Source organism: Aptenodytes patagonicus, chromosome 24, assembly GCF_965638725.1.
Source record: "Aptenodytes patagonicus chromosome 24, bAptPat1.pri.cur, whole genome shotgun sequence".
In the NCBI taxonomy this organism is placed as follows: domain Eukaryota; kingdom Metazoa; phylum Chordata; class Aves; order Sphenisciformes; family Spheniscidae; genus Aptenodytes; species Aptenodytes patagonicus.
Genome location: NC_134972.1, coordinates 5,256,957 through 5,323,057, shown reverse-complemented (window position 1 = coordinate 5,323,057; position 66,101 = coordinate 5,256,957). Strand labels below are relative to the sequence as shown.

The 66,101-nt window shown below is 58.6% G+C and overlaps 7 protein-coding genes across 9 annotated transcripts in view; 5 read left to right on the top strand and 2 right to left on the bottom strand.

Annotated features, from left to right (window-relative positions):
* Nucleotides 1-479, bottom strand: part of PRNP (prion protein (Kanno blood group)) — a 5,843-nt gene extending 5,364 nt beyond the window's left edge. Inside the window, exon 1 of the mRNA XM_076358841.1 lies at nt 427-479. The gene's annotated coding sequence lies outside the window, so the exon portion shown is untranslated. The remainder of the gene's footprint in view (nt 1-426) is intronic.
* An 11,756-nt stretch (nt 480-12,235) lies between these two features.
* LOC143170584 (prominin-2-like) lies at nt 12,236-19,303 on the bottom strand. Its single transcript, XM_076358997.1, is given in 25 exon segments — nt 12,236-12,890; nt 12,998-13,104; nt 13,332-13,421; nt 13,571-13,639; nt 13,854-13,934; nt 14,349-14,402; nt 14,514-14,606; nt 14,681-14,752; nt 14,866-15,012; nt 15,137-15,221; nt 15,307-15,398; nt 15,950-16,073; nt 16,437-16,589; nt 16,716-16,875; nt 16,992-17,055; nt 17,142-17,216; nt 17,303-17,502; nt 17,608-17,697; nt 17,783-17,846; nt 18,038-18,158; nt 18,261-18,463; nt 18,590-18,639; nt 18,855-19,101; nt 19,104-19,148; nt 19,151-19,303. Coding segments are annotated over 25 exon segments (2,703 nt in total). The 3' UTR covers nt 12,236-12,826.
* Nucleotides 19,304-21,743: 2,440 nt separating this feature from the next.
* DUSP11 (dual specificity phosphatase 11) lies at nt 21,744-27,353 on the top strand. Of its 2 annotated transcripts, XM_076359029.1 has the most exons (10): nt 21,744-21,807; nt 22,160-22,235; nt 23,190-23,321; nt 23,933-24,056; nt 24,599-24,659; nt 24,992-25,038; nt 25,519-25,594; nt 25,894-26,013; nt 26,455-26,499; nt 26,902-27,353. In XM_076359029.1, exons 1-10 carry the CDS (start codon nt 21,773-21,775, stop codon nt 27,158-27,160), a joined length of 975 nt encoding a protein of 324 aa, XP_076215144.1. In that variant the 5' UTR covers nt 21,744-21,772; the 3' UTR covers nt 27,161-27,353. The 2 variants fall into 2 exon arrangements, with proteins under 2 accessions (XP_076215144.1, XP_076215145.1); XM_076359030.1 differs by lacking the exon at nt 26,455-26,499.
* A 730-nt stretch (nt 27,354-28,083) lies between these two features.
* STAMBP (STAM binding protein) lies at nt 28,084-42,598 on the top strand. 2 transcript variants are annotated; one of them, XM_076358891.1, is made up of 10 exons: nt 28,084-28,135; nt 30,102-30,342; nt 35,054-35,129; nt 35,785-35,880; nt 36,577-36,952; nt 37,670-37,794; nt 38,760-38,897; nt 40,068-40,180; nt 40,642-40,741; nt 41,183-42,598. In XM_076358891.1, exons 2-10 carry the CDS (start codon nt 30,128-30,130, stop codon nt 41,237-41,239), a joined length of 1,296 nt encoding a protein of 431 aa, XP_076215006.1. In that variant the 5' UTR covers nt 28,084-28,135; nt 30,102-30,127; the 3' UTR covers nt 41,240-42,598. The 2 variants fall into 2 exon arrangements, with proteins under 2 accessions (XP_076215006.1, XP_076215007.1); XM_076358892.1 differs by lacking the exons at nt 28,084-28,135; nt 30,102-30,342 and adding an exon at nt 32,199-32,373.
* A 3,233-nt stretch (nt 42,599-45,831) lies between these two features.
* Nucleotides 45,832-49,271, top strand: LOC143170534 (actin, gamma-enteric smooth muscle). Its single transcript, XM_076358897.1, has 9 exons — nt 45,832-45,869; nt 46,640-46,811; nt 46,933-47,061; nt 47,158-47,268; nt 47,853-47,937; nt 48,041-48,202; nt 48,296-48,487; nt 48,723-48,904; nt 49,015-49,271. Exons 2-9 carry the CDS (start codon nt 46,686-46,688, stop codon nt 49,156-49,158), a joined length of 1,131 nt encoding a protein of 376 aa, XP_076215012.1. The 5' UTR covers nt 45,832-45,869; nt 46,640-46,685; the 3' UTR covers nt 49,159-49,271.
* A 907-nt stretch (nt 49,272-50,178) lies between these two features.
* Nucleotides 50,179-53,082, top strand: DGUOK (deoxyguanosine kinase). The gene is made up of 7 exons (XM_076358808.1): nt 50,179-50,257; nt 50,605-50,717; nt 50,804-50,985; nt 51,479-51,626; nt 52,177-52,292; nt 52,417-52,516; nt 52,759-53,082. The coding sequence occupies exons 1-7, from the start codon at nt 50,179-50,181 to the stop codon at nt 52,783-52,785; spliced, it is 765 nt and encodes a 254-aa protein (XP_076214923.1). The 3' UTR covers nt 52,786-53,082.
* An 11,058-nt stretch (nt 53,083-64,140) lies between these two features.
* Nucleotides 64,141-66,101, top strand: part of TET3 (tet methylcytosine dioxygenase 3) — a 17,351-nt gene continuing 15,390 nt past the window's right edge. Inside the window, exon 1 of the mRNA XM_076358938.1 lies at nt 64,141-64,228. The gene's annotated coding sequence lies outside the window, so the exon portion shown is untranslated. The remainder of the gene's footprint in view (nt 64,229-66,101) is intronic.

Below are 66,101 nucleotides of genomic sequence, written 5' to 3'. Positions count from 1 at the left end.
GGATGGAGGCTGGCAGTTTGCTTTCTGAAAATGCCACGCCTAGTTTTTAGAAATCCTCCCCCCCCCCCCTTTTTTTTTTTAACCCCCCCAAATAGTGGGGGAGCACAGTCCCACGCAGCTGGGAGCCGCAGGAAAGAACAAAACCCTCCAGGTAGCTCTGGGGGGGGGGGGGACCAGGGGGAAGAAATTCCCCACCAGCATCAGCTTTGAATCAGCCCTGAATAAACAACTAGCGTCGAGAAGCAGAGCTCCGTCTCTTAAGGAGGACGTTCGCCATCGGAGCTGGAAATGTCTATTTTTAGGCGGCGTTGGTGGGGAGAGGAGGCAGCCCCCCATCCCCTGTGATGCTGCTCGGTGTTAAAAGCCCCCTCGCCTCTGGGTTTATCCCACCCGAAGCCCCCGCGTCCCATTTTCCCTGACACTCACCGGCTGGGAGCCCGTTGCTTGCTCGGTTCCGTGTGATTCAGCCTCGGCCGCAGAGCCACGGAGAGGAATAAATAGCAAGAGGGAGGAGCTGGCTCCTGCGCAGCCCAGCCCTGCACAGCCTGGCCAGCACCCATCCTCCTTCCCTAGGGAAAACCGCGGCCAGCACCCCGCAAAATTTGGGTTCACCCCCCATCATCCCTCCTGGCAGATACGGGCATGGGAGGCGACGCCGGTGACCAAACGGGTGGCTGGAAAATTGCAGCGCTTGGAGGGTTTATTCAAGAAATATCGATGGGGTCGGCAGGGTTTGGAGCTGGTTTGGAAATCTCGGAAAATTGCAGCGCTTGGATGGTTTATTCAAGAAATATCGATGGGGTCGGCAGGGTTTGGGGCTGGGTTTGGAAATCTCGGGGTCGGGGTTCTGGGAGAGGAACGGATGCTTTTAGCGGTTGCCGGCTGCAGCTCCAAATCCATTATCCCATGAAACAGAGGGATGCTCTGCGGGTTGATGGATAGAAAATAAAACAGGCTCAGACCTACAGGGGAAAGGATGAATCTGTCTTCTGAGTTTGTCTCGCTCCAGAGCAGTAAAACTCACTCCTGCGCAGAGCGGTCGTGCTTTATGTTGAGGTACCCCGATATTTAATGGGAGGGAACGCCACAGAAGGCAATTAAAAATTGTATGGGACGCTCATGACAAGCTGGGGCTTTTACGGCACCCTTTTTCGGAGGGTAAGGGTATGTGTGGCTATAGAGATCTAAGGACCAGGTTGGGGAGTTATTGCCATCCTTTAGGGTTAGGATGGGCTTTAATAAACGGGCTGAGTCCAGAGCAAGCCGGGATGCTCGCATGGTGGTTGGGAGATGCAAATGAAGCTTGAAACTAATTGCACTGAGACCGATTTCGGCACGGCCACGTGATAGAGCCAAAACCCTACCGAGGTTTTGCTGCCTGAAACAGCCGGGCCAGGTACGGCCGTCCCGATGGCGCTCCCACCCCTGGGCTGCGGAGCACATCTGGCCATAAAGAGGATTTCCACCCCGATGCTCCATACGCTTGTTTATCTGTCTGGCCAGATTATGTTAAAAAAAAAAATAAATAATAATTTCTGTCTGGCAGGGAAATGGGTTAGGCTGGGCGCTTTGGCTGTGCTGGGGAGACATCCATATTAATTTCTGAAGGAGAAAATTAAATAATGGGGGCAGGATTAAGGTCAGCGATGCTGTCGAAGCTCTCTCCTACAATACACAGGCACATTTATTCCTCGTGTGAATGCGCAGATGGCTCCCGATTCCCTGGTTTTGGTTTAAATACTCTTCAGTGGGCTATCTGAAATCCAAAGCCAGGAAAAGAAAGAAATACAGCTCCGGGAACGGGATGGTTGGGATGAATTCATCCGTGGCTTCTAAACATCAGGTTTTTTCCATAATAATATATTTCAGGGGAAGTTCTGGTCTCGTTTGGGGAAATACAGAAACTCTGTCAGATCCCAGCTGCAAATCGAGCAGGAGCAGCCTATTGACTTTTAATTAACCTTTAATTTATTGTGGAAGTTAGCAGTGCTAAAACCACCCAAAGCAGTACAACCAGAGCATCTACGTAACGGAGCCGTGCGCCGAACGGTTTCTTTAGCATCTCGGGGTAAAATTTCTCCCGGCAGCAAGCCAAGAGCTGCATCGATCTCCGCTGGAGGTTTGGCCTTTCTTCAGCGGCAGCTCAGGCAGCGATGGGGGGCGGAGGAAATGATGGGACGTTAAGTGCGCCGGGGGTTGGTGCCAGGTTAGAAACCATTAATGGGATGGGTTTTTCTCGTAACAAACGGCAAACTTCGGTTTAATGACGAGCTGGGAGAGGACACGGGTTCATCTGACCCTGCTTCATTGCTTCTCATTGATTTTTCTTTTTTTTTTTTTTGGCTTTAATTCATTCAAAACACTTTTATTCACATAACTCTGGACTTGCTTGGAGAATTAGCCGCAGCTTGCAAAGGCAGGGGAAGGCATTAAAATAGTTTGTGGGAGATTTACTGGGGTTTGGGGGTCATTTGGTGGGGTTTGGAGGTAGGGATGGAGTCCCACAGCCTGTCCCCATCCCGCCGTCACTCCCTGGAGACGGCAAAAAACCTGGGCTCAAGCTCACCCCACCTCATATCACGCTTAGCTCATCGGGAAACCTCTTTAAACCCTCCAAAGGCAAAAATAAGTGGAAATAAGTGCTGTGTTCGGAGGGTTAATGAAATGCATTTTGCAGAACCTGGTTTATTTTCTGGTCTCACCACAGAATAGTCTCTTTTAAGTTAAAATGCCCTACTTTGGATTTTTCTCGGGAACCAGATATCTCAGTAATATTTGGCTCCTGCCTGGATGAGAGCAGAGAAAATGCAATTTGGGGAATAAACGGGAGCGCAAGGAAGGGAAGCGCTGGGAGCACTTGCTTCCCAGCAAAAAGGAAAGATTTTTGCCACTCGCTCAGGCTGTTATTCTCCCATGTCAGTGTATAATTAAAAAAATTAAGCCTTATTAGGGTACTTTGCATTTTCTTCGGTGGCGAGGGCTTCATTGCGTGCGTGGGGTAAAGCTACGCCGAGGCTCGCAGCCCTGCAGACCCCAGGAAGGGCAGCTCCCCTCCGAGAGAAAAGAAATGTCATTTTTGGCCCATTTTTAGTAGAAGAAGGGGTTTTCCACGCGCTGCATAGAAATCTTTACCTGCACCATTATTCTGTATTAAACCGCACAAGAGGAAAGCGCAGCTCACGGATGGCGTTTCTCCTTTGCTTTTGACAACCGTAAGTTTTCCTATAAAAAGAAAAAAAAAAAACAAAACTATATGTAAAAGGACTATATGAATTTTTAGCCTTTTGCCGTGGATGAAAACAGGCCGGGAAGCAAAACCGGCAGGAGGAGGGCATTAAACACACGCGCTTCCGAGTATCATCAGCACGCAGTTACACAACCCGTGATGGTGGGGAGGAGAAGTCCAAGCAAGTCCTTAATCCCGGAGGCACGTAAGGGCACGAACAATGCGCCAGGAGAAGAACCATCGAGGGGGCATAGCGAGCAACCCAGACTTTCCACGCAACATCTCGCGCTGCTTCCAGGAGGGGTTGGGGGGGTTTTCGGACAGATACAGCTCTGCTGCAAAGCCAAGGAGCGCAAAGCCAGCATGGAAAAAATAAATCGGTTTATGACTGCTCTAGTAAATGAGACTCATTGCAGCCGTGATGCTGGGGAGGAGTTTGTCATCCGTCCTACCCCCCACCCCCCCCACCCCGTGTTGATCTGTTTTCCTCACCGGTGATGTCTTTTTGCAACGCGCTCTACGGGGCAGATGTGACTCACAGGCAACAGGATCCTGCGGGCATCTGCCTGCTGGTGGGAGGCTCCAGGGAGGGGCTATTGGAAGGTGGTTTTGGGGGGAGAAAGCAGCAAATAAGGCAAGTCTTATTCTTGTTGTGTTTCAAAGACAAAGCTAGATCCTTGAGGAAGCAGATTAGCCAAATTAATTGAGCATGAATTTCTCTTCTGCAGGGAGCGGCAACTGAAATACAAAATATTGGCGGCTGCGCACACCCTCCTTCTCTTTACTATTAGACAACTGTCTAAAAAAGGCTATAAATGTTCATCCAGCTGCTACAACCTGATTGGGAGTGTAATAACCTCTGCCCGTGTGCTAGCTGCTATTCCAGGCAGGGACACACGTAAGCTCCTTACAGATGGGAGCCTCCCTGGCCGCAGGCTGATGCCTTCCCAATGAGGCACTACGTCTTTAGAATATAACCTGCACGGAGCACAGCGCCCAAAAATGTGCCTTCGACCCCTCCCAGGGTTGGCGGCATCACCCAGGTGCGCTAGAAGGTAAAATAACAGCTTTTACTTAAAAAAAAAAGCAAAAAAAAAGCCCTTTTTGGAAATACTTTTTCATTTTGGAATAAGCACTGATAATAAAAGTGCTTTGGGGGGGGTGGGAGTCAAGTTTGGGTGGTTGGGCCCTCCTGCTGCCAGCTGGATTAATTTATGGGAAATGGGAGAAATAAGTCACGCTTGTTCGAGGAAGACGTTTGCTGTCCGATTCGGTTTCAGCCCAGCATCTGGTTTAAAAATAACTTGTCCCTGTGCCTTGGGAGCAGCCACTGCGGGACACGCCGGGTTTGTGCCTCCGGGCTGAACAATTCCCTGCTGTGTCCGGGAGAATGAACGAGGGGAAGAGCCGTAACCCTTCGCAGAAAGGGCTCGTTATGTTCTTTCGTATCAATAAACCTCCTGTTTTTCGGACAGACGCGGACAGCCCGGTGTTTGGGCTCTTTTAAAACACGATGCCCCTCCATAAAGCTGCAGGAACAAATACTTTCCCAGCGATGCTATAATCCAGCTTCCCATAAACTTCCCCGAGCGGTGCAATACCCACCAGCTGGCTCCTTCGCAGGAAAAGCTGAATATCTGTATTTTTTTTTTTTCCTCACAGGAGGGCTTGTAACATATGACTCACCGGGAGGCTTTCCTTTGCCTCTCTCCCATTTATTTTTAACTTGCAATCCCCTCGGAAGACTTTCCGAGATCAGAGCAGCGGCGTTAAGCACGTTGCGTGACATAACATGGCTGCGCTGAGGTCACCTTCTTAAAAATAAACCGGGGCACACCCGGGATGGGCGAAGGCGCTCCCATTTTCATTGTTTTTACATCAATCACCCGTGCCAGCCTCAGAGCCCGCTTCGGGGAATTGCTCCTATCCCGGAATGCGTCAGCTACGTGCCGAGAGCTTGTAGGAGCGTGCCGAAATCCTGGCTGACGTATTTAGATGTTGTATTCCCCAAGCGGAACCGCGGGCAGGAGCATCTTCTTTCGGAGGTGTGATGGGTGGAGGGATCACGCCGCGGTCCTTGGGGCTCCCTGTGGATTCCTGGCTGGGTTGCGTTGGGAAAAGGGCAGGAGAAATCAGTTTTCCCAGTGGGAAAAGGGGCTGTGGGGCGAGATGGGGAAAGCTGAACCCCAGGAAATACAGACAATTGTTTGATTTTTAATTGGGGGGGGGGGAGAGTCAAGCAATAGACTGAAACAAGGACCAGGTTGGAGATGAAGAAATATTTAAAAGAATTGTTACATTTTTCTCTTAGCTATATGTTTTTCCTTCATATACATAATTTTGGTCCAGGTCTTCGCCTTGTTTCTTCACATGAGAACGAATTGAGCTTTCGCATCCCATGACCTGGTTTCTAACTCACATGCTCAGCGAGGATGAGATGATTAAACCCAACTCGCTCACAAAATCGTCGTGCAAATCCTCTTAGCTGAGCCGGTGAGTAGGTTTCCACCCTGATTTTCCCCTCTCCCTCCATAGAAAGGGTTCCCAGGGCCGGGGCTGGCTTTATGGGGTTTCATCCCCTTTTTCTCTGGGTGTAAATGCAAAGATGAACTGGGCTTGGGAAATGTGTGCCCATGGGGGAAATGGGGCCAGATTTTTAGCCATTAGGGTTTTTAATCTATTGAAACAGTTTCCCGCATGATGTGTACCTTTCCATCCATTTTGGAGCATCTTCCAGCTGGGATGTTGACCCAAGACCGCACGTGACTTAGTCCAAAGCTTTTCTTTCCCCTAAAGCAACAAATTAAAGGCTCTTTATGAAGCTTATGCTGAGGACCAGGCTGACATTATATACCAAAGAGACATTACATACCAAATATTCAGGCATTATATGCCAAATCTGCACGATATGTTTAATTCTCTGCCCTTTTATCTTGGAAGGGGAGCTGCTGATGGGGGAAAGCTTTACCATCGCCTGCATGGGAGCAAGAACAAGCCAATAATCGCCGTCTGGAGCGAGGAGAAGCCCGGGGAGAGACAAGGCTGCTCCGAAGATGCTCAAGATGCTCATGCAGAGTTGTCATGGGCACGATGCTCTCCGTAGTCATCTCCATGGCTACCTCGGCGCCGAGCGGAGGGGGTGCAAGCGATGTAGGAATGGCGTTGTTAGCTTAAATGCTGCACGCTTTCTCTCGGCTGGTGTAAATAAGTAACGCTTGGGATCACCCAAGAGGTTTACCTCCAGGGATGACGGCTGGTTTTCAGCCGCAGCTTAAAGGCAGCTGAGATTGCAAATGTTTTTATTTATGAAAAACTGGGATTTGTAGCATCTCCCCTAAGGTATTTCTACGGTGGATGCACTGGGGTACAAGCGCATGATGTACTCAGATGAGGCTCGGGTTTTTTTACTCGCCCTTAGCCAATGCGATCGAAAAACCCGGATAATATTCCTGCTTCTGACCCAAGATTATGCTACCCGAGAGTGCTGAGGGAGCTGGCGGAGGTGCTCGCCAAGCCACTCTCCATCATTTATCAGCAGTCCTGGTTAACGGGGGAGGTCCCGGACGACTGGAGGCTTGCCAATGTGACGCCCATCTACAAGAAGGGCCGGAAGGAGGATCCGGGGAACTCCAGGCCTGTCAGCCTGACCTCGGTGCCGGGGAAGATGATGGAGCGGTTCATCTTGAGGGCGCTCACAAGGCACGTGCAGGACAACCAGGGGATCAGGCCCAGCCAGCACGGGTTCATGAGAGGCAGGTCCTGCTTGACCAACCTGATCTCCTTCTATGACCAGGTGACCCGCCCAGTGGATGAGGGAAAGGCTGTGGATGTGGTCTACCTGGACTTCAGCAAGGCCTTTGACACCGTCTCCCACAGCATTCTCCTAGAGAAGCTGGCGGCTCACGGCTTAGACAGGTGGACTCTGCGCTGGGTCAAAAACTGGCTGGACGGCCGGGCCCAGAGAGTTGTGGTGAATGGAGTTACATCCAGTTGGCGGCCGGTCACGAGCGGTGTTCCCCAGGGCTCAGTTTTGGGGCCGGTCTTGTTCAATATCTTTATCAATGATCTGGAGGAGGGGATCGAGTGCACCCTCAGGCAGTTTGCAGACGACACCAAGTTGGGTGGGAGCGTTGATCTGCTCGAGGGTAGGAAGGCTCTGCAGAGGGACCTGGACAGGCTGGATCGATGGGCCCAGGCCAACTGTATGAGGTTCAACAAGGCCAAGTGCCGGGTCCTGCACTTCGGCCACAACAACCCCATGCAGCGCTACAGGCTTGGGGAAGAGTGGCTGGAAAGCTGCCTGGCGGAAAAGGACCTGGGGGTGCTGGTCGACAGCCGGCTGAACATGAGCCGGCAGTGTGCCCAGGCGGCCAAGAAGGCCAAGGGCATCCTGGCCTGTATCAGAAATAGTGTGGCCAGCAGGAGCAGGGAAGTGATCGTGCCCCTGTACTCGGCCCTGGTGAGGCCGCACCTCGAATACTGTGTTCAGTTTTGGGCCCCTCACTACAAGAAGGACATCGAGGTGCTGGAGCGTGTCCAGAGAAGGGCAACGAGGCTGGTGAGGGGTCTGGAGAACAAGTCTGATGAGGAGCGGCTGAGGGAACTGGGGTTGTTCAGCCTGGAGAAGAGGAGGTTGAGGGGAGACCTCATCGCTCTCTACAACCCCCTGAAAGGAGGTTGTAGCGAGGTGGGGGTCGGTCTCTTCTCCCAAGTAACAAGCGATGGGACGAGAGGAAACGGCCTCAAGTTGCGCCAGGGGAGGTTTAGATTGGACGTGAGGAAAAATGTCTTTACTGAAAGAGTGGTGAAACATTGGAACAGGCTGCCCAGGGAAGTGGTGGAGTCCCCATCCCTGGAGGTATTTAAAAGACGCGTAGATGAGGCGCTTAGGGACATGGTTTAGTGGGTGGTGGTGTTGGGTCGACGGTTGGACTCGATGATCTTAGAGGTCTTTTCCAACCTCAATGATTCTATGATTCTATGATTCTATGGGAATGGCCAGCCTAAGAAATGAAGCTGTGTAGGAAGTTGAGCTTTGACCAGGGTGTGGAGAAGGAAGCGTTTTGAAATGAGGTTTTTTTCCCCCCAGCTAGCAATTTTTTTTGTAAACAGCAAAGATTATGCACAACAGGAACATCTAGTTTATACAGTCTGGAGCTGAGATGTGCTAGCTTTAGGGGCTGAGCGGAGTTGCCAGAGCCGACAACTCCCCTAAAGGATTTCTCCTTAGTTTGATCTCCTTAACTTTTCCAAAGCAACTCCCAACGCAGTGCGAACGCTGCGGCTTGCAGCCTGCGTGGAGAAAGCCGGGACAATAAAAGTCACGTTAAATCTGTGCAAAGGGCTTGAATTACACGGGAAGAAGCCCACAGGCTTTTCAGGGCTTGGGGTTGCCACGATCTCCGTGCCACCAAGAGCGAAACATCAGAGGCGTCAAGCACAGGCTGCAAAGCATTTTACCTAGCGATGCTTCGAGAGGACGGAGGAAAATGGTTTATAAGGTGAGGAACATAAACCTTGCTCTGAATCCACATGCAGGAGCAGCACCGGAGGACAAACCCCAGCTTGGGCAACAGTGTTTTGCTCCAGTGATGGCCAGAGATAATTCTTTTTTTTTCCTCTCTCTATAATTATTCCTAAAGCTGCGTCTGGTTGAACAACACAACTCTAACGTGCCCTTCTCCCAGCAGCTCCGTCGACCTTGGCCCCCGGCTTGTTTTTCAGCGCATTTCTCAGCAAGCCCAGCGAGGCTCTAGGGAGGGAATAATGATCAAAGTACAGAAACCGGAGGAAATTAGTTTTGCATTTACAGCGGCGGATCGGGACCGGCTGTTTATCCTGAGCCGGGGAGACACTGGGCAAATCGTTCACACCGGGCTCGACGCAAGGAGGCTTCCTGCAAGCAAAGCCCCATCCGCAGCCGTTAATGGGCGCAAATAATAACTAGCACTAATAATACAACACAGTTTATTTTTCCCAGGGTGTTTTCTTGTCCATATTCTGGCCTGAAACATCTGTGCCGTCCAAAATATTTCTGTGGTGGCAATGATCCAAGGAGCTTGCCATGTTAAAAATAAAGGAAGCTGGAGCGAAGCCTCTGGGACTCCTTGATTTCTCACAAAGCTTAGGCTGTTCGGGAGCTTGGGTTATTCTGCTAAGGATTCATTAGGCTGCTCAAAAAAAAAGGAGTTTGATATAATTATGTCAACTCCTCGGCTGAGCTTAAATGAAATAAAGCTGAGAATTGGAGTCTTATTGCTCCCTCACTAATCGCTGGAGCTCTCCTGCACAAATAGCTTTAAAATGAACATTTTGAGGACTGGGCTGTTTTCAGGGGATGATGAGAAAAACAGATGGAAGAGGTCGCCAATCCTTTTTCTGCAGGAAAAAGGAGGTTGGCGTTCCTTGAAAAATGGGGAGGAAAAAAAAGGGAAATGAAATAACAATAGTAAACCTGGATACTATTTTAATTCCAGAAATAGGCCGATTCTGGCAGAAGTGGCTGCAAGCGCTTTTCCTGTATTTCTCCTTAGTTCCAGGAATAGAGAAGAGAGATTTATGCCTCGAAATAGGTGTTGGTGGGAAACCGCACCTGGGCTGAGCAGAGCTCCCAGCTCCCCGCTGCGGACCCAACCCAGCGAGGGAGAGCCAACAATGCTGCTGCCCTCCGGGCCTTTGAATTATTGATCTTACATATATTAAGTATAGATGCTTCTCGGGGTCAGCAGGTAGGTGTGCCAGGTGAGGTGTCGAAGGAGCTGGATTTCAAGAGAGGAGGATATGAGAAGGGAAGTCGTTTAATCACCACCAGTTTAGTTAAGTCTTTGTAAGCGCACAGAACTCCCAGGCAAGCCGAGATAGGAAAAAAAACCCCCTCTAACGGGAGATACCCACTTTTCGTAGAAAAATACCACCTCCGGGAGCTGGAAATGAGCTGATTTCAGTCTTTAATTTAGCAATACAAGTAATCAAGCAGAGGAAAGGTTTGCTGGCCTATGCGAGGGTGCCCCTTTGGGGAGGGATTGGAAGTTAATCATAGACCGCGACCTTGCTTTGGGTGGGGAATCATTATCCAGCTTGTCCTCTTTTTTTTTCCCCCCCCTTAAAAAATAAAGTTGCCTCCAGTTGGTTTAGGACAATTTTCTGGATTATTCGTTGGTGATTTACTATTAACTCAGAGATGCAACCGCTCACATTTTTTAATCCAACTACCTCCCAGGCAGGGAACAGTGATATGGCAGTGGTGACCACACATATTTATAATACGCATCTATTTTGGTGTGAATTCCTGTTATTCATTGCTTATCTGTTATTTATTGTGACCCAGCTACAAGAAATAAGTTTAGGAAGAAAAGCCAGCTGAATTCAGCTCATTTGTTTGCAGACCTGTATCATTTTTTAATCAATGGATCAGCTAAACTGATTGCATTTGTTACTTGCCATTTAAAGTAGATAATCCCTTTGCTCTTCTGCACCACGTAGTGGGTGTTACTTTATTTAAAATGTAGTACTGGTGTTGAGAGGGGCTTATAAAAATGAGGCAGACCTTTCCCTTTTAATTATCTCAGAATTTCATGATTGTAAGCCTTCAAAATATACACCCAGCTGGGAGCAGAAGAGTCACGGACGTATTTTCTGATTGAATCCCCGGTACCAACATCACTTCTCCCCACCCCTGCCTCTCCCCACCACCAACCTTCCTCTGACCACAAAATACTCCATTTTCAAAAGCTGATTTTTGCAGATGGCACCACCGCGTAGTTTCCAGATGGGCTGAGGACATCCCTGGGCATGGGGGGGGCTCCTGCAGAAATCCTCCTTTGGGCTTCAGCGCCCCAAATCCCTTTTGCAAAAAGGCTTTGCAATGCTGACCTCTGCAGGCAAATGCTGCATAAAACCAGCTGGCTCCAGGCAGCAATAACCTAAATAATGCATAAACCAGGTATTTTACGCGTTATTGCTGGCTGTCGGTAGCAACAGCCTTTTAATAATGCATAAAAATGGGGTATTTCTCTGTTGGTTAGCGAACAGAGAGAGTATTTCGGTGAGGGAAATACTGGGCAATCCTCGTTCGCTTGGAAGGGGCCGATCTGCTAACTCCTGTATAGATTTTGTAAATAATTCGCTAGTTGGACAAAAGGCTTTGAAATCAGGGGATGAAGGATATGAATGAAAAGCAGGTATTTCACACCGTAAAGCCAGGGAGTCGAAGGCCCAGCCTGGGCTTCCTTGGGAGAGGGGGGGGGAAGAGCCAGAAACTACCTGCAGCGTACCCCCACACACACACCCACCCCTTAACCTGCAGTTTTGCCCCCCCAGACCCCAGCTCTAATTAAGCTCTAATTAACAGCACCCTGAGGGCCAACAGGGACCCCAGCCCTGCAGTGGGAGTGGGGTTATGTGTGCTGGGTCTCGGGGGGGAGCTGGAAATGGGGGTCCCACGGGCCCAGACCCGGTAGCCGGGTCCTGGCCCAGCCGCCTCCTCAGGGCCCGGCCCCGGAGCTCCCCCCAGGCCCCGGAGCCCCCCCCCCAGGCCCCGGAGCTCCCCTAGCCGCGGCCTCCCCTCAGCCCCGGCGGGCGCGGAGCCCGCCTGGCCCCGGCGGCCTCTCAGCCACCACCACCCCGGGGCTTCCCCCAGTGCCTCCAGCCCCGGCCTCCCCCCAGCCCCGCCGGGCCCAGAGCCCGCCCGGCCCCGGCAGCCCATCAGCCGCCGCCCCGGGGCCTCCCCCGGCGCCTCCTCAACCTCCCCGGGCCCAGCGCCGCCCCGGCCCCGGAGTCCCCTCGGCCGCGGCCTTGCCCCCGCCCCGGGAAGGGCCGGTACGGCCCAGGCCCCGGCTCCGGCCCCGGCCCTCGCCCCGACCCCGGCGCCTTCGAGCTCTCCTGCGGGAGCAGGTGGGCCAGGCCGGGCCTTCTCCCCCTCGGGGCTGCCACCCACCCCCCGGGCCTGAACGGGTTCCCTGTGGAAAACAGGGGCGATGGTGGCCGCGAAACAAAGCAGGTGGTGGCAGGTTTGGCTGGGGAGGACTTTAATGTGCCCACTGCCCGGGAGTCCCGGGTGTGGGGAAGCGTCGTGGGGCAGCGGGCAGGTGTCCTTCCCTGCGGGGTCTGTGAGGGGTACGCCGGTGGTTAGTGGGAGCTGCGGGGAACCTTCCCCTGCGCCCTGGATCAGCCGGGCTCTGGGGGCATCCCTGACGGGTGCTCAGACCCCAAAGGTGGCTGAAAAAGAGACATCGGAGAGACCCGGAGCCCCATGGCACATGGAGATGAGTGCCCCGTGCCTAGGAAGGATGCTCAGACCCCAAAGGTGGCTGAAAAAGAGACATCGGAGAGACCCGGAGCCCCATGGCACATGGAGATGAGTGCCCCGTGCCTAGGAAGGATGCTCAGACCCCAAAGGTGGCTGAAAAAGAGACATCGGAGAGACCCGGAGCCCCATGGCACATGGAGATGAGTGCCCCGTGCCTGGGAAGGATGCTCAGACCCCGAAGGACACCGAGGAAGAGATGTCAGAGGGACCCAGAGCCCTGCAATGCTTGAGCACAAGTTTGATGGGACCTCCTGGGGCGCAGGGCACGCTGCCGCACCCGGCAGGCCCCCATCCTAAAGCTTGAGCGCCGTGACACGGGGGATGTGGAAGGGACAGGTTTCCTCTGAACCTGTAGAGCTGCAGAAGGAGAAAACATCGGGGGGTCGGGGAGGAGCCCACATCTCCCCTCCCTGCGTCCTCCCACCCCAGGCAGCCCGCCTGCCCACCCCGTGCCCGCCGCTTACATGAGCCGGTTGCGGATGGGGCGGAAGTGTTTGGTGAGCCTGACGGCGAAGATGATGTTGGGGATGAGGAAAAAGGTGCAGCATCCCAGGCTGAACCAGAAAGCGTTCTGCAAGGAGAGAGCACGGGGGTCCCCGCTGAGCTGCACGGGAAGATGCAGCCCCCAGGCTCTGGAGGAGTTTGGGGAGCCTTGCAGTGGCTGATCCCGATGGTGTGGGGGTGTCAGGGCTGCTGTCGGCCCCGGCTGCCCCGAATTCATGCTGGTTGGTGGTGGGATGCTGCATCACGCAGGTCCCCGCAGGACCCCCCGCGGAGGGACAGAGATGGAATCCTTACCCAGGGGTCAGCGATGCGGTCGCACAGGATAACCCGCCCGTTGTCCAGGGCCGTGGCGAGCGGCTGGCACGAAGCCACGTCCTCCCTCAGCTGGAACAAGAAGCGGAGACAAGGCATAAACCCACTCCTGGCTCAGGGGGATGCATTTTGCTGCCTTGGCTTGGCAAGGGGCTTGCAAGCAGCATCCGCGGGGGCTCCTGGCCCCAAAGAATCCCCCTGCGGCGAAGGCGAGCACCTACCGTCTGCCCGACCCAGTTCAGGTACTGCGCGAAGTACCGCAGCTCCTTTCTCGTGAAGCAGCCAATCTCCTGGGCAGAGGGAAGGCAGCATGGAGGGCAGGCGCCGTGCTTCCCGGCCCAGCTCCAGCCCCACTCCTACCAGCTCTGGACTGATGTCGGGGTTGGAAACGAGGGCTGGAGGCTTCAGGTGCCCCTTCCCCTCTTGCAGCACTCCATTCTCCCTCTTTCTTTCTGGCTGTGGGGAATTCTGTACCTCCCAAGGGCTAATCCAGCCCCGGCTCACCTGCCGGAGGATCTGCTGGGCTTGCACAGGCAGCTGGGCTTCCACTGAGGCCGTGGTGGCCAGTGTCGTCTTCACCCGCTCCTGAGGAAGCACGGGAAGGGCAGAGCGTCCTTAGAGCACCGAGCAGCACGAAGGGTGCCCCGGGCGTGCCAGAAGCAGGGCGTGCAGCACCGTGCAGATGCCAAGCTTCGAACTGGGTCCGGTTGCCAGAGGACAGGGAAAGGACCTGCCCCGAGCAGAGAAACCCCCTGGCAGGGAGCGGGCGAGATGAAACGCCATGGGACAGCTCTGCCGGGGATGCTGAAATGCTCTGAGTGCTGCAGGGGCATTTCTGATTTGCAGCGGCAAATCTAATCACTGAAGGAGACCGATCCTCCGTGGATGGCATTTTTCCTGGCTCTCCCATCAGCCTGTAACTGGCTTTTTGGGGCCCTGACGGGCGGGACCCATAGGGCACCACATATTTTTTGGACCTTAAAGAAACCGCGCAAGTACCTGGAGGTGTGGCGCCAGGCGGGAGAGGAACTGGACGCTTTCCCCCAGCTTTGCCTGCGGGACAGGGAGGTGAGAAGGGTGCAAAAGCCCTGCTGCCCCTTTCACGGGGACACTACTGGGCAAACGCCAGCAGCACCGCGAGCCACCAGCCTGGCACGGACTCACCACCAAAGCCTCCTGCGATTGCACCGTGGAGTTTTGCATCTGCCACAGAGCCCGGGCCTCGGTGGCCAGCCGCCCTGCCACCGTGCCATTCCTCTGCGGGGGGACAGCAGGGTGAGGACGTCCCCGCGGGCACGCAGACAGCCCCTGCCGCCTGCCTCACCGCTCACCTGCATTTTCTGCAGCCCCTCGAGGCTCCTCGCCAAGCCAGGGAGGCTGGTCTGCACCACGGGGTTTTTCATCTGGGGTGAAAAGATGAATCCCAAAAATCCAACCCTGGAAGCTGGCTCCAGCATGGCTGGGCCGCATCCTGCCCGCCACAGCGGGGACCAGCTCCCCGCAAGCATCCCCTCACCTCCTCCTGGAAGCGCCTGTAGTCCACCTCGTCCATGCCGCTGCGGGCGAAGGTCTCCAGGTCCTGCCTGCCCTCGCTGCGGAGGAGCCGCACGTCACCTAGGCGTGCCGTGAAGTCACCCAGGCGTTTTTGGAAATCAGCCGTGTACTGGGGGGGTGAGACGCAGGGGATGCTGCGGGGTTGGGCCCAGGCACCTCCATCCCAGTAACCCCAGTAAAGCTCGTGCATCCTCGCACCATTACCAGAAGCTGCGGTTGCAGCCAGCCCTCACCTTGGGGGTTTTTAGATGCTCATCCAGGTCATAGGACCCCTCGAGCTGCAGCACCTCCCACAGCCCCGCGCCGCTCTTGCACTCCCTGGAAGGCAAAGGGACGTGGGTGGCATGACCCCAAATTAGCCCTCCGATGTATAAGGGCAGAGGTGGGCTCCTGTGGCACCCACCGATACGCTGCGCTGAGGTTGGAGTCCCTCCTGAGGTTGAGCTGGCGGGTGAGGTTCATGGATGGAGGCAGGTTCCCGGGGGTGTCAATGAACTGGGCCAAACGGGAGGAAAAAGAGGGCCAGCGTCAGGCGCAGGCATTCCCGGCAACGATTTTGGGGGTGCCCTGCCCTTGCAGGTGCGTCCTGGGGTACCCCATCCCAGCCAGAGCTAATCTTGCCTTTATTTGTATGATCCCCATTGCAGAGCCTCGCCGGGCAGTGTTTGGAGGGAAAGCAGCGGACAGCCCCGTGCAGGGACCTGCCTGCGTGCGCACGGCCACGGGACGAGCCCTGATCCCATTCCCAACCCTGCTCCCAGCCCCGTCGCAGCGTGTTGCCGGCCCCGAGCACCCCAGGGATCCCCAAACAACCAGAGGACAGGGGTCCTGCAGGTAGGACCATCATTGCCTTGAGCAAATGAGCAGCACAAGGGCAATTCCCCGCTGCTGATGCGAATCCAAGGACCTAATCCTAAACTTTATCTTCTGGTTTAGCATGGGGCTTTTCTGGACGTGTTTAGGGGGAGGACGCAGAGCATTTGGAGGCATTTTGGTGCACGCAAGCAGAGATTTATGGGGCAATGGGTGGATGCGTGGCCACCCACCTTATAAATCTCCTGGTTCACCCAATTCCTGCAAACCAGCGTCTGGATGTTGCCCCCAACCAGGAAGGTGGCGAAAACCAGGAGGATGAGGAGCCAGGAGAACAGGAAAGCCAGGCCCACGCCGCTGAAAGAGGGAGAGGAGGCACCGGCGACAGCTTTGCAGACCCGAGCGGGCAGAAAGGCTTGTGGGGACCTGCCTGGCTGGCTGCAGCCCTGCAGCTCCCTCCCGTGCCCGGGCACGCCGGCCTGCCTGGGAAGAGCCCGCGGGAGCGGGGTGTGCCGGGCAGTGGGGCCAGGGCGCGGGAGCTACCAGCTCCCAAGGAGGAGCGGCTTCTCCCAAACCCGCCGGCGCAGGCGGTGGCTTCAAAAGCCTTTCCGCTCGGCCGGCTCCCAGTCCCTCCCTTGCCTTTTCCCCCTCTGTTTTTGCAGGGGGGGGGGGGGGGAGATGGCAACAGCCCCCCCCCCCAGCACCTGGGGAGATGCTTACACCAGGAGAAATTTGGCGCCAGCTTCTCCTCGGCACTCGTAGTCGCTTGGGTCCTCCCGCTTGGAGAGCCCATACGCCCCCAGGGCCATCCCTGTCATGTTGCAGGCAAGGATGAGGAGGATGATGGAGCACAGCACCGTGCCCGCAATCCACCTGGAGGAAAGAGCAGCAGGGCACAGCTTCGAGATATGGGGCCGATGCACCAGCTGGGGCTCGGAGGGGGGCTCAGCACCCATCTCTGCCGCACCCCCTGCACCCCTTCATGCTCCCCGGTGTCACCTGTACTGCTCGAAGCGCTCCACCTCCCGGAGGTACGGCTGGCTCCTGTCCTCCGCCTTCACCAGGGCTTCGCTGACGGCACGGGTGTAATCGGGGAGGGGGAAGCTGTTGGCGATGGACTGCACCTTCTCCGTCATGCGGGCCATCTCATCCCGCAGATCTGCGGGTCCAAGGCCATGCTGGAGGGGTGGATGGTCCCCACGTCCCACCCCATGTCCCCAAATTAGGATTTGCCCCATGGAGGGTGTCCCTGCTCGGTCCGGTGGTCCCACTCACCCTGGATGACCTGTGCCATCCTCTCCACAGCCAGCTCCGGGATGGAGTTGAAGGTGCCATTGCCCTGCGAGGAAAGAGGGGGTGCTGAGCGGCTCGGCTGGGGCTGCCCGCAGGCGCCAGATCCCCCTGCTGCACCCCGACCCCCCCAACCTGGCGAATCATCTCCGCAAAGTCACTTCGGGGCAGACCAGCCAGCGCCTTCAAAACCTTTTCCACCGATGGCACCTTGGGGTGGAAGAAGCAACCTGTGAGCCTCGGGGCTGCCGGAGGGGGAGTGGTGGTGATGGTAGGGGATCAGCCCCCCGTCCCACCTTGCTGTAGTCGGCGCCCAGCTCCAGGCTCTGTGCCCTGCCCAGGACGCTGGCACAGGAGGTGCAGCGTGGGTCGTCCAGCAGCGCGACCACGCGCCGACGCCGTTCCCGCAGCGCCGGCTCCAGCTCGGCCCGTGCCGATGCCAGCGCTCGCGCCGTCTTGTCGAGAATCTGTAAATGGTGCAGCGAGGTCTGTAGGTCTTAAAGAGAAAGCCCAGGGCTAGTTCACACTGCTCCGCTCAGCCGCCCCGGCTCTTCGGCGAGGCTTCGGCACCGGCCCCAGGGAGAGCCGCGCTCAGCCGTACCTCCAGCCCTGTCCTGCAGGTCCACCAGTGCCGCATAGGTCATTGCCTTCAGCTGCGCATGGATGGAGAACCCCACGCTCCGGCTGAGCCCTGCAAGGCATCAGGCACCCCGTCAGCATCTCATCCCAGTGGGAAGCCCGGGATGGGGCCTACCAGTGCCCGGCGCAGTGCTTACCACCCAGATCGGAGATTATCTGCTGTCGGGGCACCTCAAACTGGTCTACCACCATCTGCACCCCCTGCCAAGAGAGAAGAGCCGGTCGGCTGGGGGTAGCAGCCGCCAGGAGGGGAGGAAGCCCCACGTTGCCATTCGAAATACATTTGTAATGCAGCCGCGCCACCTCCTCTCGCCTCCCAAACTACTCTGTGAGGGGAACGCAGCCATCCCTGGGCTGCACCCCGTGCCGGGGGAGGCCGCTCGGGGACCCACCTGGGGGATGTTGGCGATGTGCTGCCGCAGGGTGCGCAGGGTGGTCGGCATAGCCCCCAGCCCCGGCTCCATCTGCCCCTTCACCCGCTGGCTGGTGACGAAGGCGCAGATGACGCTGGTCCTGCCGGGGACAAGCAGGCGGTGACGGGGCTGCCCTGTAGAGCCTCCCAGCCTTGTCCCCATGGCACATGGTTCCCCCTACCCTGGGGCGAGGGGGACTCACAGGATGACGAGGGAGGTGAGGGACAGGCAGACCAGCAGGCAGTGGCGACGGCAGCCCAGCGAGCGCCGGTGGGCACGCAGGCGGCCCCCGCACCGTTGGCGGCTCCGGCAGTAGCAGAAGCACATCCCAGCCACCGGCATGGCCACGGTGAAGAGCAGTGCCACCATGGCGCAGGCGACATAGCCCAGCTCATACTGCACCACCTACGTTGACGGGAGAGCCCGGTCAGCACCGATGCACCCAGCTTTCGGGGTGCTCCGTGTGCCCAGGTGCCCCGTCCTAGGTGGGTGCCATCCCCGTGGAATCCCCCGCCCCACGTCCCGGCTCACCTGCGATGTCCGCACCGAGCCGGGGTCGTTCAGGGCCGCCCTGAGCAGCTCTGCAAAAGAAACCGTGGCACGGGTAAAAGAGGTCCCACCCGATGCACCCCCAAGCCTCCCCGGGCAGCGGGGCCAGGATGGAGGCAGTATCCCCCTCCGTGAAGCGGCTCAGGCCCCCCGGAGCAGCTCTGGACACGGGGATTGCAACTGGCAAAACCCCGGTGGTCCCAACACCTGTGGCGGTGGGGTCCCGGCTCCCCGGCTCAGGGCTCACCTGTGGGCAGGGGGTTTTGCTGGATGAGGTCCAGGCAGCGCCGGACGAGTCCATAGAGAGGATCGAGCGAGCTGGCTACCCGGTGCAGTGCTGGCACCCGAATCTCCGTGTGCATGTCGGTGAAGCGGAGGACGCTGCCGGGGCCGGCGAGATGGCATTGCTGGGTGCCGGCGGGACGCAGGAGCGCCCAAGCCAGCAGCAACCCGGCCGCCCGCATGGCTTCGGCGGCAAGGAGAGAGCCGGGGGGGGCTCCGTCAGCCTGCGAGCGGGCAGAGGGGCATGCCCGACCCTGGATGGCTCTCTCTCCGGCTCGGCTCACTGCTCCGGGAAACCTGCCTGACGGGTCGGCCGACGCACAAAGCCCAGACGCTGCCGTGGCTTGTTCCCTCGATGGGCTCCCCGGGGCAGCTGGGCTTGGCGGGGCTGCGTGGAGGCGTCTCCCAAACCATCCCAGGCCTGTTTCACAACTCCCGGCATCCCTGAGTCACCACCGTGGGGTCCCCACGGTCAAGGCCGTTCCCAGAACGGATGGCAAAGCCCCCCCGGGGTTTTGGGGAGAGGGCCAGGTGGCAGTGAACCCCCTGTCCTCGGGCTGGAGGGTGCTCGTCCCTGCCGCAGCCACCTTGGAAGGAGGGATCTGGGATTTGGGCATCACGCGGGGGGGGGGGGGAAGCCCTTTGTGGGTGGATCCATGCCTGCAGACGGGGTCTCCGCAGGGCTGAATCGCCCTTCGCAAAAGCATCCTGAGCCCTGGGGCAGCACCGCGTGCAATGGGCTGGGAAGGAGAAGGGAAAACAGGGGGAAACACACGGAGGTGGACGGCGAGCCCTGGCCAGCAATGCCTGCTCGCTGGCCAGGTGTGAGATGAGTTTTCCGGGCTCAGCCGGTCCCTGCCTCACACCCCGAGGCAGCCACGGCTCCTTCCCAGGGCCGGATCCTGCTTGCCAGCACGGGCCGAGTGCTAATTACAGGGTTGGCTGGAAACGAGGGAGGTTCAACCTGATTTCCCCGGCACTTGGGGGAGCAGCCCCCGTGTGCCCAGACAGCCGCGGGGCACCCCGAGAGCTGGGCCCCCTGCTCGGCCGGGCGAGTCGAGCCGGCCCTTCCCCGCCACCGGCTGCTGACGCCTCCATCCTCCCGGCGTTGATGCTAATCCAGGTGGTTTTCCTCCCTCGGAAAAAGGGGCTTTTCTCCCAGCTGGAGATGCTGGCAGCATCTTTCCAGGCTGGGCACAGGGTGCTGCTCCCCACCACCCTCTTGGGAATGAGATGCCACGGACTGGAAAATCCTGCTCTGGCTTGGCTGAGTCCTCGTCCTGGGACAAAACTCCCAGGGCCAGGAAAGCGTGGAGTCCGAAGAGCGATTAGGTGCATGGTACATACATATATGTGTATGTGTCTGCCTATGGCACAGGAGCCCCGGCCGCTCGCACTGGTACTGGGATGGTGATGGTGATGCCGGTGATGATTTCCCATCCCCACGATGGTTTCCCATGCCGACAATTTCCCATCCCAACGATGATATTTTTGGGGGGAAGTGATTTTCGTGTCCGAGGGAAGGGATGGGGCCGGCACCGGTGACCCTGCAATGCCAACATGCGTGTGCTGCCCCGTCCTGTCCCGGTGGCGGGGATGGAGGGGTCTCGGGGTACTTTTGGGTTGTTTTTGTCCTCCCTCTCTCTGCCCTGAGGGGCAATTGCTGCTCCCAACTGCGGTTGAACCGTCCCGGTACCGTGCGGCCATGATGGGGAGCCTGTGGGGTGGCCCTTTGTGGGACTCCCCAGGTGGGGGTTGCTCCTAGTGGGCTGGGGGATGCTGGTACTGGGGGTGATGGTACTGGGGTTGTCAGTACCAGGATGGGGTAGAGATGCCGGTACCGGGGATGTTGGTGTCAGGATGGCGTAAGGATGCTGGTACTGGGAGTGGGGTGGGGATGCTGGTACTGGGGATGCTGGTGCCAGTGCTGGTGCAGGGTGGGGATGCCGGTACTGGGGCTTTGATGCTGATGCTGGGGTGAACCAGGATGCTGGTGCTGGTACTGGGGCGGTGATGCTGGTGCTGGGAAGGGGATGCTGGTATTGGGAAGGTGATGGTGGTACTGGGGCAGTGATGGTGGTACTGGGGCGGTGGTGCTGGTGCTGGGGCGGGGATGCTGGTGCTGGGGCGGGGACGCTGGTGCTGGGAAGGGGATGCTGGTGCTGGGGCGGGGACGCTGGTGCTGGGAAGGGGATGCTGGTGCTGGGAAGGGGACTCTGGTGCTCGGGCGGGGATGCTGGTGCTGGGAAGGGGATGCTGGTGCTGGGAAGGGGACGCTGGTGCTGGGAAGGGGACGCTGGTGCTGGGGCAGCGATGCTGGTGCTGGGAAGGGGACGCTGGTGCTGGGGCGGGGACGCTGGTGCTGGGGTGGGGATGCTGGTGCTGGGAAGAGGATGCTGGTGCTGGGAAGGGGACGCTGGTGCTGGGAAGGGGACGCTGGTGCTGGGAAGGGGACGCTGGTGCTGGGGCGGGGATGCTGGTGCTGGGGTGGCGATGCTGGTGCTGGGAAGAGGATGCTGGTGCTGGGAAGGGGACGCTGGTGCTGGGGCGGGGACGCTGGTGCTGGGAAGGGGACGCTGGTGCTGGGGTGGGGACGCTGGTGCTGGGGCGGGGACGCTGGTGCTGGGGCGGGGACGCTGGTGCTGGGAAGGGGATGGCGATGCCGGTTCCGGGGCTGTTGTACCCATTTTTAACCGCTAGGCGGCGCCAGATCTCCAGACGCCGCCGGGCAAGGGGCGTGGCCTAGACGGGGCGCGGTCTCCCATTGGGGGCGGGGCCTCAGTGCGGCTTCGCCGGCATGGACGGCGGCCGCGCGGGGTCAAGGCAGCGGAAGCGGAAGCGGCAGCGGCGCTCGGCGGGCCGGCTGCCGGCGCCGGCGCCATCATGGTGGGCGGAAAGGCCACCCGCGTACCGCAGCGGTGAGTGCCTCTGCCCCGCCTTCTCCCCGCGCCGCTCCGCGGCTTCCTCCCGGCCTGGGGACTCCCGGGGACTGCCCCGGGGCGCTGCGGCGGCGTGCGGCCCGGTACTGCCGGGAGTCGCGGGGCCCGGCCCGGCCGGGCCCTGGCACCGGCGGCGCTGGCCCGTTACCTTTAACGTATCGCAGGGCCCGGGCAGCGGGCAGCCGTAGCTTAAAGCCTGGGGGGACGTCGCGGGGTGTGGGGGGGTGAGGGTCCCCGGGCCCTGGGGGTTTTGAGGGTCCCCGGGCCGGGGGGGAGCGCGGGGCCGGATCCCCGGGTCAGTGGTTTAACGCCTCCGTGCTGCGGGGTTTAGGTGGACCGACTACGTCCCGCTGGGCAGGAGGATGCCGGGCACCCGCTTCATCGCCTTCAAGGTCCCCCTAAAGAAGGTAAGCGCCCGTCGATGCCCTGGGCCCCTTCGGGGCGGAGAGCGGCTGCGGGAAAGCGTCGCTTTGCCAAGAATCGCTGAGTGAATTCCTTAAAAAAAAAAAAATGAGAGCATCAGTAGGTCATTCCGTTGTTTATTTTTGGTAGGCGGGTTATAACCCGGGGGAGAGAGGAGCACGGCGCGGTCGCTGCTGTGTGACGGGATCGTGGTGGCGTTCACACCGTGGGGGTGACCAGGAACGGCTTCTGGGGGTTGTTGGCAGTTTTCTGGGTGCTGGCAGCACCGCCCGGGCACCCTGGATACGAGGAGGTCTGTCCGGACCGGCTCTGTTAGGGCAGGAGGGGTGCTGCGGGCAGCCCCCGCCGGCGCTGCCAGGTGCCCGGAGGCCGTGCAGCGCGATGAACACGGTGCCAGAGCCGAGTTTCGGGAGCAGAGGCTGTGAGGGGTCGGTGTGGCGGCGGCGCCGCTGCCCACCCGCCTGTGCCTAGAGGACCCCGTCGCTGCGTGTGCTGGGGCGAGCTCTGCTCCGGAGTGGTTTGAGCGCAGCAGTTACGCCTAAAACAAACACTGGGTCACGTCCGTGGGGGTCGCGGAGCTCGTGGCGGGGAGCAGTGCTGTTTGTTTACCTCCGTTTGAGCTGAAGGCCTATTTTATAGCTTTCACCAAACAAAAACTTCAGTTTCTGGGTGTGTTTGTAACGCTGCAGTGTTCTGCCACAGTATAAAGTCTTCGGTCACTCCTGGAAGCCCTCAGCTGAACAGTCCCAAAGCAGCGAGGGCCTGAGCGCATTCTGATTTGGCTCGGTGTAACTTGTGTGTCCGTCTGCCTTTGCTCGTTGCCTGCGTCTTTCTCTTTGAAGGGATGATTTTTGGGAGGTTCTGGAGCATGAACCTCTTCCCACCAGTCGCAGTGCACCTGAGTTCAATATCTGCTCTTAAACATTATTTCCCCTCAGAGCTTTGATCAGAACCTTCATCCAGAGGAGAGATTTTCGCCTCGTGACCTCATTAAGAAAATCAAAGAGCAGAAGGAAGAACTGGGCCTGATCATTGACCTGACGTACACAACTCGCTACTACGGGCCAGAGGTCAGTCTTGGTCTTGCTGTTGGGGAAGCGCAGCTCTGTGTGAGCCCTGATATTGCTGATAAAGTGGAAGGTGTTTCTTGCAAGAAGATAGCTTTAAAGAGCGCGAGGCACCCGAATCCTCTGGCAGGGGGATGAGGTGAAGCGTTGCAGGCCCGTCGGGATGGGGTCTTCGTCTTCGATCAAGGACAGGCCTGGGGTCTTCAACCCCCATTGTGCAGATCCTCTTTGTACCGACCAGCACAAGTTTTGGGATACCCTAAAGCTGGTTTTTGTAGGCTCTCCTGAGCGAAGAGCCGATTACAACCAGCTTTGGCTTGTGGTATCAAACGCGTGGATACTTGCTTGGAAAGGTGTTCCGTGCTCCGCGTGTGCTTCGTCTTCCCCGGGGAGGAAAGAGCAAAGGCACAAGAACTAAAAATGCGAACAGGTTGCGCTGGAATATTGGTACTATGTCAAAGGAGCGAAGCAGAAGTTTTCTTACCTAAAACTGTGTTGCTGCTCTTTCGGGCTTAGTTGAAAAGCTCGGCTTCTTCTGGCTTACGGTCTATGGTTCTCTAATTGATAAGAATCCTTGCGCTTTTTGTGGAAATCATCGACTTTCTTTCTTGTAGGAGCTCCCAGCCACACTCTGCTACTCAAAGATCTTGACGATGGGACATGAAATACCAAACAGGCACACCATTTTTCAATTCAAATGCATTGTAAAAAAGTTTTTGAGAGACAACAAAGACAATGGTAAATGTGGGTTTCCCGTACGTTGCTGTTGCTGGGAAGGGCACTGCAGACTTGGAGGCCGGTGATGTTTTAATGAACAGCACGAATTTCTTTTTCCTTCTCTTGGCATGTGAATGTCAAGGCAGTAAGATTGGTTTGTTGTGGTCAAGGAATTCACGCTGGCTCTCTGATAATTTGGCAGCGAGTTGAGCTTTAATTAAGTTTGAGGCTGCATCTCTAGGCTGGCTTTAAATACCGATTGCTTTTTGGTAGCAGCGTAAGCAGCAAGCTGTTAGGAAATGTGGGGTAGCTTTTTGTGGGGCTTTTAAATACATCTTCCCTGCAGTGAGCTGTGTGACCGTGCAGATGAGCTCAGAGAATTAAATGAGCTCATGAGCTGAATCGGTGGTGCTAATTAGGCATAAATACGGTGACGTTGTTGCGTGGTCGTTTGTGTTTGTTCACGCTAGTGTCACTGTTGGAGGGCGAATGCAAACGGGCTTGTTCTGGTTGGGTTTTGGAGAAAGAGCGCTTAAATATAACCTGATTATTCTGTGTTACAGATAAACTCATCGGAGTTCATTGCACGCATGGCTTGAACAGAACCGGCTACCTGGTTTGTAGGTGAGTTGTCCTTTGTCAAACTGAGTTAAGTGGTGGCGTTGCCGGCTCCTCGTTGCTCCAGGAGGAAATAGCATTGCACCAGTAAAACAAGAGTCGAGTGACCTGCGTGATCCCAGACTTGCAAGGATTTAAAACTTTTCGGCTTCGAGAGGGTGGTTGTTAGGGGACGCTTTTTATCCCCGATTTCAGCAGACCAAACGCTGATGTTCCATTCTGGCGTGTAAATAGAAGCTCTAAAAACTTCCCAGTTATTCTTTTTTTGAATTGTCACTAACCTGTCAACGTTTCCATAGTTAATTGCGTAATTAGAGCTTTCTTGCTGATCTGTTCAGGTACCTGATTGATGTTGAAGGCATGGAGCCAAATACTGCAATAGAGTGTACGTATGCGTATGTCCTTCTGGTTCGGATGCGAAATGTTTGTCACGGGCTCGTGGTTTTAGATGGTCAAAAGGTTTGGGCTACTCCAGGGAGGTAACTGTGGTTTAGCTCTGCGTGTGTGTGTGTGTGTTTTCCCGTCGTGTAGAGTGGGAGCTGGAGGAGGAGAGGTGTTGGGGGTTCTGCGAAGTGATTGGAAAGAAGGAATTAAGTTTATGGCCCGCCTGTGGAGCTAACCAGGGTTGAGTGAACCCCGGGGGGCACTGAGCGCTGGTCGGATAGCGCCGCGCTGCAGCTCTGCCCGCCCGTCTGCCTTGTCACAGGCTGTCGTGCGGAGGGCGGTACGCCGTAAGGAGTCACCTTCTGTGGCCTGAGTTTGGAAGGATTGGTTGAAGGGGTTAAAATCCTTCTAAGAAGCGCTCTGCAGCCCCAAAGGTGACTCGTACGGAGCGTTGCTTTAACTCAGACCTGTCTCTCTCCAGTGTTCAACAGGGCTCGAGGGCATCCTATAGAGAGAACCAACTATATCCAAGATCTTCAGAAGAGATCTGTAAAAAAGTAAGTCTGTGTGTGTGCACGAGCGAGGGCACGTGCCCGGGGAGAGCTGCTGTCAAGCGACAGATGTTAAACGTCGTTGGCTCCTAGGAAGGGAGGTAGAATGGGCCGGTGGGCAGGGAGGGAGGCGGGCAGCTGGGAGACCCGGGTTTAAAGATCTCCACAAGCCTCCTGCCCTTCCTTTTTTCGGGGAGCAGTGATGCAAAGGGGTGGGAGGGGTTTTTTTAAGTGTAAAAGAGCTGTTGCGATCGCTCGGTGAATGGTTTGTGGACACAGTCAAGACATACAGAATTCTTTTTAAGGAACTGCGGACTAAAGAATTTGGCCTCGGGCCCCTTCAGGGAAAAAGCCGGCGCTACACCAAACGCTAAAAAGCAGATGGCCAAACATCATCCGAACCAATCGCCCTTAGCGGTGCCCAGGTAGGTTTTTGCTTCTTGCCTCTGTGCGTGCCGTACGGCTGAGCAGACGGGACAAAAAGAGCTGCTTTCTCATTTTTTAAGAAACTTAACAGTTGGATTTTTACAAGCTGCAGCTCACACAAGAGAGCGCCCGTTGCTTTTGCCAGCTCTGCAGTGGCGGTGAGGGGGGGAAAAACCCTCCCTGAAACTTGTCTAGAGCCTACGTGTCAATGTTGAAGCGTTCCTTGCGTCTACAGCGGCAAAGCTCTTTGCCTCTGAGTAACGCACGTGTGCCTGTAGACGCGGAATAACGTAACCGACGGCGTTGGTGCTAGTTCCCAGTGGGGCTGAAACGTTCTCAAGCTGTCTAAGAGGTTGCAGGGACAAGAGGACTTTGAATCGGGTGCCGAGTGAGGCAGCTCTTCCCTGAGAGTGAAGCGGTAACTCTCTCTCTGTTCCTAGGCTCCTCCCGTCTCAGCAGGGATGGCAGGGGAACAGCGAATGCAGGTAAAGAGCTTCCTCTTGCCCGTGTGGCGCACGTCCTAGATGGGAGATGACCTCTGGCAGCTCCTAGCTGTGGGGGAGCTCCGAAACCGTCTCGGGAGCAGAAGTGTGGTAGCCGGTGCCTGCTTCTGGTGGAGCAGTGGCTCGTTCAGCCCCGTTCTTCAGGGGCACGCAAAATGTTTCCCGCTGAAAACTTCCCTTGCCGGAAGAAATCGGCACGTAGGAAATAAGCTGCTAGCTGGGCGTCCTTCCTGGGCGTCGCATCGTTCAGGCTGAAGCGAAAGGGACCGGGGTAAACCCGGAGGGGGCAAGGAGGTTCACAACCAGCCCTTTCGGGCTCCGCGCGTAGAAAGACTGAACGGGGCCGCGATTTTTCCTGGTACTGACTCCTGAATTTTCTTCCAGAAACTCCGGCAGCGCCAAGAAGAACCGCAGGCGAGGCGCCAAGGCGCAACGCCAGGAGCTGGCGACCGAGCACGGGGCGACCGAGCAAAGGCGGCCGTGCAGTTTGGCGGCGAGGAACTGTCAGGTTTCGTTGCCCGCTAACGAGCGGCGCAATGGATTGTGCTTTCCCCCCCAGAGCCCCCACCTCTGCCCGCCCCAGGAAAGGCAAGGGGCCAGGAAACGCAGGCGCCGGCGTAGGAAACCTGTTGTGACGGCGTAGGGAACGTCGCACGCGACGAAAGCCCCAAGTCCAGGGCTGCGTCTCCATCCCGGAGGAGCTCTGAGACGGGTCTCTCACCGCATGAACGAGCGGCTTTGCTGTAACCTCCACCAGCAGTCGGGAACTGCAGACGCAGGTGTTCTTTATCTTCACAAAGCTCTTTTTTTTTTTTAAATTTTTTTTTCTCCCCCTGCCTCCCTCCCTTCCTCCCCTCCCCCCCCCCCCCCCCCCCCCTTTGGTACTTTTACAAATCTCAGAAGAAAGTTTTTTTTAACCCTGTGTCGGACTGGAGTCGTAGCTCCGCTCCTTGAGGGATGCGGAGAATAAACGTGGACCCAAACGGAGCTGGAATTACCCTAAAGAAACACCCTCAGGAGCATGCCTTTATCTTCAACAAAAAGGGCTTTTCCTTGATTGCCTCCATACGTAACAAGAAACAGGATTCAGCCTGAAAGAAGATGACGATTTATTTTTTTTTTCTTTTTCCCCCCCCCCTTTTCACCCACTTTTGCTAAAGTAAATTTCGGCGGTGCGTAAACCTCGAGCCCCGGTTGTGGAGCAGTTATTTCCCCCCCCAGGACGGGCCTGACGAGCCCTGCGGGATCCGCGCTTCGGCCCTCACCCGAGCGGAGGGTTGTTGGGCGGTGGACTCTGGCGAGGCCAGAGTCCTCTGGACCGTTTTGGCGTGAGAACGGGTGTTTTCGGGGTGGGGCGGGGCCGTGCAGCCGGGAAGGGAGCTGCCCCTTTAAGATTCGGGGCCGGTATCTGACGTCATGACGCCCGGCTTTCCGCTAAGGGAAACGAAGCGGCCGCTCGGCCGGGCGGAAGTGGGAGGTGGCTGAGGCTTGCCCGGATGCTGCGGCGGCGCCTGATTGGCTGCTGAAGGCGGGGCGGGGTGGGGGGCGGTCGGTATTTCGGCAACAACCCGGAAGCGCTGAGTGGAGGCGGCGGGTGGCGGCGCTCGCCCGGCGGCAGGTCAGGGCCGGGCCCGGTCTCTGGGGCTGCGGGGGGGGGGGGGGGTCCCTTCATCGCTGGAGGGGCCAGGGCCTGGGGCGGGCAGGCGGCTTGGGGGGCTGGGGGCGCCGGTCGGGGGGAGTCCCTTGCTCTACAGGGGGGCTGGGCCTGGCGGGCTTCGGTTTTGGGGGGGGGGAGGGGGGGTGTCTCGTATCGGGGTTCCCTTCGTGAGGCTCCGGTCAGGGGGGCTCTGGCTGCGGGTATCTTTCCCCTTAGGAAGGGGGATCCGGTTTGGGGCTCCCCTTGCTGTGTTGGGGGGCTGGGAGCTCGTGGGGTCTTTGGTTGGGGGAATCCTCCCCTCTTTTTTAGAGGGGAAGGGCTGGGGGAGGCTGTTCGGGGAGGGACAGGCAGTCCTGGGGGGCTCCTCCTTCCCCTTGCAGGGGAAGGGCCGTGGGAGTTCTGGAGGGCTCTGATTTGGGGGGCGGGGGGTGTCTTCCTCTCTCTTGGTGGGCAATGGCTGGGGGGGTCTGTAGTTTGGGGGCTAGCAGCTGGGGGGGGGGGTGGTTTGGGCACCTTCTTTATCTTGAGGGGTGCTGTGGGAATTAGAGGGGGAGCTCTGGGTTGGGGGCACCGGGAGGTATGGAGTATGAGTGGTGCCTGTTCTCTCTTGGGGGAGGAGGACTGTGGAACTTGGCAGGGGGCTTTGGTTTGGGGAGGTGACTGAGAGCTCTGGCTTGGGGGAGCAACTGAACCCACCCCCACCCACCCCCCCCCGGTAGAAGCACCAGTGAGGAGGAGAAGCTGAAGCCCGCTCTGAGCTGTGGCTCCGTCACACCCCATAAGTGAGCGCTTTGGCACGGCAGCCTCTGGCAGGACCGAATCCCACAGCCCTTATTTAGGGCAAGAAGCCTGTGGAGGCCCCTCCAGGATGCGGGCTGAGAAACGTTGGGCCTGCCTGCCTTAAAAAGGGGCTTCTGCTCCGAGGTAACCCCAGAAAGGCAACTCCTCCGCCGCTCGGGATCCTCAGGCGGTGCATAGCTCAGCTCGGGACCTTTCCCCCGTTTAGGAAGGAGCCGCGGTAAATCGTGACGTCGTGCGTGCGGCAGTCGCGTTGCTGGAAGGCTTGCGAGGCGCTCTGGATTCAGCGCTGTGATTTCATAGAGAGTTTAACCCTTACGCTGCTCTGGGGTGGTTTTTCCAGGGGAGAACTGCTTTTGGTGTAGGGGAAGAGTATTGCGGAGGGTTTCTGGGCTCGCTGCCCCTCAAACAGTCTTGGCGCTTCCTCAGCTTCGAATTTATCGGCTTGTGCCGCGGGGCAGTGGGTGAGAAGGGGTTTGTCGGAGCCAAGCAGGAGGCAGATGCACGGATCAGGTTGAGGTGCATTCCTGGAGTCGACGGGCGTGCCTCCCGCAGCACGGGGGAGAGAAAGAGATTGCGGCTGTGCCCACACGAGAGCAATTTGGGATCAAGCTCGTTGGGTAGGGATGGATCTGCTGAGCAGCAGCGGCTGGAAGGATGGCCTTCAGCTCCATCCTCTTCACTGCTGTGGAAGCGAAACGGTGAACGCTGCAGTGTTGAAACCCCGTGTAAAGCCACTTCTGCTCGAGTCTGAATGAAATGCTTTCGCCCTCTCCCCCCAGACTAGTGACCGGCACTAGTTTTGTTGTGTGGAGAGACAATTGGGAAGGAAGCGCTACTTTGGGTAGGATTTGGATGGGTCAAACCCTAGCTTGAAATCAATTACCAAGGACTGATCTTGAATTTGTGGCTGCCTTTCAGGTCGTAAAGGTAAATATCCAAGCGCTGTGCCCAAAAAAGAGCTGGGCTTCTTCCAGATTCCTCCCTCAGGACCTAACTTGGCCCATGTATTAAACGCTTTTCTGCTGAGGGGGGGTGATTTCTATCGAGGAAAGACAGTCCTGAGGAAACTGGATGAGTTACCTGGTTTACGCTGGTTTTGATACACTTGACTTTCCTCCCACCGCAGAGTTCGTCAGCCTCGCGGCAGCTTTGATGTGTGTTATTATGCCCGACCACGCCGACGTCAGCCTCCCGCCGGAGGAGCGCGTCCGAAGGCTGATCCAGGTGGGAAGCGCCGTGGAAGTGAACGAGGATGTCCCGCCACGACGCTACTACCGCTCCGGAGTGGAAATCCTCCGCATGGCGACCATTTACTCGGAGGAAGGCAATATCGAGCATGCCTTTATTTTGTACAACAAATATATCACGTAAGAGCAGCGTTGCTTTGTTTGCAAGTAGCCCGTGTCGATACAAGGGGTTGTGGGTTTGGTGTTGCATATTTTGAGCATGTTTAAATGCTGTGAGGCCCTGCTGAGCTGGAAGAACTGGGTTCTGTCCAGAGCTCTGCTCCTTTTGAATTTCGGTTACCGCAGAGGTGAGGATACAGCTGGTTAGACTGACCAGGAGATGTCGTAAAGGTGTGAGGCGCAAGCCCACAAACTCCGCCCACCTCTTTGCAGGAGGTTTCTAAAAGTTCCCTTTGAAATGAGGCTCATCGTGTATTCCTCTGTCCCTCTGCTAGTGGAGACTCCTGTCAACAGGAGGCAGGTTTCGGCTCCCTGTACGTCGAAGCTTCCTGGTGTTTTATCATTGCAGAGTGGCTAGATTGGCCTGGATTGTTGCTAGGTTGGCCGTGACGTCATACGGATTGGCAAGGATCCGTGGTCAGGGATCTCGGTATCGAGTATCTACCTGGAAAGGATCTAGGCTGGTTGGCGGTTTCTCTAATAAACCGGCTTCGGAGGAGAAGCCTGCTTTACGCTTAAGCTACTACAGCCTTTTACAGCAGGCAGCGAGTTCCTCCTTCAGGTGCAGGGACCAGCTGTACATTTAGTTTTACACCTCAGAAAGAATATAATCCCCCCCCCCCCCCCCAAACACGCACGCATACACCCACGCCCTTCTCAGGAGGGACATGGGGAAGAGTTCTGGGTCCAAAGAACCTGAGCCCAATCAACTGATGAGTTTCTTGGGCACTGCGCACCCTTCTAGAAAGCCCCAGATCGTATATAAACCCAGCCAACACCCTGTTTGGTGTTTCAGCTGCCAGGTCTCCAGCTGTAGGGTCTACATTCCGTGTAGACAAGCGCAGAGCCGCATATTCTTGCCGTCGTCTCTGCAGCTGGCCAGAAATTGAGCCATCTTGGGTCTGAAACCCCACTGCCGTGCCTGCTGAGCCGGAGCGTACGCTGTTCTAACGCGGTGACGTGGCGTCAGGTCTGGATGGTGCCTGAGCAGCCCGGAGTACGAGCAGAGCAAACGTGTGCCTCTCTGTAGCTGTGTCTGTCGGTGTTCAAGGGGCTGAAAACTGTGACCCTCAGAAAATATCCCACTGGCACGAAATGTCCTGTTCCTGTGGGTTTTTTGGCCAAAAGCCTGTCCCTCCCGCTTTCGCCCAGTGCCACTCTGATATGGTCTCTGCTGCGCCCACGCTACCCGCTTATCCAGAATATGGTTGGTATCTCCGTGGGCATTTTCTTTCCCTGCCCCCGTGTGCAGGGTTCCTGCCCCGTAAATCCAACGCATTTTTCTCCGATTAGCTTTTCTTCCCGCCTTGCACTTCCTGAGCTTTTATGGGCAACATAGCAAGTGCCCCGGGAGGCTGCACAGGGGGCTGGGAAGTGTAAAATCCTTGGGAAGGTTTCCAGGCTGGTTACGTAGCCGCGGCCAAAGGAGAAACCCTTTCACTAAACAAATGAACTAAAAGCACCTTCACTGTTTCATTACAGCAGTGATGGGTGCTGGTGTGTTTTCTCTCCAGCAGCTTTCAAATGCTCGTGGCATTTACGTTTGCCTGGCTGCTGGGCTGCCAGGAAGGTGAAAAAACTTCCCCTCAGAGGTGTGATTTCTCCAGTGCTGATGAGTATGAGCTTCTGCCCTGGATTGTCTGAAGATATGAACTTAATGTCACCAGCTCATTTCTTTAAAGGAAGATGTGAAGCTGTAGCTCAAGCGGTAGGCTTGATGAAGTGTTTTCTAGACGTCCTTCCCCAAAGGCGTGATCCAGAAGGCAAGAGCGGGGCGCTGGTAATTGGAGCCTCTCATGGGACATGCTCTGCTCTCCCCTTTCTAGAAACGGGACCCGAATTCTTCCCCCCGATGCTTCAGCCCACATCTGCAGGCAGTGCTGTGGCTATCCTTTCTCAGAGCCCAGCTCCCTGCCGGAGCGTATGGCCTAGTGCAGGCGCTTTCCGCATCAGGCTGCGCCTTTGGGAAGGGGAGGACTCCAGCCCTGAGAAGTACGTGAGACGCTCTTAGTTTGGTGTGTTTGGTGGGAGTGAGCGCATCGTCCTTGGGAGGGAGGTGTAGTCTGTGTGGCTTTAGGAAGCTGGGTTTCTCTTTATTTCCCTATACAGCACTCCCCAAGGCTGATCCCAAGGCCTGAATTACACCATGAGATCTGTCTTGTGGCGCCTGATTTGCAGAGCCATCGGTTTTGAGACAATCTTGTCTAGACACAGGGTAATCTCAAGACAGATCCGTGCTGAGGTTCCCACTGAGGCAGCCAGTTCCCTGCTTGGCCTCCGGCCACCTGCTCGATCTCGTGCAGGTCGTTTGGCTGCACAGCACCTCTCTTTCCCATGTGGAAATGAAGCTCGTTGCCCAGCCCTCCTCGTGGGGGGCTGGAGGGCGGCACAGGTATCTCTAAGGATAACCAGGCTGGACTTTTTAACACATGCGTCTTGTCACTTTGAAAGACATCTGCTTGCTTGTCGTCTTGAACAGCTGCCTCTGCGTTGATCTGAGTGGATGTTTTCCTTGAATCGCCATCAGGCACACTAGGTTTGATTTTGCTAGAGCCAAATAAGAAAGAAAGAAAAAAAAAAAAAGGCATGAATTTTCTGTGGTGTTTGGGCTCCTGGTTTGCCTGCGTGGCTGTGAGCTGCTAGGATTGGCTCCGCGGGACTGCGTGGGGTGTTGCAAGGGACTCGAGACGCCGGCTTGGCGTGCATGCTGTAGCAGCGCTTAAAAATAGCCTGTGATGTGGCTGCTCGGTGCCAAACAGCTGCTGCTCATAGTGGACTCGGGAGCAGGCGGAGGTTTGAACAAGCCCAGAACTCCTGGTGATGGGAGCCGCGGGTTTCAGTCTTGCCAAGCCTCAGCTGGGCTGTCGATAGGAAACGTGAACCGTTCCTGCCCTTCCTCTGCCTCCATCCCCAGCCTGCCGCTGCCTGGTCTTGCCCCAGAGTTTTCCTCTGGCTGCCCGAGTCCTCCTCTCATCCCGCTGCCCACTTTTTTTCCCCCTTCCTGACTTGTGGAAACCCAGCTGTCTGCTGTTTTTTCCATCCTCCCCAGGCCAGCATCTGCTCTTAATCCTTCTTAATTAATCCCTTCCATTTTAATCTGCTAGCTGTTGGCAATGATCACAGCCTTGTTTTGTCTCCTCGACACAGTGACCTACTTCGCAACCACCAGCCGGGAGCGGGGACCTTGCTGGGCATTTTGGATGGAGCGATGGCTTCTCCGTGGCTCTGGGCTGTGACATGGTTATGCTGATCCTGTGGTCTCTGGCGAGAGCATCCTCACGCTCTCTGTGGCAACCAGGAGCGTTCGGGGTTCCAAAAAGTCCTTCCTTTTCCCAGACGACTGAGGTTTTGAAGCAGCTGGGTTTATTTACTGCACACACACGCAGGATTCTCAGCATGAAGAGCGTTCTCACTCTGTCCCCCCTGAGTTTTTCCCGCTTGGCTCTTCTTGGTTGGTTTGTGCTGCTCCCTGGGGCACAGTCTAGTCCTCACTACCCTTACTCCTTGTGCCTGGGCACGAGGCTGCACTTTAAAGGAGCTGGAGAGCATCCTCCTTCGGATGCTGAAGCGGTGTAGCAAAGAGCCACGAAGGAATGGCAGGGTTTTTTACGTTACGCCCACAGGCTTTGTGGACGCTCAGAGCAAGCACAGCTCCACTTGCAGGAGACAAGGACCCAGGTGAGCTCGCCGTGAGCTCGCCCTGAGCACACAGTCAGCTAGTGCGCCGCTGGGGACTTGTTCGCAGAGATAACTTGGGGATGCCTCAAGCCTGGGGAGCCTCACAGAGCTGAGCCAGAGTGAATTGCCCCATGTTTGCGGGTTTTTTTCCCTTGTTCTAGTGCTTGCAGTACTCTTTCTCTGCATCTTCACCACCGTGTCCTGCAGAGCTCCCTGGAAGGGGGGAACAGTTATCCTGTTTGTAGAGAAGCCGAAGATTAACCTGTTCGTAGTCGTGCTGGGAGCGGGGTGATGTTGAGCTCAGTCTTGATTTCCCTCCCAGAAGTCTGCACAGAAATAGCCCTGCTGCCTGAAATATTGCCCTGACCTTCCGGGGGTGGTCGGGCCACAGAGCCAAAAGGCTCCTGATGCAGCAGCTGGGGATGTTGTGAACTTGCTTTTAGCTTACCTGCAAGTTTTCTCTGTCCAAGGTCTGAGTTAATTTCCCCATCTCTTGCACAAAGTGTTTGTTCCCCCATGCAGAAGGACGGTGTGAGCACTGAGTCAGCCGAGTCCTTGAGCTTGTGTGTAATCCCCTTGGATGCTCGCAGAGGTGTAGACAGGTGCCCAAGGACCTTCCTGAATCGCTGCCAGCGTCCTTGGTGTTTTAGACCGGCTTATTAATGTTTCTGTTCAAAACAAATGTATTTATCCCTGAGGATCGTCTCCAAAGTCCAGGTGGAAGAAAAATCTCCTGTGGGAGGTGCTCCTCTGGGACTGAACGAGATCTCCTGTGCACCATGAAGAGCTCAGAGGGCCGTTATGTGATGGAGGCTTTCCTGCAGAAAGGCAGACGACTGTCCTGATTGTGGGGAGCACAAGGCCCAGGGAGGTGGTGGAGCAAGGGGACAGTGGTGGAGGGAAATGATCCGTACCCCCAAAATGCCACTTACTGTCTTGCGTTTGTCCCTTTCTGCTGTGATCCAGAAATGCAGTTTCTCTCCTGTATTTACAGGCTCTTCATTGAGAAGCTGCCACAGCACCGTGATTACAAAACTGCTGTCATACCCGAAAAGAGGGAGACAGTGAAAGTAAGTAGTAACATTGCCAAGTGCTTAATGGCTGCTGTCGGAAATGTTTTGGGGTCATCGACCTTGGGTTTTCATGCCTCTGGGATGAGTGATCCACACAAACGCTGAGAAGCCTTGGCTTGACCAGGCAGTCCTGACCCCTTGGGAGTTACGGTTTGGGTGGTTCTGACCCCGTTGTACTTGCGCTGGGCTGGCTGCGGTCGTCCAGTTTACTTTCTGTTGAGCTGCTGGGGTGTCCTTTCTTTCCTGTTAAACTCCCTGGTTTTTAAAGACCGCGTGGCTTTTCCATGGTGGCTGGGTGCTCGATGTGGTGGTCCTCAAGGGATTTGCCAGGGGATCCTTGGGGATGGCTCACAGCCACAAGAAGCTACCGCTCCTCTGCTCAACGTTGACCAGAAGAGCAAAAAGGGCAACACTGCCTGAGCTCTTGCTCAGTGGTTTTGGCGGTGCTGTCTGTGCCACCCGGCTACAACGTGCCTGTCTGCAGCCTGTCCACGCGTGGTGGTGGAGCTGCTCGGCCCTTCCTGCCTCGTGAACAACTGGATGGTTTATAATCTCTGGGTGCTACGTGTCCGTTGATTCTTGCATCTGTTCAGGTCTTGTTTTTCTTGCCTTGGGGCTATCGCACTCTTACGGCTGTGTTTCCTCCCTTCAGAAACTGAAAGAAGTAGCCTTCCCCAGAGCTGAAGAGCTCAAGGAGGAGCTATTAAAGAGGTACGCCAAGGACTATGCTAAGTACAAGGAGCAGAAGGTGAGTGAGAGGAGACTGGAGGCCTGTGCTCCCCAGAAGACCCTCAGCCACAAAGGGTTTGGCAGAGGGCAGGTCTCCAGGGCTCCCTGGGTGCTCTGAAATGTGAAGTCTGGGTAGCCCCAGCTTGCAGGGTCCAGCCTCGTCACCTGCAGCACAGGGCTGTCCCGATCGTGTCTCTGCTGCCATTATGTAGGTGAATCTGTCATAGGCATCCCTGCATCTCTTTTCATTGTGCATCCTGGAGGCAGTCTGAGCTGGGTCTGTTGTTTCATTGTTTTTTTCTCCTTGTCCCAACATGAGGTCTAGGTCTTACGATCCAGAAACTCAGCAGGCGGCTGGTAACAGCATGGGCAAGGATCTGGGGTTCTGTGGGCAAAGCAGAAAACTCTGCAGTCAGTTTTGCTGCGGACAAGTGCGATTTTAGAGATAGGATAGAGGGAAATCAACCTGGAATTATATTTCTGTGGAAGAGGGAGGGTAAGACAGCAGTTTTACTGCCCTGGTCTAGCTGGCTCTCCTGATGGAAGTGCGGATCTCTGTTTTGCAAGCTGAAGCTTCCTTGCAGGGAGTACCGTTGGCAGACCCTTTAGAAGTAGTCTGGGATTGCTGAGGGTCTGCAGTGCATAGGCTTCGTATTCTGCCTCGGGCTCGTGTTCCCCTGTCTGCTGATGTCCCTTGGCATATTTCTCCTTGCAGAAGGAGGAGGAAGAGGAATTTGCACGCAATTTGGCTTTGCAGCAGCAGCTGGAAGAGGAGAGAAATCGGGTAGCCCTGATGAAGCAGCAGCAGGCAGAGCAAGAGCAGTTTCATGCCTTCGAGGAGATGATTCGACGACAGGAGCTGGAGAAGGAACGTCTAAGGATAGTGCAGGAATTTGGAAAGCCAGAACCAAGTCCTGAGTCTCTGGACGAGCCCCTCATCCCTGGCGTGGAAAAGCCCCCGACTGATTTAATCCCAAAGGTTCCCGTCTCTCCAGTTCACCCTGCAAGTCCATCAGCGGGGACTGTCTCATCCAAACCTCCTGTTGTGGACAGATCTTTAAAACCTAGTGCTTTGGGGAGCACGGAAAACAGTTAGTACCTCTCAGTGCACCCTTCTCCCTTGCTGAGGCTGAGCCAAACACGGCCGAGGAGCTGATTTAGCCGGGAGGCTCTTGGAATTATCTGATCATGACTCCATCCCTTCTGGGGGTTTGGCCTTCCAAGTCACTGGATGTTCTCCCCGTTGTCCAGTAAAGGTTTGCAGGCCTGGGGAGAGCTGTCTCCTCTTGGGAATCGGCCCCCCACGCTTCTCCAACCCAGTCTCTCTGCTGATCTAGAGTCTGCAGCCTATTTGGCTTTCCTAGATCCAAATACTTGTTGGAGATTGGGGTTTAGTTCCTGGCTAGGCTGACCGAATTCTCCTCTTCTGCCAAACGTGGCTCCAAAATACTGATTCGGACACTTCCAAATGACTGGTTCTTGACCAGTGACGCATCTTACTTTTAAATGGCGTTTTGTAAGTCTTTGTGGTTTCATTTTGTTTAACAAAATACTTGTTTTTCTGACACCCTGCTAAAGGTCTCTTTCTCTCTACGTGTCCCTGTTTTGGAAGAGGTAGTCAGTGTCCTTTATGAAGTGTCACAGTGACTTCATTTATCTGTGACTGCTGTTGCAAGGGTAGACGTTAGAGCAGTTGATGTTTCCAGGCTGAATTTTCTCAGTCTAGTCCCTTCAGATACTGACCTGAGGGAACGTTTCTCCAACGTCCCCGACTGGCGTTGCTCATTGTGCTCCCATTCTCCCCACAGATGCAAGTATGGATGTCCTTCGCCAGGTCATCGTCCCTAGGGAGCTCTGCCAGAAATTCCTCCAGCTGGCTGATGCCAACACGATCCGGGGTGTGGAGACATGTGGGATCCTCTGCGGTAAGCTGGTAAGGTGGTAATCCTAATTAAGACCCTGGAAGGGGGTGCAGGGGCCTTTTGTCAACGTGTGCAATAGCTTTGAAAATGGCTAGAGGACCCTGATTTTTGCCACGGAAGGCTGTAGTGCAGTTTCACTCATGACTAAGGTTTCGTGTGAGCGTTAGGGATGATCTGCCTTTCCTTTTCCTCCCTTTTACATTAGGATTTCCTCACACTGAATGAGGTGCCGGCCACCAAGTCCCTATGGGTATTCAGCTTCCCCTCTCCTGTTGAAGACTCTCTGCTGGGTACCTGTTTCAAGCACTCCCACGTTGCCGGTGACAGGCAGCTCTTGTCCTTTTGGTACCAGCAGGACTGAGGTGTCCCAGCTGTGAACTAGGACCCTCACCAAGACAAGGCTGTGCAAATACCGACTGGAGACAGTTAGTTCTCCCCCAGAGAGTTTGCCTGCACAGGTTTCTATTGGCAGCTCCAGCCTGTCTCCCCGGAGTCACTTGGCGCTGCTTTGCTTGCAGAAGTTTGCTTTGAAATGAAGTTGTTTGATGTAGCAACTTTCTGCAATCCAGCTGCTTCCAGATGCTTGGTGATTATTTAATTATGAGGCATCATCTCCTAGTGAGTGGAGAGATTCGCTTCGGTGGGTGTCAAGGACTTCTCTGACCTCTTGCGGGTGCTCTGCACAGCAGAGAAAATGAAATAGAAAGCCATGGGTCATGCTCAGACTCAGAAAATCCTGTGACTCCTTTGTCAGTAACTTGCAGTTACTCTTTCCATGACCTGTAAATGGACGGTAGATGCATCTGTGGGCTTGTTTCCAGACCTGCTGTTCCCCTGGCTGGGCCCCTGAGTGGTGAATGCAGAAGTACCGCGTTCCCAAAGCTTAGGAAATTACCTTTGCACCAGTGGGCGGCAGCAGTGTTTCCTGCTTGGGGGGGTGTCTGGTGGGTAACAGCCTCCCTGTGCTGCCTTGCAGATGAGGAACGAGTTCACGATAACCCACGTCATCGTTCCCAAGCAGTACGGAGGCCCCGATTATTGCAACACGGAGAATGAGGAGGAGCTCTTCGTGATCCAGGATCAGCATGGCCTTGTTACGCTAGGCTGGATCCATGTGAGTCTCTTGTTCCCGTTTCACTTCCCAACTGGCCTTGCATTCAGCCCGGAGGGAAAGGGGCGCGTGGAGCAGGGCTGGCGGAGGACAATTTGCTGGAGGAGGTGGCATGGAGCAGGCAGCATCCTCCAGTTGGATTTCTCCCTCTGGTGCGGTCTCAGTCACTACTCGCGCTGCTGGAGAAATCCAGGCCTGTTTTAAGTTTGGGTCCCTTTCGAAAGCATCAGGCCCTTTGAGAGTGGGATATTGGGCACGAAGCTCATGGTTTCATCCAGCTAAAAGCCGACTTCTGTCGGGGCATCCCGAGCTCCTGCTGTGAGCGCGGGGCCTCTCCTGTGATGCGTCCCCATAGTAGCGCTGCTTTTCACGGACAGCTGTGTGCTGCTCTGCCGCGGGATGTGCCAGTTCCAGATTCCTCCACTGGCTTCAGCGCTGCCCTGCTGCCTGTCCCCGCGGAGCCTTTGGCAGTCGGATCGGTGCCAAGCAAAATGTTTGGTGCTGCTGAGTAATCTCTCGAAAGCAGCAGCTGCCTCGCAGGCTTTGACAAATAAATGCCTGCTGCATGTGCCTGATGTGCGCGGGGTGTCTGCTTTTGGTGTTAACTCTTCAGTGATGGCCCTGCAACATCCAGGGACCCTCAAGAATCCCTTTGACCTTCCTGCTGGTCTTGGCAACAAAAACCCGATAAGCAAAAGGGGAAAGACCTCTCAGCAAGAGTTAGGCTGTGAAATCTGGCTGTCAGCCGGAGTTGGGTAAGGTGGTGGTTGTCTGTGATCGTACAACGTCACGGTGGAATGTGGTATCTTGAAGTGCCTTGGCAGTACGTTACGTGTCTGGTGATGCTGTGCCCCAGGGGTAGCTGCACTTGAGAAACGTGTGAAGTGCCCTGCAGAGAGGCACGCGTGAAAGCAAGGACAGCGTTGTGCCTTAAAGTGTGACTTTCTGTGGGATGTGGCCAGAAATGTAGAGCTCCTCCTGTATTTATTCCAAATGGAAGAGAGGAGCAGATGTTTCGGGGCAATCCAAAACCGTTTTCGGTGTGGAAGCATGTCCTCTGTGCCATCCGAGGAGCTGTGTCTCTTCTCTGTTACAACCTTCTCTCGGCAGACGCGGTCCCTTTGGACTAGCCTTCCAATGCTGCTGTAACTTTTATGTTGCCCTGTGTTTCAGACTCACCCCACACAGACAGCCTTCCTCTCCAGCGTCGACCTGCACACGCACTGCTCCTACCAGATGATGTTGCCGGAGTCCATTGCTATTGTGTGTTCTCCGAAATACCAGGAGTAAGTATGGGTGTGGGGTAGGTAAGGCCTTTCCCTCTGCCTGTGCTGCCCAACCAAAAGGTTGGACCAGGAGGTCTAGCCTCTTCAGAAGGTATTGAAGGGCTGTTTACCACGATCCTTCCTCTATTGGATTCCTGATGTGGGAATAAAATGTCAAGTCACACAATGAAAGTTTTACCAAAAGAGGCTGGAAGAGCATGCGTGATTCGACAGCTCTTCTGAGCTGGTTCGGGGGGCGGGGGGGGTCGTATCTGGGCCGTCGTTGCCCACCCGTGAAAGGAGACCTGTCTGCAGCTGCAGAGCTGGGGAGAGGAGCGTCCCGGGCAGAGGAGCATCCCACAGCGTGCATCTCTGCTCTCGCTTGAGATGAGCAGACTCAAGCACGCTCTGTCAGACACAGAAGGAGGTGCTTCTGTTTGCAGAGGCTTGAGCTACACAGAGCTTGCGTTTATTTGCTCTAGGACGGGGTTTTTCAAGCTGACAGAGCATGGCCTGGAGGAGATCTCTTCCTGCCGGCAGAAAGGATTCCACCCGCACTCCAAAGACCCTCCTCTCTTCACTGTAAGTCACCTCACGAGGCAGCGGGGGCTGTAGGACCGTGAGTCGGCATGTTGAACGCTTCACTTGAATTTATATTTGTGTCGAGGTGCTAGGCTGTGACCCAGGACAGGAGGGTCAGCCTGGCAGGGGCTTGTCTCTTCCTAGAGTTGAGATGGAAAAAGCTTTCTGACTTGTTAGCCCATGTTGGAGGTGGATGCAGAACACTTCTCTGCAGAAGCAGGTCAAGGCAGCAGCAAAGGCTTGTATTTGAGAGAGAGAGATTTGTATTTGCGTCCTGCTATGGTCTCTGGGGGGCACCGGGCAGGGCACTAGTTCCTGGTCCGAGAGGGCTGTTCTGCGAAGGACGCAGGGCGCAGGTTGTGTCAGGAGGTAGAGGAGACTCACCTGAGCTGTGGGAACATCTGAATAACCCCGTCTCCTCTTTCTCTTCCTCTCTTCCAGACCTGCAATCACGTGTCAGTAGTCGAGAGAGACGTGGTCCTGATGGATCTCCGATAGGCCTCTTGCCTTAATGGTTTACAGAAAACCATCCACCTTCCTTCTAGGCCTAGGGATTTTTTTTTTCCCCTCCTGTAGCAGATGATTTCTACCGTGTAGTGATCCTTCCCCTTCCTCCCCCAATAATCGCGGTGAAATCGGTACCCTGACCTCCGTGGGAGCACGTGAAACCTCAGTGCCTGGCGTCGGGCTGGCGAAGTGGTGCTGAGGTTCAAGGTGTGGGGGAAAAGCTAACTGGAAATTCAAAGACAGAAGCTAACACTGAAGCAATTGTTTAATACTCTAATCTATGGCTTGAACAGCTTCTTGAGGGGCTTCCCCGTGATTTGCTGCAACCATGAGGTGTGAAAACCTCTTCAAGTGCTTTCCAAAGTGGGACTTGCCCAAATTAACCCATGCTTTGTTTTGCCTCTCTCCCTGGGTTGTTGGGGTCTCAGCGCAGCTGGCTGGAGTAGATGAGTCTTTGCTATAATTTAAAATTAAACCTTCCTAATCCCTCTCACCCCATGTAAGAGCTTATCGCCCCTGAGCCGGAGCGAGTCCTGCTTGCTGGTACTCGGGTCTCTGCCCGGTGAGGTAAGAAGGGGCCCAACCTCCTTTGGGAACCCCTGTTTCAGCGTTTCAGGGGAGAAGGTGCCTGAATGCAGCACTGCTTTGCACAAGCTGCTTCATTCCAGCAGTGGGGAGGGCTGTTTGGTTACTTTATTCCTTTTTCTGGATGGGGTTGGGATTCACTCTGGCCCTTGGGCTGCCCGGCGAGGGTTTAGGTTCGGCTTGTTGCTGGTGTTACCATGGAGGAGGCTCTCGGTCTCTTGGCCGCAGTGCTGTCGTGTGGAGGCTCTGGAAGGCCATCACCCCTCTGAGAGGGGACTCCCAGCAGCTTGTGCCGCTTCGATCCTCAAAGATCACCGCCCCCGATCGCCTCTGCGTTTCTCAAAGCAGTATGAAGCCTGTCCTTGCCAAAAAACAAGCGCTCCGTGATGTTGCCGTTAGGCGGTACGCCAGCCGAGGACCTCCTCCCAAGTCCTGTCGTCGGATGCTAAGCAGCGACTTTCCTTCCCCTGCGCTATCCGGGCTGAGCCTCCGCCCTCGCGTCTTGCCGGCGTTGAAAGGGAAGAAGCGGCATTGAAAGGTGGAAGGCATCTGGCCTCAAAGGGCTGAGCGTGATCCACGACGTCTCCACATCCTCCGGCAGGATGCTGTGATGATCAGCACATGGCCGGGCGGGGAGGGGAAGAAGGCTGGAGTTGCCTTCCCACCTGGCATGCGTACATGTGTGTTCTATATGTCATGTCCTTGTACTTCTACATAGAATATTCTTTGGTGTACAGTTTAACACAGATGGATTGTATTATCTTGCCTGGGTTTCTTTTGCTACTTGTTTCCTTTGAGCTAATTCAGTGGGTTGGAGGGGTCCGGCGTGGCTGAGAGCGGGGAGGGAATCGATTTCTTTAGGGGTTGTGTTTATTTGCAACAGCCACCTCCTTGACTCCTGCGTGACAAACTGCTGCTGCCAGCATTTTTGCAGTCGGTTTTGGGAACAGGCTTACCCCCGGCAGGGGGAGGGAAGCGAGGGGACTTCAGGGCACGTCCCCCAGCTCTGCGCCGAATGGAGCGGTCTGCTCTTCACCTGGATGGCTCCCCCAGAGCACGGCGGGGACAGGAGGTGTGAAAGCCTGTCGTGCAAAGCAGCGATTCCTTCCCATTGGTAGTGAATATCGCAACAAATTTATCTCAACCCCCCCCAGCCCTGAAGGTCTCGGGTCTGAGCTGACCCCAGCATCGAGCGGAGAGCGCCAGCCGGGGAGAGGAGCTGGTGGCAAACCACCGCGTCGTTCCGAAGTCGTCCCAGTGACCGATAAACCCCTGTGGAGAATTTTTCAAATACCTCGCAGCGCGGCCCTGCGCAAGGGCTGCGTTTCTCACGTCAGCGGCCAGCTGCTGCCTCGCACCCGGCCCTGCTCTCTGAGCTGGCGGCTTTTTAATCACATTTTTTTCACTTAAAAGTCACTGAGTCATCAGTTTGTGCGTTGGGATGAATGCCGATATCCTGGCGCTACTGCCTGTGTCCCACTAAACCCGCCCTGTCTGTCCAGCTGCACCAGCTGTGACTGTTACACCTTAAAATCGCTCGAAGCGGGGGGGTTGAACTTGGTAGGAGCTAAACCCCGACAGAAACCACGCTTTGCAGGGATGGTTTGTTTTTCTGCAGCAGTGCGGGTTGCATGTTTTGGGGGACTCCCACGCAGGCAGGGGCTGAGGCTTATCTCTGCCTCGGGGATGGGAAGGGACCCAAACCCCTGCCCGAGCTTTCATGGCTGGTTTGTCCATCCTCGGCGGCAGCCCGAGAGGTTTAAAGCGCAAACGTTACCCTTATACGGAGGTGCCGAGGGCCAGCCTGCACGCCGGGAGTTTTGAAATCTCACGGCAAACCAGGGATTGCCCCCCTCCTCGTCCCGCGTTCATCCCAGCCCGGGCCAGCCTCGCCTGTGCCGTGGGATGCTTGGCGTTCCTGCGAGCATCCCAGGGCCGCCGGCCACCCTCCCCGCGGCCGCCGAGTGCCGGCAGAGCCGGCAGCTGGATTGGCTGTGGTGGCCGAACCTTTCCTTTTTAGGCTGCACGCCTGCTCCGGCTCGGGGCTTTGCCGCCACGGTCCCAGCTTCAAACTGGCTGTGCCGAGGCTTCCCCTCCTGGCTGGCTGCGGTGCCGGGGGTCGGGGCGGTTTGGGGATCCTGCGGGGATGGGGAGCTTGGAGCCGACCTGCCTGTCCCCGGGCAAACGCCGGGGATAGAAAAGCGGCGGGACTTGGCGCTGCAGAGCGGGGTCTCGGGGCGACACCCCGGGCTTTGCACCAGCCCGGGGTTTGGGGGTGTCTCTGTGGCTTTGGGCGCGGTCCCCCCCACCCTGGGGTGGGACAGGGTCCTGCCACTGGCTCCGTGCAGCCCACCGGCACGGCCGTGCTCCCTCCGTGCGGGGCTCTCCCAGCGCCGGCATGGGCTGCTGCCTCCATCCAACCCTCCTTCCCCCCCCCCCCCCCCGCCTGCTGGGTTTGGGGTTAATTTTTTTTTTTTTTTTTTACTTTTTTTTTCCCCAGCATGTCATATATGGCAACCTTTTGCCTCGGTTACCTCATGTTTGGCGGCAGACCAAGGGAACCGGGCTGGGACGCCAGGCGGCGGCAGGTCCCCGGGGCTCGGGGCGTGCAGTGGGGACACCGACGAATGCACGGCCAGGGGACCCAGGGGACAAATCCAGCCCCCGTGTGCTGAGGTCTGCCCCGAGGAAAGGGGATAACCGGGGCAGAGCCACCAACTGGGGACATTGCTGGAGGTGCGAGCGGGCTGGCGGTGCTGGGGAGATACCATGTCCCTGGCCTGCCCCGCAGGGTGACAGCCTGGAGTCCACTCCCTCCCTCCGGAGCCCGGGGGGGGGGTCACCAGGACTCTTGAGTCCCTTGTGGTGGTAGGACCCTGCAGCTCTTGGTCCTTATTGCTGCACCGGTGCCTTGATGTCCCTGCCCTGAGCACAGCTCAGGACCCCACGAAGCAAAGCAAGAGGCGGCCTAGGCACCCCGTGCCTCAGTTTCCCCATCTGCAACCCGAGTCCCCGTAGCTCGGGCTGGTGGCTCTGGGGCATCTCTCCTGCCTCCCCACTCCCCCCCCCCCCCCCCGGCCCGGGTGCTCGGGGAGAGTCCCCGGTGCAGGACCATTGCCCTTAAAAAGGCAGCTGGGAGTTCGGCAGCCGCTGGTTGGCCTCTGCGAGGGCCACGGGCTGCTGCGGCTCCGCTCACCTCCTGCCAAGGCTGCATCCGCAGGGCCGGGGGTGGCTCCGGCCCCCCCATGCTACATTCAGGCACGGGGATCAGGGGACAGCACCCCCATCGCCCCTTGGGGGGTCCGGGCTCATCCTGCCTCCAAAATCCTCCCGGGGAAGGGGTGAGAGCTGGGTGCACCCACGACACAGGGCTGGGCTTTGGACCCACCAGTCCCGGCCCTGCTCGAGCCGAGGATTTGGGGGACGAGGGGCTTCGGGGCACTGAAAGCCCAAAAATGGGGGCAGAGAGAGAAAACCCCAGGGAGAGACATCCCAAAGGTGCCAGACGCCAGGGAGACATGGGGGAACCAAGGCCGGGAGGAAGCGATGCACCAACCCGGTGCATTTCCAGTGTCTCGGCGATGCCAAATTCCCACCCCAGCTGCGGGGTGTCCCCCACGGCAGAGCCCCGACACCCACCTCCACCCGGGTGGGGTTTCTCCATGCTCTCCCCAGGAACCGGAGATGCTTCCACCTCCTTTTTGCCGAGACCGTCGCTTATAAGGACTTGTGTCTCACTTGTTTATCGGAGCGGAGCATAAAAGGAACAGACTCACAAATGGGATGTTGCCTCCCAAGCATCCCCACATACATTTTTCTTACAATAATTAACCGTGCTGGGTCCTACCATCAGCCCAAGGTCAATTTAATGAAATAAAACACCTTATATGGCCATATGGCTAACACACCATCATTTAGCCTATTTAGGGTCTTTGTTTAGAGAGGATCCGCCTCTGAGGTTTCACGGGCTCGCTGGTATTTATACCAAAGGCGCATCGGGACTCAGTCCCAGAGGAAAGGAGCTCTTGCGTCCGCGGTGAGTACTGCCCAGCCCTGGTTTCCCTTTTGCTTGCAGGAGAGTGGGAAGGAAAAACACCCCGGGGGGGAGTTCGGGGTGCCCCAGCGCTTATGGGGTGGCCCCGGCTCGCTTCGCGTGGCACGGGGAGGGTGCCAACCCCGGCACGACCCTGCAGCCGGGGGCTTCCGGGGGCAACGAGAGTTGGGCTGCGGCCAAAGCAGGTCGTGCTCTTCCAGAAATCCCTGTGATTTGGGTTTTTTTTCTTTTTGGGCTCCTGCGAGGTTTTTGCCTGCTTCCCTCCGGATTCGGGAGCGCATCTGCTAGCGGAGGGCTATTTTTTTCCCATTTTTGGGAAAGGACGCGATGGCAGAGTGGCAAGGGGCTGCTGAGACAGGACCGGACGAGAGGGACGCCTGCCTTCCCCCTGCCTGTTTGGCGGGCACTGGCCGGGGACGGTGACACCGGAGCTCCCCAGGGAGCACCGCTGCCGGGCGAGCGCGGGCAGCAGGCTTTGGCAGCGGTCCTATTTTGGGCACCGGCTGGCGAAGGATGGAGAAGCAGCGTTGGCACGGAGCGGCACCCATGGGGGACGAGCATCACCCCACTCTCAGCATCGTCGCACCGGGGCGGACCCGGCAGCCGCCCCTCGGCACAGCCCGCGGAGGATTTTGCGGGGCTGCACATCCCCAAGGACTCCAACCCTTCCGACAGCCAAAGCCGGACACGGTGGCGCGGCGTAACCCGGTCCCCACCCACCCTTTAACGCTGTTTTTCCCCCCTCGCCCCAGCTTTTCCCCCAGGTCCCCCTGAACACCAACCGCTCCCGGCCCCACCATGTGTGAGGAGGAGACCACCGCCCTGGTCTGCGACAACGGCTCCGGCCTCTGCAAAGCCGGCTTTGCCGGCGACGATGCCCCCCGCGCCGTCTTCCCCTCCATCGTGGGGCGGCCCCGGCACCAGGTGGGTACCCGGGGAGGGGGGGGGGGGGGGGGGGGGGTGAGCGGCAGCCCCCAGGCCACCCCCCACCCTGCTTTAATCACCGAAATGAGGCTAACGAGGCCGTCTCTCTCGCCGGCGTTAGGGTGTCATGGTAGGCATGGGGCAGAAAGACAGCTATGTGGGCGACGAGGCGCAGAGCAAGAGGGGCATCCTCACACTCAAGTACCCCATCGAGCACGGCATCATCACCAACTGGGATGACATGGAGAAGGTGAGACACACCCCACCCCCCCCCCGGGACGGGGAGTGGGTGCCGGCCCTGGCTTCGGTTTGGGGTAAGACCCCGATTCTCCTTTGCCCGCCTTAGATCTGGCACCACTCCTTCTACAACGAGCTGCGCGTGGCCCCCGAGGAGCACCCGACCCTGCTCACCGAGGCACCCCTCAACCCCAAGGCCAACCGGGAGAAGATGACCCAGGTAAGGCGCTGCGGGACCCCCGGGGATGGGGACGGACCCGCTGAAACCGCAGGAAGGGCTGGAGGATTCGGGGGGTTCGCGAGCCAGGAGGGGCCGGCGCAGCGGGGAGGAGCGGGCAGCGGGGTGAAGCTTTAATAAGGGCAGAGCTCTCGGCGGCGTGCTCGCGTGGACCCGCGGGTTTCTCTGCAGCACGTGGACCCGCGGGGCTTGCCACACAACGCGCTGACCCACGTTTTTTCCACGCAGTGCACAGACCCACGTGATTTTCTGTGCAACGCCATGACTCGCGTTTCCACGCGATGCATTGACCCACGTTTTTTCCACGCAACGCGCTGACCCACGTGTTCTTCAGTGCGACGCAGCGATCCATGTGTGGCTCTGTGCAATGCATTGACCCGCATGTCCGTGCAATGCAATGGTCCGCCTATTTTTTTCCATGCAACGCAACGATCCACCTATTTTTCCATGCAATGCACTGACCTTGTCTCTCCGGGAAGGCACGGTCCCCGTGCGTTGGGGTGGAATGTCACTGGGGACCCCCATGCCCCCCCTTAACCCGCTGCCCCTCTCGCCCTCCCTCCCAGATCATGTTCGAAACCTTTAACGTCCCCGCCATGTACGTCGCCATCCAAGCCGTCCTCTCCCTCTACGCCTCCGGCCGCACGACCGGTGAGTAGGACACGCGGCATCCACCGCCCGGGGACCATCCGTGATGGGGAAGGGATCAAGCTGGCTTCGAGCCCCCTCCCTCACCTTCCTTCCCCCTTCCCAGGCATCGTCCTCGACTCCGGGGATGGCGTCACCCACAACGTGCCCATCTATGAGGGCTACGCTCTGCCCCACGCCATCATGCGTCTCGACTTGGCCGGCCGTGACCTCACCGACTACCTCATGAAGATCCTCACTGAGAGGGGCTACTCCTTTGTCACCACCGGTACAGGGTCGGGGAGGGAGGTACGGGGTGACGGGGGACCCCGTGGTGCCGCTGCGGCTCCGGGTTGAGCCTGTTCGCCATCGTCTCCCGCAGCCGAGAGGGAAATTGTGCGTGACATCAAGGAGAAGCTCTGCTACGTGGCCCTTGACTTTGAGAACGAGATGGCCACGGCCGCCTCCTCCTCCTCGCTGGAGAAGAGCTACGAGCTCCCTGACGGGCAGGTCATCACCATCGGGAACGAGCGTTTCCGCTGTCCCGAGACCCTCTTCCAACCCTCCTTCATTGGTGAGCCCACCCCGAATTGTCCTGGCTGTCCCCTAGGTGGTTGCCCGCCATCCCCACCACCCCACCAGCGGGCAACCAGCTACCATGGGTGCCCCACAGAGGCGTTTCGGGGCTCCCCCAAGCTCTTTTCACCCCAAACGGGGGGACAAACCCATGGGTGACCCCATGGCTCTTTTGGGGGGCCCTGAGGAGGCATGGGTGGGGTCAGGGTGCTGACAGCCCCCTTCCACCCCAGGCATGGAGTCAGCCGGCATCCATGAGACGACCTACAACTCCATCATGAAGTGCGACATCGACATCCGCAAGGACCTCTACGCCAACAACGTGTTGTCCGGCGGCACCACCATGTACCCTGGCATCGCCGACCGCATGCAGAAGGAAATCACGGCGCTGGCTCCCAGCACCATGAAGATCAAAGTAGGTGGTGGTGGTGGGAAAACCATGGCAACCAACGCCCCAAATCCTCTCCCGGCGCAGGTTTGGGGTGGGGATCAAGGGGTGCATCCTAACGGTTCATGTCTCGGCAGATCATCGCCCCGCCGGAGCGGAAGTACTCAGTGTGGATCGGTGGCTCCATCCTGGCGTCCCTCTCCACCTTCCAGCAGATGTGGATCAGCAAACCCGAGTACGACGAGGCCGGACCCTCCATCGTCCACCGAAAATGCTTCTAAGCCCCCTCCCAGTCCTGTGGTGGTCCCCCCGGCCCGGGCTGGGGCACCCCGCTCCTCCTCAGTCCCCGCTGCGCCTCCCCGACACCCACTGCGCATTAAAGCCTTTTCTCCAGGCTCTGCCCCTTTTCTGGGAGATTTGGGGGCGTTGGGGGGTGAGAGGGGTTGGGGGGGAGCTGAGGGTAATGGGGGGAGTGATGGGGGAGCCCCAACCTCACGTTGTTGCCCATAATCCCGTGTCGGTGCCCCCGATGTCATGGTGATGCCCTCGACCCTGCCTTGATGCCTCCAACCCTGCGTCAATGCCTTTGACCTCATGCTGTTGCCTCCAACCCTGTGTCGATGCCTCCAAACCCATGTCGATGCCCTGGACCCCATGTTGGTGCCCCCAATGTCGTGTTGGTGTCCCTGACCCCATGTTGGTGCCCTTGACCTCATGTTGGTGCCCCCGCCCCCGTGTTGGTGCCCCCAACGTCACATCGACGCCCTCAACCCCGTGTCGATGCCCCCAACCCCGTGTCGATGCACCTGACCCAATGTTGTTGCCCCCAACCCCATGCTGATGCCTCCAACGCTGTGTTGATGCCCTTGACCTCATGATGGTGTCCCCAACCCTGTGTTGATGCCCTTGACTCCATGTTGATGCCCCCAACCCCATGTTGATGACCTTGACCTCATGCTGGTGCCCCCAACCCCACGTCAATGCCCTTGACCCCATGTTGGTGTCCCCGCCCCCATATTGATACCCCCGACCCCATATTGGTGCCCCCAACCCCATGTTGGTGCCCCGCCCCCGTGTTGGTGCCCCGCCCTGTCCTCTCGCCCGCGCTGCCGGGACATGCTGTGGGCGGAGTGACATTTGCATAAATTACCATACCACCCCCAGCATTGCGCGCGCCTTCAGCCGCCGCTTCCGCGGCTGCTCCTCCCTCCCCCCTCCCCCTTCCCCCCCTCCCCCCGCCTTCCCGCGTGTTGACGTCACGGGGCGGCAGCGCGCGCCGGCCATTACCATGTCATTAGCATATGACGCGGGAAGGCGGAAGCGGTGGCGGGATGGGGCGGTGCGGGGCCACCCTGCTCCTGGCCCTGGAGGGGAACATCGGTACCGGGGGGGGGGGGCGGACAGCGGGGGTCCCCGGGGTGACAAGGGGAGGGTCGGTGGCTTTTGGGGGGGGGGGGGCGTCTGCCTGGGGAAGGGGCTGGGGGGGGGAGGCCAGGAGGATTTGGGGCGCGATGGAGGTGGGGGGATTTGGGGTGCTTGGGGGGGGCGCAGCCTGAAGCCTCTCGGGGTCCAATTAATGTCTGTAATTAATGATTCTTGCTGCCCGGCGCGGGGACGGGGACGGGGACGGGGACACCCAGAAAACCTGCGTTACCCGACGGCAGGAGCCGGGGCGGGGGGACACACGGGCTCACCCTGCGCTGCCCCCCCCTCCTCCCTCCCCGCAGCCGTGGGGAAATCGACCTTCCTGAAGCTGCTGGGTGCCACCTTCCCCGAGTGGCACTTGGTGACCGAACCCGTGGCACAGTGGCAGAAGGTGCCAGCCGGCGGCACGGCGGAGGTAACGGCGGGTACCGGCTGCGTCACGGCACCGTTCGGCACCACGCCGCGGCGGGACGACCTCATCCCCCATCTCTTCCTTCGTAGGCGTCCGTGGGCTCCACCAACCTTCTCCAGATGATGTACCGGGAGCCAGCCCGGTGGTCCTACACCTTCCAGACCTTCTCCTGCATCAGCCGGCTGAAGGCGATGCTGGAGCCGCCGCCCGAGCGGCTCACCGGGACCCCCCACCCTGTGCGGGTCTTCGAGCGCTCCGTCTACAGCGACAGGTACCCAGCGCACCCAAATTAAAACGGGAAAGAAGAGGGGTGAAGGGATGAAACGGAATAAGGAGCATCCCCGCGGCCTGGCTTGTTGCCCCTGGGACCCCCGGGGGGAGCAGAGCCCACGGCTGTGCCCAGCGAAGCCCGGAGCGATGCTTAATTATAGAAATGTGCTTGTTGAATAATTTGGGGCTTTGTTATATCCCAAATAATTCCTGCTTGCAGCTGCCACATCCTCACCCGTGTCAGGCGGCGGCTCGAAATCCCTCAGGTGATGGATGGGCTCGGTAGCGGTGAGCTGCGCCGGGTGGCTGCGTGTCGCCCATCATCGCTCAGCCCCAAATTAAGGATTGCCGCCTTAATTAAACACCCGCGGTTCCCCGTTGGTGCAAAAAGGGTGGAAAAAATGGCCGTGAAGCTGCCTGGGCGTGGGGATGGCTTGGAGGTCCCGATGCCGGCGATGCCGGCTGCCCTGTCCCCTCTCTCCGTCCCTTCCCAGGTACGTCTTTGCCAAGAACCTCTTTGAGGCCGGGCACCTGCAGCCGCTGGAGTGGGCCATTTACCAGGACTGGCACGGCTTCCTCCTCCGGCAGCTGGGGCCCCGCGCCGCCCTCCACGGCTTCCTCTACCTGCGGGCAACGCCGCAGGTGGGTGCCGGTGAGAGCCCCCGTGTTCAGCGGGGAGGGGGATGCGGCAGGCGTTCGGCTCCGCTCGGAGCCCGGCGAGCTCCTGAAATTGCCAAGACGTTGGGTTTTAACCATAAATCGCTGGCCCGGAGGAGTGGGGCCCGCTCCCATTCCCATGGGAATGTCGGTGGGAGTTTTGCTATGGATCCTAGAGCGGATTTTGGGGAGGGAGGGCTGCAGCATCCTCCGGGGATGCCCAGTGCCCGACTGCGGTCCCTCCCCTGGGGCTGCTTTGTCGGACGCTGACATCCCGTTAAGCTCCCACCTCCCTGCATCCCGTTAACCTCCTTGTATCCCGTTAACCTCCCTGCATCCCGTTAACCTCCCATCTCCCTGCATCCCGTTAACCTCCTTGTATCCCGTTAACCTCCCTGCATCCCGTTAACCTCCCATCTCCCCTGCATCCCGTAACCTCCATCTCCCCCACATCCCGTTAACCTCCCATCTCTCCCGTCTCTCCCGTTAACCTCCCATCTCTCCCGTTAACCTTCCCTCTCCCGTGTGGGTGCAGACGTGCCTGGAGCGGCTGCGGCAGAGGGCAAGGAGCGAGGAGGGGGGGATCCAGCTGGGGTACCTGCAGCAGCTTCATGCCCAGCACGAGCGCTGGCTGGTGGAGAAGACCACGGAGTGAGTCCGAATCCGTCCCCCGCAGCGCTCCCCCCCGGCACCCAGGCCAGCCGCCGTTTTGGGGTGACCCCCCTGATTTTGGGGGTTTACTTGGTTTAACCCCTTCTCTCCCTCCCTTCTCCAGGATCCACTTTGCGGACATGAAGCACGCGCCCGTCCTGGTGCTGGATGTGGACAAGGACTTCGAGCACGACGCGGCCATGCAGGACGTCCTCATGGCGCAGGTGGGCACAGCCGAGGCGGCGCGGCTCGGCGGCATCCCGCTGCCGGGAGCGCCGGGACCGCGGTCGGAGTCGTGCTGACCTCCGAGCCCTCGCTTCATCTTCATTTTTCCATGGAAAAAATAATTTCCACACCAAGTCCAAGCTGGTTTAAACCTCAACCATCCCGGTGCCATCCTGGCACCATCCTGGCGCCATCCTGGTGCCATCCCAGTGCCGCGCTCTCAATCGGCTTCTCCTTGCAGGTGGAGGCTTTTGCGACGGCGCTGTGAGCCGAAGCTTTGCTGTTGCGCCCCGACCCTCTCTGAGCGCGGCGGCGGCGGCGGCAGCATCCCTGCCCACTGGTACCCGCGCCGAGCGGCGGAGCCGGGAAAGGAGCATCGCCGCCGTGAGCTCCGGACGAAGATCCTGACACCAAGGACAAAGGACAAGTCCTGGTCCCCAACTGTCCCCCCCTCGGTCCTTTTATTTTGGGCGAGGGGTGTATTTAAGGCGCTGATAGCACGGGATGGTTTTAAGGCGAATAATCGGAGGCGCAACCGTGTGATGAGCTTCAGGGCGGCGTGGCACGCTCCCCGCGCTCTCCCCGCGCGCTTGGGGGGCCAGCTCGCCGCCGCGACCCTCTCCCCATCGATAGGGCTCCCCGGCCGGGGATGCCAGAGCCGAGGATGCTCCGTAAGGTGGATTTAATGGGCTGGTTGAATTCCAACGGAAAATCATCGTGGCTCGTGTTTAAGTTACCCCAACCCCCATATTTTATTATTTTATATATATTTTTTTCCCCCTTAAATTAAAAACAAAGTGACGTCGAGGTCTTCTGCGTCTTGAACCACAGGCGGGGGGGAGCACGGCATCGGGGGGGGGGGGCGGGGGGCTCCAGTGGGTGCTGTCCCGCGGGGGGATGTTGTTCCTCCGGTTTTGGGGTGTTCACAGCCGGGGGAGCGGGGGGTGACCCCACGGAGGCGGGGGGGGTGGTCAGGCTGGGCTGGGTTTGGGGGAAAACCACGGGGATTTGGCACCCGCTGGGTGGTTTTTGCTGGGGAGGGGGGGTTGGCTCTTTAGGGGGACCCCTTGGTGTGGGGGGGAATCCCCCCAGGGTGGAGGGGGGGCGGGGATGGCGGCCCGACCCCCCTCCGCCTTTAGGGGAGGCTGCGGGCGGGGTGTGCGACCCTACATAAACACGGGCGGGGCGGGGCCGGCAGGGGGCGGGGCCGAGCACGTGTGAGGGGCACCTGCCCCGGAGGTACCGGGGGCAGCGTGGGGGGGCTGGGGGGGGGCTGTGGGGCAGGGTTTGGGGCAGGGATCGGGGGGCTTTGGGGCAGGATATGGGGCAGGGATATCGGGGGGCTATGGGGCAGGGTTTGGGGCGGGGAAGGGGGGATTTGGGGTGGGGGGGCTGTGGGGCAGGATATAGGGCAGGGTTGGGGGGGCTGTGGGGTGGGGGGCACAGGAGCCGGGCTGCCACCCCCGGGGTTTTCTCCAGCGACCCTACAATAACAACAGAGCAGGACCTGCACGGATCCCACTAACGACCCTACAATAACAACAGAGCGGGGACGCCGACACGGACCTACGTCCGACGACCCTACAATAACAACCCGGCATGGACCCATATCCGACGACCCTACAATAACAACCCGGCATGGACCCATGGCCGATGACCCTACAATAACAACCCGGCATGGACCCATATCCAACGACCCTACAATAACAACCTGGTATGGACCCACAGCTGACAACCCTACAATAACAACCCGGTGCACCCCCACACCCAACGACCCTACAATAACAACCCCCCTCCCCCCCCCCGCTTCCCCCAAAACCCTCCAACACCACCGGGGCAAAACCCCCCACTTCCCCCCCCCCCCCCCCCCATAAGCCCAGAGGGTCTGGGTGCTCCCCCCCCCCCCCCCCTTGCTTGCTGCAAAGCATTGTGGGGGGTGGCACAGGGTGCTGGCCTCCAGCCCCCCGGCCGGCCGGCGGGTCCCCCCGAGCGGGCGCCTGCAGAACAAAGGAAGCAGCAGCAGCAGCAGCAGGAGCAGCAGCAGGAGCAGCAGCAGCAGCAGCAGCAGCAACAACGTGCAGCTCCACTGCAACACCCGCCCGGGTTGGGGCGGGGGGAGAGGGGGGGGGGGGAGGGAGGGGGGGCAATTTGCAAGCCGCATTTCAACCCCGCTTTTCCTTCTCCCAACGTCCCACACCGCCGTGCATGCACTTAGCTCCGGGTCGAACCGACCCGGCCCCCCGTTTCCAAGGGGGTGCCGTACCCCCTTTTTCCGGTAATGCTCTTTATATCTAAATGGGGGGTGTGGGGGGGGGGGTGGAAAGTTGCCGCTGTGCGGCTGAAGTTGTGCGGCGGCGGGGTGAAGTTATGCGAAGCTGCGTGTTTTTAAGGGAAAAAGAAAAATAAAAAGCAAAATGGGATTGGAAAAAATAAGGGGGTGGGATAAGGGGGGGAGGCAGCAGCACCCCGTTTTGGTGGGAGTTTGGGGGAAGGAGGGGTGGGGAGTCAGCGGGGCCGCCCCCAGAGTGGAAACAGCGTGGAAATTAAAAGTCGGGGCGACTCGCGTCAGCCGGGTGCTTCACTCGGCTTCGTCTCTGTCCCCACAGAAGTCACCAGTGTCCCCACGGCGGGGGGGACGGCGACGGCGTTATGTCCCTCTCGCCGGGCGCCCGGTTCGTCTGCCAGCCCGGTCCAGCCGCCGGTTCCCCCCGCTCCCCCGCAGCGGGGGGGAGCCCCGAAATCTAACGTTCGCCCCGGGAGAGAGATGGAGAGGTGCGACGGGCTTCGCAGGGAGGTGAGTGCCTCCCCAGCCCCCCCAAACCCATCCGTCCCAACCCTCCCCCCCCCGGGACGCCTGCATGTTTTTGGGGTGATTTGTGGCCTCTTTAGGTCGGTTGTAACGTCACCGTAACTTGTAGGGGGGCTCGTCGGGGTGGGCAGGGAAAGCCCCTTCTTGGTTGGTTGATGGTTTTATTTTTTTAAGGGTATTTCCGCAGGAAATGGGACCTTCTGCTCCCTTAAAAGCCACTTTGATGCCTTAAACCCCCCCTAAATCTCAGCTCGTCCCTGGGGCATCCCCAAAACACCGCCACAGGGTGGGTGGCAGCGGGACACACGGGACAAAACCCACCTTTAAATTGAATTTCTTTGAATTTCTTGGTATAAAAGAGCAAACCGCTGCACGAAACCCACCCCGGTGCCGTCGGGGGGGGGGGTGTGTCCCCAAAAAGAAGGGGGTAGCGAGGGAAGGGGGCATGCGGGGAGGGCAGAGCCGTGCCCGGGGGGGAGCATCGCCAAGCAAACAAGTCGTGGCATTTTCTCCACCAAAAATTACAACGCCTTCCTTCGGCGCTTCTGGTTTTACCGGCTGGGGTGGTTGTAACCGGGATTTCTAATATCGCGCCCGTCGTGCCCAAGCAGGCAGGGGGAGAGGGTTGGGGGGGGGCTGCTCCGGTTGGGGGTGGGGGTCTCCAAAGTGGAGAGGTGGGGATGGGGGAACATTTCCTGCTTGGGGTTGATTTTTAGGACTTTGCCGCCTAAAAAATCGCTGCTGCTTTGGTTTTTTGGGGTATTGGGGTGTGAGCGGCTGCCTCGCGCCTCCGAGTTGCGTACGGCGGGTTTTACCCTTGGGATGGCTGGTGGGACGATGGGACGGGGCGGTGGGGACGTGGGGACAGGCGGCTCGGCCGGCGCTTGGCACATGGCAAGGCAGGGGGAAGGACTTTGCCCTTGGCGAAGCGCCAGCGAAAACGGCTGACGGTGGGGATTTGAGCCCCGGCACTTTTCCGGGGCGGGCGTGCTAAAAAAGATGACTTATAAAGATGCTGCCGGAGCCGGGGTCAGCAGCGGTGGGATTCCCCCGGGAACCCAAATGCCGGCGGGTCCCTGTCCACCCCAGGCTGGTCCTGGTGGTGCTGGCGGCCAAGGGAGGGGTGTGCCGCAGTTCCCACGTCCCCGCGCCTTTCCCGGGGTGGTTTGGCAGACGAAGCGAGCCGGGGAGCCAGCCCCTTTCCCCAGCACCGGTTCTGCCCGTTCCTCCGGCTCGGCCGGGCCCGGGAAAGCTGGCGTCTCCCCTCGCACCTCTGTCGCTGGAGCCGCGCTCTTGCCATCTCCCTTGGGGTTTGATTTCCACGCCGGGCGATGCGTCCCTGTCCACGAGGATTTTGGGAGAGGAGGAGGAGGGAAGACGCCGGAGGTCGAGGTTTCGCTCCGCTCCCCGTCCTGTGGCGCCGCCGGGCCCTCTCCTGCCGTCCCCGGGCAGCTCTCGATGCCTTTTCCATTTGCATAACTAATCAACATCTTGGGAACCCGCTCATTACCGCCGCGGCAAAATATACGGCAAAGCCTCGCTCAGCGCCGGGGAGCCATCGGTTTCTAACAAGAGCCGCCCAAACCGCCCGGCAAAGATCGGGGCTGGTGGAGGGAAGGATGCTCTGACCCATCTCCCCCAGCTTGAGGGGGACAAACCTTAAATAAACCCCCCAGGAAACTCCATTCCCAGCAGGAACGGTTACACCGGGACCCCAAAATCCCTTTGCCGGGTGGCAGCAGGACGTGATGCAGCTCGAGGTGTCCCCGGCACATCCCCGGCGCGTCCCCGGCGTTGGGAAATGAAAGCCCCTAACTGAATTTGGCAGGCTGTCTCGGTGCCAAACGCTGGAGATTAGGGATAATCTCATTTAAAGCATTACTAATAAAAAGTTACTAAATTTGTCCATCTCGAGGGGTTTCCCTGGTGGGTTGGGGTGTTTTTGTTCCGCCGGCATGAAATTGCCCCAAACCGGGTCTGGCATCTCCAAAAAAGCATCAAGGTGATGGATGGGACGAAGGACTGGCCGGGGTTCTCCTCATTTTCGGCCGGCGCATCCCGGTGTCACCCGAAGGACCGTCGCCCGCCCGCCGGAGGGATGTCCTCGGTTAATCCGGAGCGATGCTCGCCGTTACCATGCCTCCGCTGGAAATATTTCAGATCGCGGCTGTGATGTTAACAGCTAAAATGACTCGGGGAGCAAATCGCCGGGTGGATGCCGGCGGACGCGCTGCCCTGTCCAGCCGGAGGAGGAGGAGGAGGAGGAGGATGGGAGGAAGGAGGCGTCTGCATTAATTAAATCCCCCCCGTGTTTTTTGCAGCGACCTGTTGCACGGCGGTGCCGAGCTCGGCCGGGCAAAGGGAGTTTGCAGCCCGCAGTCACCGTCGTGCAAGTTTGGAAATTGGGGGAAAACCAGTTCCCGGCACCAGCTTATCCTATTTATTCCCGTGGGAGTCGCGTTGTTCGGAGCAAAGGTCGGATCCCGGCGGGCTCCGGCTTGGCGTTGCAATAGGGCTCTCGGCTCACGCGTGGCCTTATCAGGAAGAGACGAGCTCAAGCAAATATCACGGGGATGGGGATGTCGGGTCCGTGGTTGCATTTTCTTCCGGGATTCAGCCTCTGGTTTATCCATCCCTCCGGGCATTACACGGGCCCGGTGCTCCTTGGGTCGCTCCTTCTGCCGCAAATCCCTTTGGAAAACAGTTTTCACCGGGATGCTCCTGGGAAACCTTTGGGACCTTTGAGTTTGTAGAAGTTTTGCCAACGATTCGGCTGGGAATAGGCTTGGAAAGCTCCAAACCTGGAGCATCCCAGGAGCATCACCTCTAAGCCCTGGATGGGGAAGGCGTTGGGGGAATTTGCTTTCCCGCTCCCCTTTTTCCTTCCCCCCCCCCCCAAATACACATGTGCATCATAGCCGAGACCTGCCAGCTCCGCACTGGGGTTGGAAAAGCTGGAGCTGATCCTGGCAGGGCTTTTTTAAGGACTCCAGCCCTGGTTTAACCCTTTCGCCAGCCCGTTCCCACTGCTTTTCCCATGGGAAAATGCCCCCCCCCCCCTTTTCTCACCGAGGCCTGGATTTTGGGGAGAAGCGGGCAGCCAGGCGACGCGTGGGTTCTTGTGCGGGATTTAAGCCTCGCAAAGCTCTGACGTCCCCAAATTAACGACGTCCCCAAATTAACGAGGGCCCCAAATTAACGACGGCCCCAAATTAACGAGGGTGCCGGGGGTTTAACGGCAGGAAAACATTTGGGGAGGGGCGAAGCGTTGGTTTTGGGGATCCCCTGGCTGCTCTAAGGGGTCTGGCCCCTGCGGGTTGCTGTTCCCACTCACCAGCGTGGGCTGCTGCCTCAGTTTCCCGTGGAGGGGGGGAACGACACACACACACACACCCCCCCACACCCACACCCCCCCCCCCCCCACCGGGGTTTGGGGGTCCTGTTACCCAATTTTTTGGGGGTGTTGGGGGGGGGGGAGCGGCATCGGCGGGGTCGGGGGCGCGTCGCGGCGTGGGGAGGAGGCGCCTCCCCTGCGTGTCCGTGTCCGTGTCCGTGTCCGTGTCGTCCTCCCCCCCCCCCCCCCCCCGCCGCCCCCGCTCCTGCGCAGCGGCCGGGATCGGCTCGCGGCCCCGGCGGGGGGGAGCGGGCGGGCGGTGTCGCGCTGCGTGGGGGGGGGGGGGGGGGGGGGTTTGCGCGTGGGGGGGGGGGGGGGCGAGTTGCGCGGAGGGGAAAGGAGGAGGAGAAGGAGGAGGAGGAGGAGGAGGAGAAGGAGAAGGAGAAGGGGGGGAAGAAGAGATGCGCCGGTCAAACACCCCCCCGGCTGCAGCAGGGCGGCGGTGAGGGAGCGCGGAGGAGAGGGAGACAAGATGGCTTCCTCCTGAGGGCCGGATCCGTGCCGGGGCCCGGCGGGGGCTGCGAGGGGGCAGCGGCGGGGGGAACGGCGAGGTAAGTAACCCCCCCCCGAAAAAAAAATACCCTCCTGCGCATCCCCCCCCCCGCATCCCCCCCCGCATCCCCCCTGTGCATCCCCCCCCGCATCCCACCCGTGCTTCCCCCCCCCCCCCCCCCCGCCATGGACATGCAACCCCGGGGCGGGCTGGCGGGGGGGGGGGGGGAAGAGGGGGTGAAGCCGCCCCCCCTCCCCCCCACTTCGCGGTGTTTGCGCGTGTTTTGTGGCTCCGCGGGCGCGGATGAGCAGCGGCGGGCGCGGAGGCGCGGCGAGGCCGGGAGGACAAAGCGGCGGGGCCGGGGGGGGGGGGACACGCACCGCCCGGCCGGGCCCCGGCTCTGCCCCCCTCGCCTTTTGGGGGATTTTGGACTATTTTCCCTCTTTTATCCCTTTTCTTTCTCTCCAGCAGCTGGGGGGGGGGGGGGCAGATGGGGGTTGAGGGGGGGACTAAGCCCTAAGGTGCCCCCCCCTTCCATCTTTATTTCCCCATTGCTTTTCAGCTTTTTTTGGTAATTATTATTTTTATTAAACCTCTCCCCTCCCTCCATCCCCTAAATGTGCTGAGCTCAGAGGTACGGTGGGTGATGCTAACAAGGGCGATGAGGCTCCCCTGGCGTGACGTCACCCTGACGTAACCCAGCCGCTGGCAGCTGTCATCCCTCGCCGTGACGAGGACACGGGGTCCGGCGAGGTCGGCCTCCTGCTTTTCGTCAAGCCGGGAAAAACGGGGGTAGGATGGAGGTGGGGAAAAGAGGCGGCTTGTCCTCCTCGGGGGGGGTCTCATTCGCCATCCGAGGTGGTGATTTGGGTTATCCCGGTGCCAAGAGCGGTGTGGTTTGGTGGTGGGCAGGATCCGACCGGCTGCGGATGCTGATGGCACCGGGGGATGTCCCTGAGGTCAGGGAGAGCGTGCCGAAACGCGTGGCCGCCCCGAAGTTTTGAGTCCGCGGTGAGCGGCTTCGGCACCACGTGTTTTTCGAGGGATGGGGATGCTTCAGATCTCGCACCCGGGATGCGCCGGCGTGTGCACCCGCCTGCCTGCCAACGCTGGAGCCGCCTCCGGATCCGCGGATGCTTTGCAAAATAAGACCCCTTCATAGGTGCCGGGGTGCCGGGTACTGCGGAGCGCTGGGATGTGGCGAGCGCCGGTGCGGCCCCGAGGTTGCATCATGCTGGGGAGGGATGGGCAGCACTGGAGCAGAGTCCTCGCAGGTTGTTACAGTGGCCCCATAAACAAGCCCCGCTCTTGCCCTTTGGCACCTAATTAGCTGTGACGAGGTTTGTTTTTCGGATTACTGACCTGGACCCTTTATCACAGGTAATTAAGGGGAGAAGTGGCTCGGAGGAGGAGCCGATGGGACCTTGGGAAAGCAAAATGTCCCCCCCCCCCACTTTGGCCTTTCCTGGAGGGGCTTTTCTGGCCCCGCTGGGGACGGGGATGGCGAAGTGGTGGCGCGGTGCCTCTGGGACGCATGGTTGTGCTGCGGGTCTGTGTCCCAAAAAGCCTTTCCCCGGGGTGTCCCTGGCGCTGGCATGCTGGGAGTGAGCTGTCCCCACGGCACTGGGGTCCCCAGTCCCCTGCCTGCATGTGCTGGGGTCCCCGGTCCCTGTCCCTATGGCATCAGGGTCCCCAGTCCCCTGCCTGCATGTGCTGGGGTCCCCGGTCCCTGTCCCCATGGCATCAGCATCCCCCATCCCCTGCCTACGTGTGCTGGGGTCCCTGGTCCCCATCCCTATGGCACTGTGCATGTGCTGGGGTCCCCGGTCCCTGTCCCCATGGCATTGGGATATTTAGATTCCTGCCTGCATGTGCCAGGGTCCCCGGTCCCCATCCCCGCAGCATCAGGGTCCCTGGTCCCCTGCCTATGTGTGCTGGGGTCTCCGGTCCCCATCGATGTGGCATCGGGGTCCTCAGTCCCCTGCTTATGTGTGCCAGGGTCTCCTGTCCCTATGGCATTGTGTGTCCCTGTCCCCATAGCATCGGGGTTCCCAACCCCCTGCCTACATGTGCCGGAGTTCCCCAGTCCCCATCCCCACTGCATCAGGGTCCTTGGTCCCCTGCTCGTGTGTGCCAGTGTCCCCATCCCTATGGCAATGGTGTCCCTTGTCCCCTGCCTGTGCATGATGGGGTCCCTACTCCTTGTTGCTGCAGCGTTGGGGTCCCCGCTCCCCTCCCTGCATGTACGGGGGTCCCTAGTCCCCATCCCCGTGCCATAAGGGTCCCCAGCCCCCTACCTGCATGTGCTGTCCTCCCTTGACCTTGTCCCTATGACACTGGGATCCTTGGTCCCCTGCCTGCATGTGCCAGCATCCCCGGTCCCTGTTCCTATGGCAGTGGGGTCCCCATTCCCTGCCCGCATGTGCCGGGGTCCCCGCCGTGTCCCGTGCTCCACGTGCGTGCAGGGAGCCTTTCTAACGGGATGGCAGCGAAGGGGCTAGCGCCGAAGCTCCCCGTCCCCTCACTGTCCCCACCGTGACTTGGGATGCGGGCTGGGACGAGAGCGATGCACCCCAGACCCAGCCCTCCTGGGGACTGGTCCCCCCTCTCCCCTCCTCTGCCGGCTCTTTAATCTTGCTGCTTTGAGCTCTGTGCAAGACCATTTTTGAGGATGAAAGAGCTTTTTTTTTTTTTTTATCCCCCCCCCTCCCCGGGCCAGCATCCAAGGGGAGATGAAATGAAACGGGAAGAGACTGGAGGTGGAACAGCTGCGATCGGCTCCGTCCCCGCTCCACATCTGCCCACCACGCCGCTGCTAGCCCCGCAAATTGAGCTCAACCCCAATTTTCTCCTCTCTCCCGGGGCCAAAATCCCCTTTGCCCGGGAGCTGGGATGCTCGGTGGTGGCGGGACAGGGCTGGCAGTGCGCAGGCAGTGGGGATTTGCAGGCAGGGTTCTGCCGGGTTGTTGGAGGCAGTCGTGTCGCGGGGACAATGCGGCGTGTTTGTTTGCTACAGCTAAAATGGCAGTTCTTAAGGGGGAAAAAAAAAAAAAAAAGAGAGAGAAGTGCTTCTGCACATCCAGCCACCGCATCTTTTGATTAAATGAGATTTTGCTGTCGAACGGGGGAGCTGGGGACCGCGAGCTCCCGAGCCTGCAATTTCCATCGCAGCCAAATGAGGGGGAAAAAAAAAAAACCCTGAACCACCCCAAGCCCTGAAAATGCTGTAAAAAAAAATGGATTGGAGCAAGTTGTAATTGCTGCAGTCATCAGCGTGGAGGCCGGGGGATGCTGTGTAATGGCTGGAGGGTTCGTCACCGCAGAGCTGGTGGCTGCTGGTGGCACAGCCCCGGTCACCGCAGCCCCCCACTTCCCAGCCTGGCCGAAATGGGTGGAGGAGCATCCCGGGAGCTGCGGACCGTTGCAAATGCTGTGCTGGAAGGCGATGGGGTGCAGGAGGGGGATGAGCAGCAACAGGGTGAGGGGCTTTAAAGACCCTGAGCCTCTTAGAAACCCCGGTGCAAAAGGTGTTGCACTTAACGCCATTGCATCTAACGCCATTGCACTTAAAGCTGTTGCATATAACGCCGTTGCATTTAAGCTGTTGCACTTAACACCGTTGCAGTTAAAGCCCTTGCACCTAAAGCCACACCAATTAAAGCCATCGCAACACAAGCCCTTGCAGTGGGGCCGACTTCTCTCACCCGCGCCGGGTGCCTCTCCGAGCCTTCCCCGGTCAGGGTGCCGGTGTGGAGGCAGCCGCTGCCTGTCCCTTGCCCATCCCCGTGCTCCTCGCCTGCAGCCGCTGGCAGCCAGTGCTGCCGGCCGGAGCACGCTGCCTGCCCGCACATGGCTTTTTTTAGGTTTACAAACATGACGGCCCTGTGCACGCACCGCTTCCCCCCCCCTCCTTCCCCGTGAGTCATCAACCCCGTCACCGGGCCGGGGAAGCCGGAGGCGGCGTCGGCGCATCCCCCACAGCGCTGATGACCCCAGTGGGGGGAAAAAAAAGCAAAATTAGATTTTTTTTTTTCCCTCTTTTGATCAGTCCCGTTCCTCTTTTGGTGAGCGAGATGGGGAGGATGCGGATGGCGACTGCAGCGGCCGTCCCGGCTCACGGGTGGTCCATGGTGGGGTGTTTTTGGAGGGGACTGTGGCACCGGTTGGAGGGTGGGAGAGCTGGAACGCTGCTGGCTTCCTCGCCCAGCTGGCAGCTGCGTTTCGGTAGCCTTGGATTCAAGGCGATGCCCATCGGTGCAGTTTTGGGGATGGGTGAGGTTTCGGGGGGGGAAAAGCCGGTGAGACCCCAAAATGTAGGCAGAGGTGCTGGCAAAAGCCTCGCCGTGTGGCTCCCTGGGGCCTGGCAGTGCTGGTGCCGCAGCTGTCAGTGATCGTGGAGGTGCCGAAGCCCCCGCGGCTGAGCTCATTGCCGGAGCCGGTTGGCGTCGGGGCTGAGGTGGCTGCGGTGACTCAGCAGCGCCAGTGCTGACTCAGCAGCACCGGCCCCGGGGAGGCAGCTGGGATGGGGGGTGGGCTTTAAATTTTGGGGGAGAAAAAGGGGTTTTTGTTTTGTACAGCGTGCTGCAAAATGGTTTTGCCGGTGCCGAGCTGGCGTCCATGCCGCCAGCACGTGTTTTCCACCCCATGCGTCTTCCTCCAGCTTTTGGAAAAGGGATTTCATCCAGAGGGGTCGCGTCTTCTACCCGCTGCGAGATGCTTTTCCCTACAGGGGACGGGTCGTGGCGGTGAAACCAGCTTTGGGTTTGGCAGAGCCGGCGTTTTCCCTGCTCCCAGACGGGGCAGGGCCGGGCTCCCACTCATCTCCTGGCTCCTACCCGCCGGCCATTGCGCTGCCGACTTGTCCGTGCTTGCCGGGCGGGAGGGCGGCGGTGCGCACGGTTCTCCTCCTCCTCCTCCTCCTCTGCCGAAAGGTCGGGCTGTGCGGCACGGCGGCAGCGGTGGTGGCGGCACGAGGAGCCCCCACGTCTGGGAGGGACAACCGTGGCATCTCCCAGGTATGACTGGATGGGGATGGGCTGGAGGGGAGCTGACCATCATGGGTGCTGGGTGGCACATCCCCAACTTGCACCCGGGTGCCAGGAGGGTGCGGGGATCCCCTCCCCAGCCCCCACTCAAACCGGGGGGGGACAAAGCCTTGAAAATTGGGGTGCAGTTTGGTTAGTGCATGGGTGCAGGGCGGCTTTCCTCCTCACGCCCCAAAACCCGGCTTTTTCCCTCTGATTTGCAATGCAAAGCAAGCGGGCAGGGTGGACATGTCCCTGCCGGGGGGGGGGGAGCGATGGGGCCGGGAGGGACCGAGCCCGGTCCTGCGGGGGACGCTGGCAGCGGGGCTGCGAAATCCGGCCCAGTCCTGCGGAGGCGGCTGGGCTGGGGCTGGGCGAGAGGCAAGGCGAGGCCCCAGGCCTTTCTCCTGTGGCCCACGCGCTTCCCCCTTCCTTCTTCCTTCCCAGGTGGGTCCTTTTTCCTCCCCGACCCTGTCCCCTTCCCCTTCTTCCCCGACCCTGTCCCCTTCCCCTTCTTCTCCTTGTTACCCTTCCTCCCCATCCCCATCTTCTTCTTCACCTCCTTCCCCATCCCCTTTCTCCCCTTCTTCCTCTTTCACCCCATTTCTCTGCATCCCCTTCTTCCCCTTCCTCCTTCTTCCCCTTCCTCACTTTCCCTTTCCCCATCCCCATCCTCTTCCCCATCTCAATCCCCATATTCCCCATGCCCTTCTTCCCCTTCCCCTTCCCCCTTCCCTCTTCCCCCTTCCCCTTCCCTTTCTCCTTCTTCCCCTTCCTTCCTGTTCCCTTCTTCCCCTTCTTTCTCTTCACCTTCTTCCCCTTCCCCTTCCTCTTCCCCTTCCCCTTCCTCCCCATCCCATCCTTCCTTCCCCTTCCCCAGGGACGGAGCAGGCACTGCTCCCTGCCGAGCTGCTGCTCCCCACCAGCCGGCGATTTGGCTTCGCCCAGCCGGCCCCGGCGCCAATCTGGTAGCCGAGTGCCGGCACGAGAGGAGCCAGCTGTGTTGGAGGAAAAAACCGCTCCAAGAAACAAAAATAGCGCCACGGGTTTTTTTTTTTTCCCCTCCCTTTTCCCTTTCAAGAGCTCGGCTCCCTCCCTGCCCGGCCGGAGCCGGCAGCCTGACACGGCTCCGCGCTGTGCCAAGCCTTTCCCCCTGCCTGCGCCAACTGGTGGCTCCCGGCTCGGCTCCGCGCCTTGGTGGGAAGGCACGCTGTAGTGGGAACGCACGCTGTGGCTTGGCCGTGGCAGCTTGCTTCCCAAAAGCTGCTCCGGTGGGAGCATCCGCTGGGGCATTGCTCGCCTGGTGCCGAACATCCCTGCTCCGAACATCCCTGCTCCGAACATCCCTGCTCCCAGCATCCCGACCCCGAGCATCCCTTCCCCGAGCATCCCTTCCCTGAGCATTCCCGCTCCGAGCATCCCTGCCCCGAGCATCCCTGCTGTGGCCCCTCCAAAAGGGAAAACCCTTTTCCTGAAGGAAATGAGGAGGATGGGAACAAAGTTTTTTCCACCTGGAAAAAAATCCCCCATCTCCCTTGGAAGCTCCCGGCGCTGTTGGGATGCTGGTGCAGGAGCCGGGAGCGGGACTGTATCACATTCAACTGGCTCGTCGTACCCCGTTGAGAAGGAAAAAGGGGTGAAATAATTGCCCCAGCGCCGTCTGGAGCGTGGTTATGGCTATGGGGGACCCTGAAAGTGCTCCCGGGGCTCGTGTAAAGCAGAGCCGGGCTTCCCGCGGCGTAAATCAGCTCAGCTCCCTCGGCATCGGCGCTATTCCGGCTTTTCTCCGGGCTAAATGAGGACAGGAGCGAGCAGCTCAGACCCAGCGCCGGGGTCAGCCGGGGCCATGGAAACAGCTTGGAAA

Bases quoted from the DNA above. Each gene is read 5' to 3' on its own strand.
- DUSP11 (XM_076359029.1), top strand. From the start codon at position 21,773: ATGGTGGGCGGAAAGGCCACCCGCGTACCGCAGCG. The intron at 21,808-22,159 runs GTGAGTGCCTCT...TGCGGGGTTTAG, and splicing joins GCCACCCGCGTACCGCAGCG to GTGGACCGACTACGTCCCGC. The intron at 24,057-24,598 runs GTAAATGTGGGT...TCTGTGTTACAG, and splicing joins GAGAGACAACAAAGACAATG to ATAAACTCATCGGAGTTCAT.
- STAMBP (XM_076358891.1), top strand. From the start codon at position 30,128: ATGTGTGTTATTATGCCCGACCACGCCGACGTCAGCCTCCCGCCGGAG. The intron at 36,953-37,669 runs GTTAGTACCTCT...TTCTCCCCACAG, and splicing joins TTTGGGGAGCACGGAAAACA to ATGCAAGTATGGATGTCCTT. The intron at 38,898-40,067 runs GTGAGTCTCTTG...CCTGTGTTTCAG, and splicing joins TTACGCTAGGCTGGATCCAT to ACTCACCCCACACAGACAGC.
- LOC143170534 (XM_076358897.1), top strand. From the start codon at position 46,686: ATGTGTGAGGAGGAGACCACCGCCCTGGTCTGCGACAACGGCTCCGGC. The intron at 47,269-47,852 runs GTAAGGCGCTGC...CCTCCCTCCCAG, and splicing joins ACCGGGAGAAGATGACCCAG to ATCATGTTCGAAACCTTTAA. The intron at 48,488-48,722 runs GTGAGCCCACCC...CTTCCACCCCAG, and splicing joins CTTCCAACCCTCCTTCATTG to GCATGGAGTCAGCCGGCATC.
- DGUOK (XM_076358808.1), top strand. From the start codon at position 50,179: ATGACGCGGGAAGGCGGAAGCGGTGGCGGGATGGGGCGGTGCGGGGCC. The intron at 52,293-52,416 runs GTGAGTCCGAAT...TCCCTTCTCCAG, and splicing joins CTGGTGGAGAAGACCACGGA to GATCCACTTTGCGGACATGA. The intron at 52,517-52,758 runs GTGGGCACAGCC...TTCTCCTTGCAG, and splicing joins AGGACGTCCTCATGGCGCAG to GTGGAGGCTTTTGCGACGGC.